The 70,228-nt window shown below is 49.9% G+C and overlaps 1 protein-coding gene and 3 long non-coding RNA genes across 4 annotated transcripts in view; 3 read left to right on the top strand and 1 right to left on the bottom strand.

The window, feature by feature from the left end:
- The window catches only part of LOC121072600, a 4,284-nt gene extending 4,243 nt beyond the window's left edge, over positions 1–41 (top strand). Inside the window, exon 3 of the long non-coding RNA XR_005821339.1 lies at positions 1–41. This exon is cut by the window's left edge and continues 826 nt beyond it. This is a non-coding gene — a long non-coding RNA (uncharacterized LOC121072600).
- A 40,383-nt stretch (positions 42–40,424) lies between these two features.
- On the bottom strand, positions 40,425–42,028 carry LOC121072177. Its single transcript, XR_005821048.1, has 2 exons — positions 41,162–42,028; positions 40,425–40,773 (listed from the first exon to the last, which is right to left on the bottom strand). It is a non-coding gene; the product is annotated as an uncharacterized LOC121072177 (long non-coding RNA).
- Positions 42,029–42,337: 309 nt separating this feature from the next.
- Positions 42,338–56,216, top strand: RND3 (Rho family GTPase 3). The gene is made up of 5 exons (XM_040561512.1): positions 42,338–42,683; positions 42,792–42,879; positions 49,781–49,890; positions 51,406–51,540; positions 54,098–56,216. The coding sequence occupies exons 1-5, from the start codon at positions 42,534–42,536 to the stop codon at positions 54,347–54,349; spliced, it is 735 nt and encodes a 244-aa protein (XP_040417446.1). The 5' UTR covers positions 42,338–42,533; the 3' UTR covers positions 54,350–56,216.
- A 10,908-nt stretch (positions 56,217–67,124) lies between these two features.
- On the top strand, positions 67,125–68,409 carry LOC121072587. The gene is made up of 2 exons (XR_005821322.1): positions 67,125–67,889; positions 68,012–68,409. It is a non-coding gene; the product is annotated as an uncharacterized LOC121072587 (long non-coding RNA).
- Positions 68,410–70,228: the final 1,819 nt, after the last annotated feature.

Raw genomic sequence — 70,228 nt, 5'->3', positions numbered from 1 at the left:
AAATGGCTCAGCATCGGTGAAACAGGCAAGAAGAAAGAAAAGAAGCGATGTCAGTATTGGTCTGAAATGATTTGTTTCAGCTTAGCACTGTTCTAATCTTTTAAAACCTTTTTCCAAATGTATGCTGAAACCCAAGTGTAACTGCATCACAAGCCACCTCCGTCCTTTAAAACATACTGGAATTAGAAATCATTTCCTTGCTGAAACTATTCAGTGAATCCTACATGAATTGTTAATGGCCTCCATGCAGTTAAGAAGCTGACATTTTAAAGGAAATTCGGTGTAAAGCAGGTTTGAAAATTTCCATTGAAATTGTGGATTCTTCCTCATTTCATTTTGCCTTCCCTGCAGCTTTTTGCAGTTTCTAAGGGCTCCAAGGAAAAACAAAATAAGGCAAACCAAAACCAAAACCAAACGTCTGAAGCCAAAACGACTCCCTGGTCTGCAAACTCTGGCATGGTTTTGCTCCTTCCAAGCGGCACGTTTCTGAAAGCAGCATCTGTGAGGGCACCCCAGGTACCAGTTCCCCAGACAGGGAGGCAAACCCAGGCTCTGCAGGTTTTCTTATCCCTCGTCGGATTTCTTAAATGGATTTTTAGCAAGCAGCTCTAAACCCCGAGTGATCCTGCCTCTGCGTTGAATAGAAGTCCTCTCACAGCCTCGACTTTCAATATCTCTTATTTGTTTCTGTCACATACTTTTAAGATCCTTACAGCCCGGAGAAGCCCGTGACCTCATTCAGTCAGAGCAGAGCAGAGACGCACAGGAACCGCTCCCTCTGCCTGCTCAGCACAAAATCCTGCCGACGTGAACTGGGGAGTTTGGGCAAAAAGCCTTCTTTTGCATAATCTTTGTGATGAAGTTCTCAGGTGAGGTTACATAAATGGCACGCCGCAAGGAAACCAGCAGGTGTTTTGTGTGGAAACTCCCGGAGCTGTGGGGCTGCTGCAGGAATCTCCATCACGGTGGGGCTGCGTCATCCCGCAAATTTGTGGCTGCCTTGAATTTAGGGGGGTGAAAAGGAAGATCTACCATAAAGATCCTCCATCTTTCCCACTGGGCATAGACTAAAAACAAAAAGACTGCCCCGTAGTCCATAATTTAGCCTTCCTCTACAATATTTAGGGTCCTATGTAGATCAAATGGGAAAGCTAACAGGGAAAGCTCCATGCTGGTGGGAGCTGAGTCAGGATCATTTGACCATTGCAGTTTCCCATGGCACAGGTTAATACATGTGCATTAAACCTTGCCTTTTATTCCTAGCAAGGTAGTATCTCTTTACTTAGGAGTTTATAGCGCTGCTTTCTGAAGGGCTGGGTTAAATCTTTTCATTGCACTGCGGCAGCAGCCCCTGCAGCCCTGCAAGGAGCAGGGCTTCTCAAAGTGAGCCAGGAGACGGAGGGAGGAAACCTTCCAGCGTGGTGCTGAGCACTCAGCTCTTTGCTGAGATCTGGCGTTCACGCCGAGGTCTGGCTCTCCCACGCTTCATCCAGAGGACAAAGCTGCCTTTGCAGAGTGCCGGTCCACGCAGAAGCCAGAGGTGTCAGATGAGACACTTGTGCTAATTAATATTTTATGGGGTTATAGATTTTTATTTTTTTTTTTTCCTCAGCAGCTGGTCTTAAATACAGACCAATTTGCAAAAGCGTTAATTAGCCGTAATTACAAAGCATGTTGTAGCTTCTCGGAGGATTTCCTTCTGTAGAACTGCAGGCTCAGCCCCACGCCCCCGTCCCGCTGCACCACTGCTTCCCCGATGGGCCATATTTTTTGGGGACTCCGCTCATATCTCCAAATCGAAGTGGCCACATTCTGCATTAGGTAACAGCAGGGGAGGGCACAAATTGGCTGCACCAGCAGAGCAAGCCAGCTCCTTCCTCCACACACACAGACTTAAAACCAGGGGCTTTCCCCACGCGTTCAGCCCTGACACAAGGCAGAACGGGGACGCTCCCCGTGTCCCCATGGTGCAAAGGGGGGGACCGCGGTGCTGAGCCCCCGCAGGAGCCAGCCCACCTCTCGATGCCCCTTCTAGTCCTACAGACCTATGATTTCTGTTCCCAATTATTTTGGAAATGTTAGCCTCGCTGTTGCCCTCTGTGATTGATGGCAGGCTTTATAGGGAACGGCCAGATTGCAGCTCCAACTCGAGGCAATATATTCGCTATAAATCTAAACGTTGGGACTCCAAACTGCTCCACCGGCTCGAATCCCCCTCTGCGCCCCACTGGGCAGTGTTGCTCTAGGAAGAAAGGCAGGGATGTGGGCATCCTTTTGGGAAGCAGAACTAAATCCTATTTCATAGGGATTGCAGGAGACTTTTCAGCATGCTGAAGTACAGTTTGTCTGAAATGAACATTTCAGCCAACGGATGTTTGCAATGCTGTTAGCGAGCAGAAACCAGCTAAAACAGGGGCTGAGCAGCTCAGGGGAGCTGGGTCGCCCCCAGAATTCACACACGTTTGGTACATGGTGAAGAACAAATCCCTGCCGCTGATAAAGCCCTCCCACCCCAACCACCTCCACAAGAATAAAAAAAAAAAAAAACAAACAAAAAACCACACTTTTGCAGCTTTAAATTCTTCAAAGAGAGCACTAACATGTTAATGATGTTAATGAGCATCCGTGGTGGGCTCAGAGGAGGGATCCTTGGAGCAGCACCCCACGGGGCCGGATCCTGCCCGTGTGGCGGGCGGCACGGCTCCCAGCGAGCGGGCTGCCAGCAGCAGCCCTCTTTTGTGCACGCACACACTGCTCCTCCGCTTCCGAAGGGCAATTCACGAGCTGGTAAAGGCCTGGCGAATTAATAATAATGAGCTCATTTCCATGCCATCTGCTGAGTGCTTGCCTCGGCGGTGCTTGGCTCCTGAGCAGGAGTTTTTCCCCCGCTCCTTCTGTCTCGCCCGCTGGACGTGGCTGGGGAGGTCCGATGGGGGAACACCTCCCGGAGGATCTCCATGGTTTTTGGGAGCATCCCTCCCATGCTGCCTCAAGCCAGTCTGGGTCCTCTGCCTCGGTGAAAGGCATTTCTGGGGGAACAAGCCGGAGAAATCAGTGGGAATTGGGAAAGGGACCAGGCTGCCCCTCCGGCGACACATCTCCTTGCTGTCAGGCACTGAATGATTTGGGGCTTTTTTACACCACTGGGCTGTTCTTGCCTCCTGAAGGCCACGTTTTCTTCTTTGGGGTTAATTTCTGTCCCCGTAAGGCTTGCTGTCAGCAAAACAGGGGCTTTCATTAAAGCAGAGCGTGCCGTGAGGAGATCAGAGCGCAGTGGGCCGGGGAGAGCAGCCTGGGTGAGCAGCGCAGCGCTGCATTCAGGAGGCGTGCAGCCCGCAGCCGGGGCTGCCAGCACGGCTTGCAGAAGAAGCAGAGTTTGCAAAGTGCAGGTAAATCCCTGTGCCCTCAGTTTTATAGAAGCTGTCGATTGCATAAATTTAGCTGAGCCAAAGAGGGCTCTGGGGGATGGAGCCGGCCGTGGGGCTGCTTGCAGCATCCTGCCGGTGCTGCACAAGGTTACCAGTCCTTCAGGTCTGTGTGCATATATAGAGGTATGTTACCGTTATTATTTGCAAACATTAATATTTACATATGTTGTTACATAAGCAATAAAATCACACCTCTGCACATTTGTGAGCATTTTGGAGAGCTCAAGAGCACCGTCACCCTTTGTGCAGGCTCTACAAGCCTCTCCCTTTCCTGCACAGCACAGTCACATCAGCTGGGCATTCAGAGAAATGCCCCCAAAATTAGGTTTTAGGGCCCAAGAGTGATCTGTCATTGACAGAGACCACAGGTAATGGGGAGGGACAGTGGCACCGGGCTGAAGGCGTCTATCCCTGCAGGTATCCCTGTCTGTCTGTCCGTCTGGCGCCGCAGAGCTCGCTCCCAGCACGAGGATGCACCAGGCAACAGCCGAGTGATGGGGAGAAACGTGTAAATACATTTTAGTGCTTTCATTGAGTGTAGCTAAGTGAAACAAAATTCAAATGTCTTCCCATATTGTCCCCGAACTGCCAGGGTTTTTCTTTTTCTCATTACCTTCCTCTCGCAGCTGCTGGTTAATGGGAAGCAGCGATATATGATTTTCCCTCCCCTGACTTATTGTGTGTGTGTATTTGTAGGCTCAGGATATTACGCTGGGGATCTATGGATTGTTTTATTTGGTTTATATGGAATTTGGGAGAGCAGGAAACACATTTAACTCTAATCATCTTGGGAACAGGTCACATAACCCGGAGAGCCATGAACCTTTCATACCAAATCTATATAGCCAGGTGTGAGAGAAAATGAAGTCCATATGTGTAACATGAAATGGGCAAGTAGAAATTTCCTAGGAGCCGTAAATAGGATGTACGTCCACTTTCACCTGATCATGCAAAATTATGGGTAAGCCAAAACAGATCCCTTCCTACAAATGATGTCCATGACTTTACATGACAGCTTTGCCGTGTCTTTTCTAAATGAATCTCTATCACATGGGGTGAACCCGGAGCTGTGGTGCCGCGTCAGTACACTGCTGTACCGGCCTTGGTGTCCCTTTGCTGAGCCCTCCTGGGAAGCAAGGGCCAAAAGCCAGTGGTGCTTTCAGTTCTGGATACCCCAAAATAAATCGTACCAGGGCAGCAGGGCCTCCCGGTCTGCGAGTGCCACCAGCTGCAAGCACAAGTTGCACGATGTTTCTGTGTGACAGTTCTCGGTTAAATCTTGCATTTGGCTCTGCCTCCCATTCAAACTCGGTGCAGACGTGGACATCATGGTCACTGCACAGACGTGGGGTAGCTCCTTCTGCACTGGGGCCGGGGAGCACAGCGTGACAGCATCGCTCGTGCCGCCCTCTTCATGTATGTGCTAGCAACAAGGGCTAGGAACAAGGGCTTTCCTTTGGGAAAGCTCCAACAAAATGCCAAAGGGAAAAAAAAACAAAATCAGGTCAAGTCTAAAGTGGTTTCAGGAAGAGGTCATTAGCCAAGCACACGGCCGGCGCTCCCGGGGGCTTGGCTCTCGCGGCCCCTCCTGCTGCAGGCGCGGAAATGGGGACCAGGTGGGGCCCGCGGTGCCCGGGGGCTTGGGGCCAGGAGTGGGGCCACCGAGGTTGCCCGCAGCCCCCCAAATTCCACCTAACAGGGCGAGGAGCGTGGCTGGTGCTGCTTCTGCCCGAGCCAGCACACAGCCGGGGGCACCGGGCAGGTGCCGGCGCTGCGCGGCAGCCGGAGTCGCTGATGGGTTTCCCACAATTTGGTACACCGTGGCTGTAATTTACCCCCTAAACTGAATAATGTGCTTCTCTTTTTTTAGACTATTATCCTTAAATATTCTGTTTTTGCTGGTTCTGAAGCCCAGCCACCTTTCCGACTGTAAAATCTGCTGCTTGGCACTGCGTAAATGCACAGAAAAGGGCAGAAACACCCTCAAAAAGTTTATCTGCTACAAGCAAAGGGCACAATCCTCAACGAGTCACCCTGCTTTTATCCCCTTCTCTCCATAACACACTCCTTTATAAATATTAAACAGGAAAAAGGAGGCTCTACTCGTCGAAGTAGCCCGTATTTAATGAAAATATTGGCAGTGCTCCTGAAAGCGGTGCTGCTTGCATTCAGCTGCATCTACAGCCTGTGGGAGAAGGCAGAGCTGAACTTTGCAGCCAGTTTGCCAAGTTTTGGTCACAGAAGCCTGCAGAGAACGGGCACCTGAGACGATTTATTTGGGCATTTGGGATGTGTGGGCTGACAAAGAAATAACCTTCCAGTGCCTCGGTGCCCGCGGACGGGCGCTTCCCGGTCTCACCGTGCCTTTCCTGATCCCTGCCGCCAGCCATCCCAGCCAGTTGCCAAAGGGAAATAAACAGATGGAACAGTTTTCCATAAAAATGCAAATAGGTTGTAAAAATGTCTCCAAAATCTAAATACTCTGTGAGAATGCGCCAGCTCGGATGAATATTTTGACAAGAAAAAGCGAAAGAAAGAAGAATAAGTTAAATGATGTCAGGACAAATTGTTTGGGTTTCTGTGATAAAATGTTGCTGAAAAAGCTATAGTTTATTTAATGAAGGCATATGTGCCACACTTAACAATACAGGAGTCTATACAAAAGTAAATTCAGAAGTCAAACCGGAATGGGTTTCGGTGTTACGAAAATAACATCATTCGCTGTCGTAAACTGATTTTTCCCTGAGTTCTTTTTTTTGTTTCTTGGTCTGCTCCTTTTTATTTTTTGTTTTATTATTTTTTTTCCCAATAAAAGCAGGAGATGAGACTCTGGTGCTTGGTCCTGGCCAGGGGACCTCAGCCTGGCAGCAGCAGCCCGGGATGCCTGGGAGCTGACGCGGCGCTGCCAGGGCGTGTGTGGTCAGCAGCCCCTAACAGGCCCTGTCTGAATAGGAAAAACAAACCGTTTAGCTTTCTGGCTTGCTTGTGCTGCGATCTTTTCCAAGTAATTGGGCTCAACTGTAATTTTGCTGTTTTCCTCCCCCGGCACACAAAGGCGTTTGTGTCGGCGGCGGGAGGGTTGGATGCGGCACGGGTTGAGGAGCTCCCAGTGCGACGTGCAGCGCCCAGATGGGATAAATGGGCCCTTTGTGAGGCCACCATTGTTCATTTCTTCTGCTGAAAAGATGCTGCCTGTCCTCCGTGTGTTATTTTCTTGCTTTTATTCACGTTTTGTTTAGCATTCATGAGCCCGGTGTCTCCAACAGCTGCCCGTGGGGATGCAGGGAGCTGCGGGAGCCGGGACATCTCCCTGCACACTGACACCCAGCACCACGGTGCTCAGCAGATGAGCAGGACCTGGGACATGGGGGCACCCCGGGGACACTCAGCTGCTGTCACCTAGGGGAATGTCCCCACGGCCACACCGAGGCTGGAGGAGGCTGGGGCTCTCCAGAGGCTCCCTCCGAATGGCTCCGGCGGGGTTGGCTCTGCCGCAGGCCGCCCTCCCACAAGCTGCCTGCACGTTTTGGGCGATGCTGCAGGACATGGCAAGGCGTCTCTCATGTCAGCGATGATCTTTCTGTCCCTAATTTGGCATCTCTCGGTGTGGGCAATGCTCTTTCTGTCCCTAATTCATCACCTCTGGTGCCTAAACCCTCGGTGCTCCCTGGCCCAGGGCAGGTCCCCGGGGGCTCTGGCTGGAGGTGCTGCAGGCACCGTGCTGAAGCTGAGATCTGGAGCCCCCCCCCGACGCCCACCCTGCCTCTTGCAGAGCTGGCTTGGACCCCGCTCCTGCCTTACACCCTTCATGGGTGTATCTGCCAAGAAACTACCCCAAATCTGTACCAGATAACACCGCCAAGGCACAGAGACCCCATGGGCCGGCGTGCTTGGCATGTGCCTGCCAAAATGGGGGCTCGCTGTGGTTAAATCACATCGCACAGCATCTAATGGAGGGAAACACAAACCCACTCGCTGTGGACAAGCGCTTCCAGCCCCGCATTTTGGGGCGTGCTTAATCAAATTATAAGTGACGGGGACCTGTGACGAACGGCAGCGCGGCGTTTAGGAGGTGTATTGCTGACAGTGCTGGGATTTTTACGCCAGCGTTGGTTTCGAGCTGATTATTATGAATGGCTGCCTAGAGCCAGGGTAATTTGTAAAGCTGTGAGAACGTGAAAAACCCACCAACGACAGCTTGCTTTGCTCATTAGAAAAATCCCCAGGGCTCATGTAGCAGTCAGAGAGAAGACAAACAGACCTGCTGCCAATGCTGGGGATAGCCCTGTGTGCGACCAAGCCCCACGCAAGCAGCCCCGGGTTGGTGCCTGGCCCTGTCCCACCACGGTGAAGGGGACCAGAGGTGGCTGTGGGGGGGTGACAGTGGTGGAGATGGGGATGGGAAGAGCTGGGATGGGGGAGGAAGCCTTCCCAAGCACTGCCACTCCATCCTCCACTCGGCACCATGTTTTTTCCTATCTAAAAATATATATACACATATAAAAAATCCCTGATAATCACTGTGGTTGCAAGACAGCCTGCTGAAAAACTTGTTCCCAGGGAAAAAGTGTGTGCCCAAGCCATCGGAGTGATGGTCAAGGAGCTTTGGGAGAGCTGCTCGAAATGGAAACGGAGCAGCCGTGCCCCCAGACACTGTGGCTTGTTGGTAGGTGTCAGGTTTGGGGTCAGCTGCATCCATTGGTGAGGCAACAGGCCTCCATCCCCAAATCCGGCACCAGCCACTCCACCAGCACCAGGGATGGTGTTTGAAAAACCAGGTGACACGAGGTTTAAGGAACACATCGGGAAGGGATCCTGGAGACAAAACATAATGGCAAAATATTGGAAAAAAACAAAACTGCGCTCTGCGTACTGAGTTATAACAAAAATGATGCCAAGAGATCCAAATCTGACTGCAGTCTCTTGGCACGGATCTTTATTCAGAGCATGAACAATGAATTTGCATCCTAGGAAACAAATGCACTCCACATGCCCCGAAACAAATAAATGTGAAACATCCCTTTATTCCACAGCCAGGAATCTTAATCTTGCTGATAAACAAATCGGAGGGGAAAAAAAAAATCTCGGAAAGTCATGGTTAACTTCAGCGCTGTATTTTCCCAATTTAAAGGAAAAAAAGACCGGAAATTGAATAGAAAATGAAGTAAGCCCTGTGCTCACAGCTAATGTAAGCTGTGTTTCCAGTGAGGTGTTGTGGGCTGAGGGTCCCTCGCGGTGCCACCTGCCAGGGACAGCCCCGTCCTGTGGCCGAGAGGTCAGGACAGGGGACAGGAGAGCCAAGCTCCAGCTGAAAATGGTGCCCAAAGAATTTCCACAAACCAGCCCATTGGCAATGTTTTATTGCATTTCACCTGCTCTGGGCTGGCAAACACCACTTTGGGCTTCACTGAGATTTTTGCTAATGTCATCCTGGGCAGAATACCGCGATTTTGCTGGCTAGGAGGGCCATGTTTATACTGCTGCTACGTGTAATTGCAGGGCCAGAGGTTCATCGTCCTCTAATTGCCCCTCGATTGGAGATACCAGCTGAAATTTCTAATTTGTTGACCTGGCAAAAAAAATAATAAAAAAAGCGATTGGGCACTGCCGTGCCTGGCCGTCCCCAGGCTGCTCTCTCGCAGAGCTAATTAGGACTGCCTCTCACTTACAGGGCTCCCGTGGCCCTCGTTAGCTGCCGCAGTCATTTCCAAAGCACTTTGGTTCCTTCTCCCAGCAAGAAGGGGCTGATGTGGGCTGGGAGCAGAGCCTGCCACCCACCTCAGGGGGATCACCTCATTTTCTTTCCCCCCACCATGAGAAGAGAGGACCGAGGCCCTTTCCAGCACACCACCACCAAATTCTCCCCGAGGCAGCCCACATAAGGGCAGCAGACTGCCGACGAGCTCCCTGGCCGAATCTCAGCACGGACACAAACACCCATCCCGTGGCTCAGTCTCCAGTTTGGTGCCCCCCCGGGCAGGCTGGGAGCATCACCTGCGGGGCTCAGACTTGGCCAGGAATGACGGGGAGGGGACGGGGATGCGCCAAGGTCACCCAGGCGCGCGCACCCAAACCTCTCCATCACGCCGCGGGGCAGGCAGTAATGCAGATGAAATAGCAATGCGGGCTGTTTGGACAGGTGCAATAAATTAATCTCGCATATGGTGAGACTCGGGACCGGGCCGTTTCGGGAGAGGCCATAAATCAGCGCTCGAAGCGCAGCGTCGTGGCTGCGGGGCCGTCCGAGCTCCGGGGCTGCCTGCGGGGGCTCGCCGAGCGCGAGGGCTGCGGCGCTGCCAGGGGCAGCTCACTTCTAGCCCCGAGCCAGGAATTTCACCCCAGGAAGATTTTGGCATGCAGGAGACGGAGAGGAAACCTCAGCCGTGCGGCTGGCCCCAAGCACGGAGCGGGGAGCCCACGGCCACCCCTGGGCAGAGAGGTAGGTGGAGAGGTGGCGGGGAGGGGATGCCCGGGTCCTGCCTCGGCCGGACCAACCAAACAGGCAGGCTGCTCCCCGCAGACTGCTACCCACCAGAGGAGAAGTCTTACCTGAAGAGACAGACAATTTAAAGATTTTTTTTCCGTGTTTAAGAGCAATGCACATCTTACAGGCCTGGAGGAAGAAGCATGATGCCTGAGTAGTTCCTGTGCAGAGAACCCAGCATGAAATTTCTCCTCCTCGAGCGCTATTTTTACATTCTTGTTTCTTATTACATAAAAGGTGGCTGATTTTATGGTCCGTGATTCATTTAGACACAGAATAACGGAAAGCCAGAAGCTGCTTGCCCCGTCCCAAGGGCCATGCAGAAAAAAGACGGATGTTTGCATGAGTGTGGGACCCATCCCAGCACCAAGTGGTGCTCAGAAGGCCTGGAAATGGGATGAGCAGAGTGCCATGGGTAGTCAGTGCCACCAGACGTCAGGTAATGGCACAGGGGAATTACAGGAGGCTCAGAATGACCAAGGAGAGCACGTGCATGGCAGAGCTAAGTTAAATTCAACCTCCAGGTTAACGTCTGAGTTGCTTCGAGAGGCAAAAACATCCAGCAAAATATCACGATGCTTCTTAAAGCTGGCAATCCAGGAACCTAGGAGCTTTGGTACCAGCTTCCCTTTTTACCAAAGGGAGGGAAATTAGACCCAGCTAAGCCCCCTCCCTTCAACAGATGCTGATGAGCCACATGCAAGTGGCCGTCAGCTCTTTGCAAATGCTTCCTGGGATGGAGGCATTGACTTGGCAAGGATGGAAAGAAAGAAAGGGTTTGTCCCCTGGCTGCCCCCCCAGCCAGCCTGCACCCAGCATCCACAGCCCACCCAGCAATTAGCCTAATGAGCAGCCTTCATTCCTGGGGCAGGTGGAGGGCACGGGTGAGCAGTGTGAGAGCAGTTTTGGGCATCCTGCACCCCTGTTATGTGTTAAAAAAAATGGTGCAGTCTGGTTTTCAAACTTTTCGGGAACGCAATGTCAGATTTGGGAATGGCCCTGCAAGAAGGACAGAAAAGCAATGGCAGAAATCACAGCACAAAGGGAAAGACAAAAAGCAGGAAGGCAAACACCAGCCCCACGCTGGGAGAGCTGCGGGTGCGGGCTGTCTGCACCGGGAAGGGTTCGCTGGCACCCCACGCAATTGTGGGTTGTGCCACTTGCTGCTGTGGGTGACGAAAACCTGAAAGCAAACACGGGCTGATGCCTTTGGCTGCCTTGAGGTGCTTTCTCACGTTGCTGCAGGGCAGCTGTCACTGCCTCCCTGTTTGCTGCGTGCATGACACTGGACGTGCAGTGGGGTGTTCAGTGGTCACACGGGGACCTGAGCGTGCGAGGCCAGCGGCTGTCCCCGAGCTGAGGTGGGTTGCCTCACATCTAAAGGAGAAGTACGGAACCGCTTTGGCTGTCCTGTTGCATCTCGGGGGTGAGCGACGCAGTTCTTTTTCGGGAAACAAAATCTGCAAAAATCCCATTGTGCTTGCATATTTTCATACAGCTGAGCAAGGAGGTTCTGGCCACTTGCTGATGCGAACACTCGGGCTGGGTGGTTGCATAAACATTATTTTTAGATGTGATAATAAAGAACACAGCAGCTCTCTGAAGCCAACACGTCCTCCCCGCTAGCTTTCTTTAGCCAAAAAAGCCATTGTATTCCATCCTCGGAGGTGTTTCCCACCTCTGCACGAGTCAGGTGTGCTTTACAGAAATGCGAGGATGCGATGCCTTTGCCTGCTGTGGGCCAGCACTTGTGTAGGCACATATTGCCATAAAATTGGGTGCTTCCGAAGACTTGATTTTATTTTTACAGAACGAGAGGTGTTCATGGTAGATTTATTACAAAGGCTACTTTTCACAATAAAGAAAGCTAACATTTGTCACCTGCATAAGCTAAAATATATTAAAAACTGTATTTTATTGAAAAAAAAAAAGGCTGAAGAAGTCAGACTGCAGCCTCTGAACAGCTGCAGAAAGTGTATAATGCCCAGCATGGCTGGGTGGGAGGCTGGCTAATTGCATGCTCACACACTGTGTAATTTATAAAGGGATTAGTGAAGAACACTGCTCCGTGTCGTGACTGTCTACAGCGTTTCATACTTTGCATTTCCATGTTGTGTGTTTTCCTGCCTGTGTTAAATACCTATTTTTGTTTTTCCCTCTCCTGCATTCATTTTAAAAATTTCTCTTTGCGCTGGACAGGCAAATGATGTGTGATGTTGTTAAGTAAGCTTGACGAGGTGTCAGGAGCCTAAAAGTATCCTCACGGCACTGAGGCCCTCTGGTAATGAGACATCGATTTTTTCCCCCCACTGGAGACATTTCTCCCACTCTAACAGTTAGTTAAAGAGAAATGGAGATTGCTTTCCGGGAGCATAATCCATTCTCAGCAGCTTAATTTAGTATTTAAAAATCTATATGGGATGAGTACATTCACTTTTATGCGTTGGTATGGGCTTGGTTGAACGTACCCAAATTACCTGTGACAGAGCTTGTGCTCTTTTGTAGACAGCAGTGGAGCAAACTATGCCGAGCACCAGAGTTTATCTGAAATATGGGCACTGGGAAGCCCCAGAAGCACTCCTGACATCTCTCTGCCCTGTCCTGGGGCTGGGCTTTCACTGCGCTCCCTGACCACAGAGAGACACGGGAGAGTGATGTGAATTGATCAAATGCCTCTGAAATTTCTGACATTTGGGGTAGTTTTGAAGTTACAAAATCCACCCGGAGTTCTTGCTCACCACAAACAGGGGCAGCGCTAACTGGGGGGATTTTCCCGTGGCAGGTATCCTGCCCCCGGCCAGCTGCCGCAGTAAAACTTGGGCAACCCAGAGCAGATTTGGGCAGCAGAGCCCTTCCTTTGCTTCGTAAAATGGCACAAGTCTGAGGGGACAGCTCTGGCCTTCCAGGTGGGTGATGTTTTAAATAAAACACCCTCGGTGTCGGTGTGCTGGTGAGGCAGGTGGCAAGGCAGCGGCACGCGGCATGCGCCGGCCTCTTGCGGCTAACGAGAGTGGGAGATATTAGGGCGAATTAGGGAAAGAACCACAAGCACAACCGCGCTGTGCTGCGCTGACAAACGACTTCGTTTGCTTGTAATTAAGCTGCAAAGAGGCTGCAGGCTCTGAACCCAACTGTGCAGCTGCCGGGCAGAAATATGCTGGCTCTCGCGCTCTGCTGTAATTATCGAAGGAAGGGAAGTCGCCGCTCGCCCTGCCTGGAAAAGCTCGCCTGAAGGAAGCGCGAAGCAACCCCTCGCTGCTGGGCAAGTGATGTTCAGCACAGCACCCGGCTCTGTCCAGCACCGTGGGGCTTTGCTGTCAGGAACCTTGCGGCCACCTTCATCTGGGGACAAAGTTCATCTCCGTGCAGGTAGCAGGGGGACGTGGGGCGAGCCACGCATGGGAAAGCGCATCTGCTGTGCTGATAAGGGAAAGGATTAGGCTGTTATTGTGGAGGAATAATTTCAGCAATTAGCTTAATGCCTGGATGCAGAAAGAAGGCAGGAATGATAACCGGCTTTCTCAGCAGAGGAGGAGAGCCTTTCGGAGGGGCAGAGCCCGGAGCCCGGAGCAGTGTGTGTGGGGACGAGCTAGCTGTGGCGGGGCAGGGATGAAAACCTTCAGGGATATGGCTGCAGAACGAGGCGGTCTTTTTTTTTCTTCCAGCTGAGCGCCAAGTGCCATAGGAGTCCTTGCAAACAGGAATCCTCGGGCTCCTCCCGTCCGGAGCTCTGGCAGGGTGTTTGCAATGGAGAATTGCAGAGAAAGCCCACATGTACCGAAACAGCCACCCACAGCCCGCCATGGCTCGCTCCATACAATAACTGGATGCAGTAAGTCATTTCTGAGCCGCCCGAGCACGCATTTAATGGGATAACTTGGAGATAAGGGGAAATGATTCAATGACCTATTATTCTCTCATCGCAGCTGAGACAAAGAATATGGAATAACCATTTGACCAAATGATATAAAAAGGACCAGGGGAAGTGCGCGGCGTGGCCTAAAATTCATCATTTCCTCCGGCGTGAATCACCATCTATATCCATGGGGATTTATTTGGGAGAGGTTCTGCCTGGCTGACAGAGGCAGAGAGATAAATCCCGGTTACCTACTCCCCATGTTTGGATACCTCCAGCTATTTTCTGCACTGAGACCACTAAGAATCTTCCCTACGTAAATAACAGCAATTCCCCCGCTGCACTGCCGCTGCTGGGGAATATCATTATTAAAGCATCTGCTGTTATTTGCCTGCTAATGCCACGAGCCTGGTCCGCTGCGATTCACCAGGCACTAAGCATAACAGATAACGCTGAGTAAATAAAATAATTGGGATTTAGCTCCCGTGAGGAAGGAACCCTCAGTAAAGCCCAGTGCTTTATGGTCAGGCAAACCTTCCTGTATACACATATACATATATCTATAGGTTTAGAGGATGGGCATTAGGACGATGCCCCAGCCTGGCACAGTTTTGGGGATGCCTTTTTCCTGGTATGGGGTCTCCATGCCCTGTCCCATCCCTCAACAGGACCACAGCCCCACCAAAATTTGGCTTTTGCCAAAATTAATGGTGCCAGCACAAGCACCTGTGGGCTCTCCTCGTCCCTGCATGTCCTCTCGATAGAAATGTAGGTCTCATCAGCAGAAACGACCAAGTTCTTACATTTCAGTGCTGCCCTTTGTAAATATAGAGCTCTGTGCTCTCTTTTCATGCTGGATGAAAAGAATCGTGCAGAACCGGCGTGGGAATGACGTGTGGACGAGGCCCACAGGAGTTCTGCGGAACTAAATGGGGCTTCTCCCTGGAGCGAGCTCTCTGAATCCCAGCCCGTCCTTCAAAATGTGTGTCCCACATACAGATCTTTTCTTTTCCTATCCAGGCCACCTCTGGTGTCTCAGCACCCTACTAAAAATGACAGACCTTTAAATTAATTCTTTATTAGTTAATCTCTTCCCCTGCCCACCGCACCTGCTGCGGCTGGCACTGCTGCAGAGCACAGCGAGCCATGCTTATGGGCCAGAGCCAAGAGTGATACGCTCTGGTACAAGTCACCTTGGCCTCCACTCTCCAAAAGATTTGCAAAGACCCAGATTTGGGGCAAATCAAGTATCTTACTTCATGACAGAGGCAAAATAACTATCATTTCTGTATAAAAAAACATTTCTGTAGGCTCTGGGCTTTTTAGCTCATCTGTGTACCTGGGATCACGGGTACTGATCTTGCCTGCAAAAGCACCGATGAACGTACTGAAATTACTTTGAAATAAATAGGGGGGTGTAAACGTGTTAAAAGTCACCTCCACAAACCCCCCAGCTGCTCTCCCACCAGTTTGATCCTAAAGGACCCATTTATCTGTACCGGTGATCCACACCTGGGAAAATTAACACGTTATTTGTGCTGATTTGTATGGGGTTCAAACACCTCCCTTGGCCATACATTATCAGTTCTTGCATGACTTTGTTTAGCAGAAACAGGGAATGCCACTCTCTGAAAGTCCAACAGTGACGGTAAAGGGAATGATCTCAGCGAGGAGCCTTTTATCTCCTAGCTTGCGATTTACATACCAAACATCTTCTGTGCGTTGAGTAAGGGAACATACGGAGCTGCAGGGACACATCTGCACGGGGGTGGGCGAGCAGGGACCTTGCCATCGCAGCGTGCGGACACCGAGGGCAGCGGCAGGCGAACGTGGAGCTGACGGTGGCTCTGCAAGGACGGTGACGTCCCCTGGCAGAGCCAGCGTGGGGAGAGGTGGCCGCTGAGCACGGTGTAAACAAGCACAGGAAAAAACATGACGCTGGCCACCACAGTGAGAGGCAGGCAGAGGCACTGCAGCCACCTATAAATAGAGCAGAGGCAAAGCTGAACAGAATTACACGTGGCCGTGTGAAAACCCTACAGGCCGGGCCTGAAGGAGCAAAGGAAGAGCTATGCTGTATTTATGCTGCGTGTAATAAGAGCAAAACGCATGAAAACAATGGCAGAGGGCTTGGAAAACGCTCATAAAAGTGAACCCCGGGCCACCCTGGACAGCCAAAGGCCAGAGATGGTTTCCTCCTGATGTTAACCCAAACCAGCAGTTCGTCACAGCTCTTCCCTTAAGGAGCAGCCTGCAGGGAGCGTGCGGCATTCATCCTGCCCAGGGCATGGAAAGGGCAGGGAGCACCAGCACCTCCAGGATGGTCCACAGGGGCAGGGTCACACCTGGAGGGGGTCCCTTGGCTGGCACCGACAGCCCCCTTCCCCCTGTTAGGAGCTGTTGGATCAAAAAGCACAGGATGAGAAAGCACACACACTCAAATATACTGTCTTTTTTTTTCTTTCTTCATTTTTAACTCTGAGTTGTGCAAACAGCACGGACGAAATGGATGGCTCCTCCGCGCTGCTTTATTTTTGGTAAAAATAGCTGCTTAATGACTTTCTGAGAGAAGGGGAACATCTGGCTCATCTCCGCGCCGCCTCTCCGCCAGCAAGTTTTTGGATGGGGCAAGTGCACGTCTGCACTGTAGCCGCACGGGAGGCTGGTGCTGGAAGGGAAGGTCCCTGCTCCTGGTGGGACGCCTGCACGGGTGGCACCGCATTCAGCCATGGGTCCCCAGCACACTCTTTGCTGCTGTGCACCCGCCTGGATGAGGCCAGGTCCAGTCTCCGTGGTTTATCCTCCTTGCCGCTTGCTGTTGCACAGCTAATCGCTGCGAAATGCTCCAGCAATCCAAGCGTCGGGGGCTCATGCGCCTCCACCTCAAAATCTTTTCGGTTCCCAGCTGCTGCCATTGGTCTCCGGGCCAATTGGAATGGAGTTAAAGGGAAAAAAAAAAACACCAACCCACGTCTGTGTCTGGGCCATTTACTGTTTGTTTTACTTCTTTTGAAGGCGGCGGCACTGGGGTCAGCTCCGTGCAGCCCCGAGCTTGCTGCTGGCTCTGCCTCCCGCAGCATTTAGGGGGCTGGAAGCACCCTCGTTTGCGGTCGCAACATTGCCTGGTGGCGGCAGGGCTGTGAAGTCAGGATGCTGGAGAGAGAGCAGGCCCACCGCTGTGGAAGGGGCCCCCTGTCATACTGCTTAATAACTGGCTTTCTTTCCTTTGAGACATATTCCACCCTCCTGCCGCAAGTTCGCTCACCACTTCCCTACCAGTCCACCACCATAGCCACCCCCACACATATTTTCTCCCGGCCAGGTCATTGCCACCATCAAAGGAGCAGCACGGCAGTGCCTGTGGCAGGAGGGGTGCAGGAGGGGTGCTCATTCAGAACAAAAATTTCTGGGAAAATATCATTTGGGGTAAAATGAAGTGCAAGATTTGGAGGAGGAGCCTACGTCCTCCTGCTACAAAGCAGTTTCCAGCTGCACACCTCGAGCTGCAATGATTTTTTTTCTCCTTTTAATTCCTTCATGAGTTTTGTAAGAGCAGGAATCAGCATCCAGTGATACACGTGGGAGGCGTTTTGACCGGGAGAACTTTTCTTCACTGCCTCGCAATTGTCAGCAATTGCCATATCAACAGCAGAAGTGCGCTACCTCGGAGCATTCTGAATCACCCAAGGGCATCTCATTGCCCTGCTTTTGGGCTCGGGGCTGTCTCCCACCACCAGCTATTCCTGCAGCTCCTGGCGGGCACCTCCTCTGGGCTCCAAACAGCCCCATGTTTTCTCATGCCCATCTGGGAAGGGGCTGGCAGCACCCCCAGCCACCTCCCCATGGGTGGTCCTGTCCTTGGACTTAGCGCCCGCCTCGCCAGAAGGCTGTTCTCCGCATCACGCTTTGGCACTGGTTTTTCTCACTCATCTTTTCCTGACTGGTTTTCAAAAAGATCTCTTGAAATAATACCGGTGAGCCTTCGCAGGGTCCTGAGAAGTTTTCTGCATTATTCATTTGCGTGCCTTTGAGCTACCTAGCTCAGGGAGGCTTCATTTATAAAGCAGCTGGCAAAACAAAGCCAAGGGAGCTACTTCCCTCGTGTGAGCAGCTCGTAATAAACCCAGTGGAACACAGCTTGCTCTGTAACAATTATCAGCATCGTCTCCTGAAGACAACGCTCGCTGTGTCCTCGGCTCCCCTCCTTTTCAAGCGCCCAAGATTTAAAGTGTGAAGACTTCATTATTTTTCCTTCCTCCTTCAGCTAATGAGGTCTTCACACTTTAAAGAGGGCTGGGAGGAGGGACAGGTCCCGGGCGGGCGGTGCGGGAGGAAGGGCAGCTTGCCCTGACTCATAAATCTGCTTGGCTCGCTGTGCGAGGTCTCTGGGTAATAAGAGCACAGGAAATGGTTGCTTTTACTGTTCTCTTGAAAAATGTAAACTTCTTGTCTGCTGTTGGGCAATAGGGAAAGTAGACGGTGTTTCTTGGGGAGGAGGTTGTAGAAAAAGGAGCAAAAGGCAAAGATGGTGCCGTGGCTCTGCTTCCCAGCCTTGCACAGAGAATAAGGCAGCCTGGGACATTCGCTGCCCTTTTATCATCCAGGTTTCCAGCTCTCATATCCACCCAAAGCAGATTTGCAAGACAGGCACCGTATGGGCTGTGCAAGCCTTGCACCCATGCCCTGCTTTGCCAGGGCTGATGCTTCATGGAAGGAGCAGATGTTCCCTGCGTCCCTGCAGGAGAGGCTGGGCTGACGGCGGAGGGGCACGAGGGACACATGTCAGTCCCAACATCCTCACAGACCCTCACCACTGCCACATCTCAGCAGACAACTTCAGCTCTCTACCCTCTCTTAACTTTCTCTTCTTCAGGCCGAGCAAACCCAGGTCCCGTGTCTGCCATGTGCTCCAGCTCCTACGAGTGTTAAAGGTATACAAGTTCTGTCACAACGACTGGGTTCACATGTTTTACATCAGGTGAACTAGGGATCAGGAGCAAAAAAACAAAAATTAGGCACTGGAAGGCACATCAGAAGTTAGGACATCCAGTGGAGTGTATCCATGGATGTTCTTGAATCATTCTTGAATAAGAAAATTATCTCTGGAAGTCCAAGTTGGTTTCTGTGGGTAAAATGGGCAGAAAAATAAGAAGCATTTGTGCATGAAAATTAAAACCAAATAAATACAGCATTTTCTTCTAAAAACCAAGTGGCATACAGGTGCAACAAGGTCTTATCACCGATGCTGAGCTGTGGACAAGGCCATGCAGATAATGGCACCTCTCTTCCCCAGAGCACAAACCGTAAAAAATGTGCTTGGTAAGAGCCGTGGGGACTTTGCCGTTTAGCTCCAAGGCTGCAGCTCAGTTGGCCTCTGTAAACTTTGACAAAAAATCAACATTTTACACTGTTCTTTTCATTCTTAATGGGTTTAACTACAACAATTACAGATTAAACACTTTTCGGCTTGCTGCTTTCTCCGGCCCATGGCTCCTGGGGGCAGCCTGGCCTCCGGCAGTGCCTTGTGCAGAGCAGAGGCCTATGCCCTGAGCCGGCCATACTGCAGGCAGGCCGGAGCCCTGCACGAAGAGGGAGCTGCCGTGTGGCTGGGCTGCTTGAGGCTCTGGTTGTCCTGTTGCCAGTCCTGTTAGTGGCCTTCAACACACGGGTAGCCGTGGCTGGGTAAAAGCTTGTAGTGAGCAGAAAACAAAGCCACTCTCCCCGCCGACTCCACGCAGGAGCGGGCGCTGCCTCAGAGCGCGCCCCAGGGACTCCTCTCCCGGCTCCGAAACACAATCCCTCACAAGGGCAACATCTGCAATTCATAACCCTGTCAAGCAAGCCTCCAGCTGTGGGATGTTTGTCCGACCTGCCAGTTGCATGATTATAATGACTTCCTATATAAAAAAAAAAAAAAAAATGTTAGTTAAGGTCAAAGCCAAGCTAACTGCCTTTATTTTCTGCAAGAGACAAAGCGATGCAGCGAGGAGCAGGGAACATCCCAACACGGCAGCCAGGACACCGGCCCTATTTTTACTGAGCGCTGAGCCACCAGATTGCAACACCAAGAGGAAGAGAGCCGCCTGCGCAATGTTTTCCTTGCAAACTTTGGAAATGCTTTAAATAAGAGTTGGTGTTAAGTTAAAAAAAAAAAATACTGGGAAAAAAAAGTGGTAACACATGGGGGAAGCAAAGAGAGGATACTACAATGAATGCAATCCAAAATCAGATAGGAGAGCTAGCCAAATTAAGGTGTAGAAAAAGCTGCCTTAAACACCAGGAATTTATGGAAAAGCTGTCGCTTCCAGGCCAGTGGAGGGGCCTGGATGCTGCAAGTGACAAGTGCAGGCAGAGGGCATTGGGGTCTGGCTCCCGAGGACACAGCCACTGGGCAGCTCTGGGTCTCCCACTCACCATCTCCTTGAGCACCAGTCATACCTAACGGGGGGATGAACTCTTTCCATTTTATCTTTCGATTCCAGAAATTCAAGCCCGAAGTTGCTCAGGAATGTTTGTGCAGCCAACAGAAACTCACAGAAGAGCTACTTCAATTCACCCCCCCGGGCATGCAAGACTGCATCCGCAAACCGCTCATGTAAATTAACATTTCATTGGGTTATAAATTGCAAAAAGTTTTCCTAAATATCCCACATCTGCTTTCTGCCATGGCAGCCGTTTACATACCACATTTTCAGTCACCAGGCATCTGCTGTATTCATTGATTGAAAAATGGTCCCCGCTCCTCTTGTAGCTGCTTTCTAACATGTGTTTAGGGCAGCACAAGCAGCACGTCCCATCGCATCGGCGTTAAATGTATTGTCTGCTGCAATTTAACACTGTAAAACTAATGGTTGCTATCAGCAAGGTCATTTAGCGATGTGGGAAGATATAAATCATCTCCGGGCCGCCTCCACGCGCAGCCCAGAATGGCACCTCATGTTTGACTTCCCCCCGTGCCCCGCATCTGCCTCCTCGCGCTCTCCTCTCACAGCACGTGCACCACTGTGGAGGGGTGTAAAAACGTACACTGATGTTATGTGAAGGCACTTAGCACACGCAAACCGGGTGTTGGTTTTTCAACGCTGTTGGTGATGTGAACAGTTAGAGGCTGAGCTGACAGCAAATGCAACCACAGAGAGTTCAAGAGCACAGAACAAGGGGGCAGTGAGGGAAATGTGACTTCCCTGAGTAAGACTTGAGGTGTCCCCCAGCTCCTTCCTAGAAAATATACTGGTGAGCTTTGCTGACTGTGGAAATGGATTTGGGTTCAGCCTCTTTGGGAATTTTAGTGTGAATTCAGCATCACACCGACCGACAATGATGGATTTAATTGAATCCATTGCACGGCCCCCACTGACCCAACCATGGCAGATAGGATAAAAAGCTTGGGGCTCCAGGGCAATGCTCTGTTTTCTATGAAAGGCAAAACCCAAGTAATTCAAAGAATGACCCAAACCTGCTGATTTACATCATCTTAATAGCGCGGTGGGGATCAGATATTAACCCTCCTGCTTCTCAGCATCCATACATATTAAGCACAGGACAGCCTCTCAATGGTCCTGTCCTGACGTCACACAGGAATCCTTCTTGGAAAAACCCCAAATACTACACATCCACCCCTATAAAAATACTGCGAAATGAATGAATTAAATCACTCATATTGTTCAGCACTCAATCTAGAGTAACACAGTCTGGAAAGAGAAAAGAATACGTAATTTAGGCTGTGTAGTGGATAATTAAAGAGCAGCTGAAGTTAACGCAGGCTATATCTATTTTCCCTGCCTCTCATCAGTACCATCAAGCCATATATTATCAAACACATCATGCCAGCTTTGGGAAAGCTAAGCATCTCCACCTACTACCCAAGTGATTGCCAGCTCTCTGTAGGCATCCATAGGATCTGATGTCAGCAGTGTCCTTAGGGCCTTTAAAAGGTGAATTCTATAAAATATCCTCAGTGATTAACTTTCAATTGCGCCTTGAAAGCTGAAATCCAACAGCTGTTGTGTGGTTTCCACTGCTACGGGAAGCGCACTGATGCACTCTTTGCTGCTAAGAGGCTGCAGCCATCAAGCAGGCCCAAGAAGAGGCAAAGCAGCAGCCTTCCCCAAAAAATCCAGCGGAGAGCTAAGCCCTGCTTCCCCTGAACCGTTATCAGAAACAGGTGATGTCAATTAGACAGATGTCAATTAGATATGTTGGTCGGGGTGGGAGAGACAGGGATAAAGCATCACCCTCAGGGTGAGGTGGTGCATGAATCCACTGTGATAAGCAGAAGATACTCTCTATTATTTCCCTGAGGCTCTATCTTTTTACTCCCTGATCAGTCTGTATTTTTATTATTATTATTATTATTATTATTATTATTATTATTATTATTATTATTATTATTATTATTATTATTGTTTCATTTCATTTCATTTCATTTCATTTTGTTTTTATTTGATTTTATTCCCACCTTCTCACTCCCTTCTCCCACCCTTCAGCCCCTTCTGTTCTGGGAGGAGCGTGCAGGGCAGCCCATTCTTCCATCCTGTGAAGCAGTCCTCATCCTCATCTGTGGCCTTACAGCTCTAGATTTCACGGGCTGGCTTTAAGCCTTGTAATTATAAACATGCTGCTGAGGCAAAAAGCAATAGAGACCCCAATAGAGACTCCAAAGGCCTCTTTAGGTACACCATGTAGGGTGGTGGTGTCAGGCTGGAGAGCCCTGCCTGCAGGAATGCTCGGTGTTGGGGACCTGTAGATGAAGCTCTTGACCATGGTGTTCATCTATCACCTTCTCAGTGACATCCTGGAAATTGAGGATGGATTCTGTGCATTTCACACCCCTCCTGCAGGTATAAACCCAAGGCTTTACTTACATCCAGTCCTTTGAAGAAGGTGATCTTTGCTTTCACTGGGAGGAGAAGGGGACTTAGCTGCCTGAGCTGTACCATGAGCCTTGGTTAGCATCTTCTCAGCAGTGAACATGGGTGGGAGTGCTGGTACCTGACTGCTCCCACGAGGCTGGGAAGGCTTCAAAGAGCTGGTGTGTCCATCTTATGTCTGGCGTGTGCCCAGCTTTCCATGGTTTCGTGGTTCTCAGCTTTCCATGCTAGAAATTACTGAGAGTTATCCCGTCTGGAGGTATCCCTACCCCTCAGGAGCTGCACACGAGTTGCCAGGAGGTTTGCAGAGGGCATCCTCCTGGTGAGGTCAAGTCTGCCCCGCTTTGGGGGAAAAATGGAAAAAACAGCACTTCCCTTGGGTTCTGCAACATTCCTGTCCTCACAGCCTGAGGGCATCTTTTACAAGAAATAAAACACATGGGACCATGCAATAAAAAAAAAAAAAAAAAAAAAGAAAAAAAAAGAAGAAGAAGAAGAATTAGAATAAAGCCCAAAGCCCAAGACAACCAAGACAAAGCACGGATTTCTCATGCCAACTGCAGGGAGACATTCAGCTGGGAATAATGTGTGTTTCTGACAGCATTATTCACTCACCCCTGAGTAAATACCCCTTAATCCCTATCCTAGCAGAAATTTATGGGAAAGATTAGCCGGGCAGCTTGCTCTGAAGTGTCACAAAGCCCGCGGCTGCCCGGCAGAGGTGGGAGCGGGACCACCAAGCACCACCCACACGTGGCTCTGGACCAGCCTGGCGCTGCGCCGCTCCCGGCTGCCTTCTTCAGCGACAAAAGCCTGGTGTCTGCCTGAGATCGTGCAGACTTTTTTTTTTTTCCCCCAAACGCCTTTAATGAGCTGTTTCACAACTAGCGAAGGGCAGAAATAAGGCTGAGCAGAGCTGGTGGGAGGCAAGAAGCCCCAGTCTGCAGAAAGCCAGGAATTTCCCCTGAGGCACTGATTCAGACGAGGAAATAGCTTCAGGTTTCTCCAAGCTGAAATTCTCAGAGAACTCTGGCTTTGGCAAAAGTATTACAGGGATTTAATACCCTGTCTATTATTTTATGTATTATTGTATGCTATTAGAGGCCAGTCATCATGCGATCATTTTCTCAGAGACCTTGCGTGGAAATTTTTAGTCGCTCAACTTTGCAAAAAAAAAAAAAAAAAAAAAAAAAAGAGGGACATGTTTCAGTTAACAATTTGCAAAGAAAGCCTCCTGATTGACCTAAATCCAGCAATTTGCAGCACTTCCCAAGGCCAGGCATTACCAGGAACAGGAGATGGCTCCTGGGGAAGGTGAGGGCTCACCTCCTATCTTGGGAGCCTGGTGCCACATTGACCAGCGAGGGCTCGGGATGCAGCCACTGCTCCCTGGGCTGGCGCAGGGCAGAAGTGGCGATGTGCAGAAATGTAAACCTTCCCCAAGGTCCAGCTCCTTCCACTCAAGGGCTTGACTGAAGTCCCATTTAAAGCCATGAAAGCTTTTCCATCGACCTCTGCTGACTGACCACTCAGGAAATGAGGCAGGACCATCTGTTTGAAAGGTATCAGAGTGCTTCTGATCAATAGCAGGCAATAAGCACGGTGCACAGCACGTCCCCTCCCGGATGCGCTGGGGCCTTCCTTCACCTGTAGCACCAGGCACCCAGCCCTGAGCCAGCCAGGGCACCCTTTTAGCATTGCTATGGGAGAAAAAAAAAAAAAAAAAAAAGCAGGAGCACACATCTGTGGCTCTGATGCGCTCAGGCAGAGCGCAACTGGGCACGCAATGAGGCCACGTCCCATGTGGGAGAGCTTTTCCCTTGTACCCAGTTTCCACCAGCCTCGGCACAGAGGATGTTTCTGCTCTGTCCCACCAGCTGCACTCCATTTTCCAGGGTTCTTCCCCAAAAAAGCAGGAAATTTATTACAAAGATGTATCAATGGACACCACTGCTGGTGGCTAAGAACAGATTCAGGAGTACAAAATGCAAACACAACTGTTAGTGTGCCGCGTTATCTGACCCGCTGTGAGCTCCAGGTGGTGGGATGGGACCCTGACACCTCCTGCTGTCACACACTGCCCCACTGCTATTTCCCCATCCCTGAGCAGGCAGGGATGCCCACCCGGACCTCGGACTTACAGCGAAATGTTTAATTACTCAGGTCTGTCTTTTCCTTGATACCCGAGGCTGTGATGAGAAGCTTGTATTAATTGGCAATAAATTAAATCAGCTCTCTGGCTGGAGACTGTTTTGCCACAAAAAGTCGGCTTTTGCTCTGCTCTTGTTCCCATTTAATGAAAGGCAAATATTTAACACCGTGGCCAAGGGCAGCGCTTCTATATTTGTGCAGAAAAATGTCACAACCGAACCAGTTATGCTCAGCTTTGCCAATACTTAGAGATAATATAACCAGACGCATGACCTGATTACATTACCTCCTTCTTTTCTGCTTTTCCTTCTCTCTTTCTTCTTCTACATGATGTCAGTAAAATACGGGCAAAACCAGCCCAAAGTGAGCTGCCCGAGGGGTGTGATGAAGCACCTGGCAGGACCAGGGGTCCCTGAGCCTGCTTGCTCCCCAGGCACAGAAGTGTTTCCTCCCCAGATCCCATCTCTGCGATGCCGTCACCAGGCTCCCAGCTACGCATGTGTCTCTTCTCTCGTCCTTCAGTTATTATTTGGATAAAGGATTTCTGATCGGTAAACCGATGCTTTCATAATCCCCTGCCTTTTCCCCGGTAACAGGGAGCCTGTGTGACCACAGGCAATTATTTTCTCCTCTCTGGCACCGTCCTTCATTCGCACACAGGGTCCCCTCTCCGTCCCTGCTAGCACCCTGGCCCTTTGGGAGGGGAATGGGGGCAGGCAGAGGTTTTCCTTCTTTGGTTCCCTTTTTCAGTGCATCCTCCCTGGCTCCATGGGATGTAGGGTTTGGACATGAGCAGACCCTGGTGAGCAGCCTGACCACCAGCTCCAGGTAGCAGAGCTTGGGGATGCCCTGCCGGGTGGTGAGAGCTGACACAGCTTTCCCCCACCGGTGAGCAAGGCTCTCCCTCTTCTCAAACCTCCACCCCACTCCATGTGTGGCTTCTTATGCTGCAGGGAAGATCTCCAGGCTGCATTTTGCTTGATTCTTCCCCATTTCCCAAACCTTACATTAAAATGTTTCTCATTATTTATTTTGATCTCCAAGCAAACGCGGAGGAGGCAGTACTGGGTTATCTGAAGTCACGGGGAGGTTCTAGGGGAAAGAGCCAGGAAGGTTAATATTCTTATTTGCTCAGTGGGCTCCGGCCAGGAAAGTATTTGCAGTTTCCTGAAGTAATAAGAAAAGCATTAACAACCTCTCTGGCACGAAGGGGCTCCGTTATTAAAACCTGCAGAAAAGCCACCCCACGCCTCGCTTCCCCCGGCCGTGTCCCGTCCCGCGGAGACCTCGGCTGGGCTGAGGGGCAGGGGGCGAGGACCACGCACGGAGAGAGGGCTCCAGCCAAAGGACCACGGGCTCGTGTGGGTCACCAAGTGCTGCCAGACGTTTTGTGTCACTGCCGCCTTCGCCATCAGCATGGGGCGACGTGCGACCCGCGGAGACGAGCGCCTGTGCTCCGGTGTCTGGTGCCTTGGTTCATCACGAATGCCTCGCTATTAGCCGATTAGTCTGCACGGGCAGGCACGCGGCTTGTCACGTTCATCTCACGGCAATCTGTCAGCCCGAATAGGTCACATAATGTAAAGCTCCTAATATTTTGACTTGGCTCCTCACCACGCCCCCCCAAATGTGTGCGACAGCATGGAGGGGATTTCTTTTTTTTTTTTTCTCACTTGCAAGACAGCGTCACTGCAGTCTAACATTGCAAAAACATTTTCTCACCAAGAGCTGGAGCATCGGGCTGGGACTGCAAGAGCTTCCCAGGGATATTTCTTCCAAGGCTTCTGACACAGCCCTGGAGGGAGGTTTTTTCCCAACATTTTTCCTTCCACGGCGTCCTTAACCAGAGCGGTTGTGGCTCTGGGCACAGGCAGGACATCTCCGCCCGCCCGCCGTGTATTTGATGCCTTCATTATACCTTTCACTTCCTATGTCAATAATGGAATAATATTTCAATAATAATTCAATCTAATAGCCTCTAATCTAATAGCCTGCATCTCCAAACCTCGTTTAGGGCCGTTTGCCCCGATTACATCAGCCGGAGCGGAGGAGAGCAAACACACAATTGGAGGCTGGACGCCGTCCCGGCTACGTCTGCGGCGCCCATCGCGGTGCGTGGGGCTGGAGGCAGGAGGAACCAGCCATGGCCATAGCCCTGCAGCCCTGAAGGGACTGGGGGAATTCCTCCTTGCCTGCACGGCACTGTCAGTGGCCTGCAGCTGGTGGGTCCTGCCAGCCACTTGCTTTGTCCCTGCCTCGTGTGTCTCCTGTTGGGTGTCGGGGATCAGGGTCTTGTTGGAGAAGTGTCCAGGTTCCCTCCTCTGAAGGCCGCAACCAGTTATTTTCATGGTGCAAGGTGGGGGCTGTAAACTGGAAACTCTTTGAGCTGCAGATTTGATTCTCCTTTAAGAAATTTATTCTCCTTTCCATTTGCAGTTCTCAGAGGAATACCCTTTCAGTGGACTTGAAAAGACCACTTCGAGTCCCGGGGCAAGAAGTGGTTGTAATGGAAGCAAAAATCGGGTATTCGGAAAACATAAAAACTTCTCACACCGTTCTGCAGCAATGCCTCAGACACCTCTGCAAAATAGGAGGTCCAGGGGCAAGCATGCTGACAATGTCTGGGAATCACCCAAATAGTGCAGTTACCCCAGCATGGCCGGGGTCTGCCCCCAGCACCGCCCCGGGAGGCACAAGCTGTGCCGGGATGCTCGTGGGGCTTTTGTGCCGGTAGCGTACGCATGGCACATACAGCTGGTGGGGCTGTGCTTGTGGGCACACAGCAGTGCACGTCTGCACTATTTGCATTATCTGCATGATTTGCATTATTTGCCAGAGGCGACACCAGTTTTTCTTTCAGTGCAGGTGCCTTCCTGGACACCCCACGTACGGAGCGTGCAATGAAAGCGCAAGCCGCGAACCCAAGCTGCGTTCAAGGTGCCGGTTTTAAATGCAGCCTACAGGCAATACTCAAGGGGAATTTTAAGAAAGCTGTACTATTTCAGCTTGCTTAGGCATAAAGGAAACAGGTTAATTTCCCTTTGGCGCTGTGCAGGCCGTGCCTTCAAAGCCACTCATTACCCAGGGGCTTCCTTTAGCCCCTGGCCTTGTGCCCAGGTCCGCAGTTGCAACCTGCGAGCCGCAAGCAGCGCAGAGAAGCACAGTGCATCGAGGGAAGCGCAGCCTGCAGGTGGGCAAATCCAGCCGGATGCTTGCGCTGGAAGCCTGGCCCAGTGGTGCCTCGTGCATCCCAGAAAATCCCAATTTTGTCTCCATCTGTGACAGCTTCTGGTGGCTGCACCTGGGTGTGAGCCAACACACCCAGCTACCGATGTGGTTCCAGCGCGGTGCATTGCTCGGCACGTGAGCACGGTGTGCTGCTTGCCCTTGAGGGAGGTCCTGCGGTTTGATGGCTTTTTTTTTTTTTTTTTTTCCACCGGGCAAAACTAGCAGCTGGAGAATGGGCTATAAAGAAAGTGCCAATGGATATGATGGGCACGAATGATGTGAAAATCCACGCTGGATCCTGGGCAAAGCGCTCTGGTTTTACCGCAGTCACGTTCCTGCAGCAGGGATGTCCCTGGTGGTGCTGCAGCAGCCGGATTGGGCACCTCCACCATAAAACCCTGTGCAGGTTCTGGCTTTGTGAGCCTTGGGCATACCTGTCTCCCACTGCAGGACGGGCCCCTGCAGCAGCACATGGCAGTGCAGGAAATTTTTTGCCCACCACCACGGCTGCTCCACAGCATCCCTTCCTCACGCAGGCCTGTCGGCGTCCCTGTGCTCGGGCTATCTCCTCATTCCAAATTAAAGGGCGCTCTGTGCACTCTGTTAATCAAGCGTGACAGTGCATGTATCTTAATTTAAAATCATTGATATGGTTATTATTCCAGGCTGGACTGTGTGTGGAAGACGAATAGCACTTTGGGGAATAGCAAGTACGTTTCTGCTGCGGAGAATCATTGCGTCCAGGTGGTTTTGTTCAACTTATTTTAGTCTTAAGATATATGCAGAAATCCACTCCTTGGGCATGTGCGTGTCTGCCTGTGCAGGATCAGACAGTGGTTGTCCGAACCTGACCTTGCACTCGGAAAGGCTGCAGACCCTGGTAGGTCCCTGCGCTCCCTTCCCCACCTGCAGCTGCAGGAGGACACCCCGGGCACTGCACAGCCAGCGCAAAATCTCGCCCTGCCTTGGAACCAAGGGACACGTTCGTCAACATTTGTTTTGCTCCTTTAGCGGGAGCATCACGGAGAGCATGGGAGGGATTTTCCCGGCAGCAAAACCTTGTTCTCCCTCCTGCCCTTGGGAATCCGCTCTCCGCAGGAGCCAAAGGCTTGCCTGATGCTTTGCCCACCATTGTCACGGGCTGAATCAAAGGGCTTGCAGCTCTGGGATTATTGTGGCTTGAAAGCCACAGACTTAAAAATTGAAAGATGCAATTCAGCTGTTGGTATATAAATATGCAGAAATTATAGCTCATTCCTAAACTCAATTGAGCACCATATGATCTGCATTCACTGGAGTCAATTTGGAAACATTAAAAGCTATTTTGATGGCTGTTTTTACAGTTACTGATTTGTTAATGTGTGTTTTGCAAATGCAGTTTTGATTGGCTCATCTTAATTTGCCAAATGGAAGGCACTTCTAATAGAGCTAAAAGGAGCAGAGGATTTCATTTGACTTTGCATTTTAATACGTTGGCTGGTGTTTATTTTTCCACTCCAGCCCGCGCGGGGAGGGAAGGGGGTTGTGGTGAAACACACGCCCAGCCATTAAACACTTTGATGTATTTGAGGGAAGACGTGGTATTACTGGTGCGGTTGTCTGCCGCTGGAAAACATGAAAAAGAGCAGGTCATCGCTAGCTGGTCTATCACTGATAAGGTTTTTAATTCCTTCCCAATCCCCAAAAAGAGGCGATTTTTGATACCCACAGCACCTGGCGATGCTGCCGCAGGAGGAGGATGAGGCTGTGTCCCTTATGGGAGGCTCAGCAAGACGAAGATTCGCACTTCCCCGTGGCGACCCCGTCCCCATCCAGCTGACCGTGGGAACAAAGAAATCCCCGAGAGCATCGGGGCGGTCTGTGCACTCCCCCTCCTTCTCACGTCCTTTATCGCAGGCACCGATCGGATCAGCCACGAGGGTGGGTGGCAGGATCGCAGGTTTTTCTGGTCGGACCTGAACGAGCCGCAGGTTTATCGTGCAGTCCTCTGCTCCTTCAGGCACCACATCAAATAGCCTCCTTCTCCGCCCGAGAGAGGAGCCCGCCGCTGCCTCCTGAGCTTTCACAACCGGCCACCAAGACAGTGTCATGGGCTTCCAAACCTTGTGCAGAAATGGTTTTATGTCAGATCTTGCAGGGTTCCTCCAGTTCCCGTCATGTTCCTGCACTTGTCTGTGGCTTGAAAAATTACCTGCCTCTGCCTAATTGGCCCTTAAACGTCTTTGTGGAGGGCAGTCAGATGGTCTCCTGCCTTGCTGTGCTGAGATTTTGGTGAATTAAATGCACCCTACCGTCTGTCCTGCTCCTGCAGCTTGGCTTTTCTTGAGTGTTCCCGATCAGAGCTGTGTCCAGCCTCCCAGGTGAGCTCCGGTGGGCTCCCTGTGTGTCTCCTGGGGGCTAAGTCCCCCGTGGCCAGGCAGAACTCCTCTCCCAGCCTTTCCCAACCGATGCACTCTGTGTCTTTGCTGTGGGATCCCAGGCACTATTGGATTTCATCTCCCCTCTCTAATTCCAGCCCCAAAGGCCCTCTCGTTATTGATGCTTCCCCTTAATTTTGTGCCATCAGCAGCTTTCATCACCCTGCTCCCATTTTAATGACCATTAGTGAAAATACCAAACTCTTTGCTTTCGGAGTGGACCTTTCAGGAAATGGCTCCTGTGGCTGTCACCTGCCCTCACCCAGGTTCTCGCCTCCCTCCCAAATCTTCCCCCTGTCCCACCTCCTCCCTGGGACACCGCTGAAACCCTCTTACTGCAGTCCAGGTAGATGCAATCTCCTTCATTCCCTTTGTCTCTGAAATCCATTATCTGAGCTAAGTCAGGCACAATTAACCTTTGTTTCACCTTTGCTCCAGTTTTATATCATTTTCCATTTACCTCCGTAACTGTAATGGCTCCTTCCTTCATACATTTTTTTAAATAAAGTCAGATTAGTCGGCCTTTAATTATCCAATCACCATTTTTCTCAAGTGTCAGTATCACATATGCTGGTCTCCAATAAAACGCAGGAGCAGTCCTTGGGGCAGGGACTAAGCCCCGCAGTTCCTCTCTCCCCAGGGGGATCCCAAATCACTAAGATAAACCACAAAGGACCACGCTCCGGTGTTTCCTTTGCCCTTCAGAATAACATTTCTTGTGCTTTCTTAAAGCTTTATTGCCATTAATAGGTTATGAATTAGAGGTAATAACTTCAGGAGCTTCATTAATTTCCTTACTGGGTGAGAATGAAAAAGGTGACCTGGATAAACCCATAACGTTCGGGATATGCTCGTCAATCTTCTGAGATTGAACTTCTTTGTTCCCCTTTACAACGCCGTATTTCTTCCCCGCGGCTTAGGGAAAAGTGCTTCATAAACCTCTTCAATGGAGACGTAAAATACTCAGAAATAAGTATTTTCACCTCTGGAGATCTGAGTTCACATTTTACCTTTAGCCATAAGTAAAAACAAGCTGTGTTCAGCACAGCCTCTTGCCCATGGCTCCGCTTGGTGAGGGAAGGGGGAGCGGGCATGGCTGTAGCACCAGCTGACAAAAAAAGCCTTGTGTATGCCCCAGGAGCATCCCCACGCATTGCTGGCAGGAGTGGAGCCCTCCCGTTGCTCTCCTCGTTCCTCGTTCCTCGTTCCCGTGTGTCACCAAACAGTCTGCATATTTCTGGCTTTGGGCACATCCCCGGCTCTCTGTGTCTGTGTCTCAAAACCAGAACCAACTGCTGAGTTTCGTGGTGAGCTCCAATTACCGCTTCAATACTTAGAGGGGATTTTTTTTTTATTTTTTTTTCCACCTGGTGCAGCCGTGCTGGTGCCCAGCAGATCTCTCGAGGAGCAGGACTCAGCCGGCAGCGGTGCCACTACGCGTACCCCGCTCCTGAAGCCGCGAGCTGATGTCTTGGGTAGGAGCCAAATGAGAGCAGGGTTGGTAACTGCAAAACCTAAAGTAAGGTTAGAGTAAAATGCCAAATCCCGCTTAGCACCAGGGGAGCAGAACGATGCCTACCAGTTTAATTCAGTAGCATCCTCTTGTTTTGGGGCGCGATTAGCAAGAATTGGGCTGCTTCCAACCTCGCTGACCTATGGTGCTGACAGCATCGGCTGGACCTGCCGTGGGCAGCAGCGACCAAGGCCCCCAGCCTCCCCCCGCAGGGATGCTCGTCCCATTTGTTCCAGCACAGGCAGCATGACGAGACCCAGAACAACACTCTGAGATTTGTGCCAGCCCTCGGGCTCTCAGCTGCTTGGGTGGCGGGGCTGCTGCCTGCTCGCCAGTCCTCTGTGCTTCAGCATCCACCTGGAAGCCCTTGTGAGGAGCCTGCATCCAAGCAGCACCATTTTGTTCTGATATTTTGGCAAAACACTTTGATTTCAGCTAGCATATTGCTATGCCAAAAGAGCTTTGTCAGCGTTTTCCCCGTCAGATTTCATGACTCAGCCCTGCCTTCGGTCGCCAGCTCCCAGTTCCTGCTGGTGTTTTCCCCCCAGGCTGTTTCCTGGCCGGGCGCTCCCCTCACACCTCTGCTCTCCCCGCAGCTACCAGGGCTGTGGGGACGCACAAGTGGCTCTGGCACGTCCCCATCCCCAGTGTCCCCTTCTCAGGAGCTCAGCTCTGCGGCAGAAGCCCCAGCTGGTGCCAGGCGAAGTGCTGGCTGGCTGCGTTGACACCGCGCACTAAGCACAGAAATCTGTTTGCTCTATCAGCACGTCATACAGCTGGCGTGGTGAGGATACCTAACGCATGAATAATTTGGCGGTGGATGCAAAATACACACCAGGCTGCAACGGAAGGGACGGGGCAGAACTAGAACACGTCTTCCTTCTCTGCCTCTCGTTCCAGCAGCCGGTTATTTAAAGGAGGAGCGCGGGGCGCACCGCCCCGATAGGCATTTCGCTCACATTAGCAGGCATTTTGCTGCCAAAACGAGTGGAGGCTGCTGCCAGCCTTGTGAAAACCATCCCGCAGAGGAAGGCAGCCCAGGTCCTGTGCCCTGCAGCGCACCCACAAGCAGATGCAGGAACCCCTTCGGGCAGGGGGCAGGCAGAGAACACACGCAGGTGTCCGGGTGCGCGCCCAGCCCTTCTCCTCCCCGGCCACACACACCAGACACGAACTCCTAAGGCTAACATGACACATATTTTTTAGTGGCCTTATGCCGGAGTGATCGGGAAAAAACACTGACTGCCGTGTTAGTCACCGCTGAACGTAGATACGAAGGCGCGGGTGCTTTACGCGGAGCTGAAGGGCTGCGTTGTCCTCATACCTCCGCCGCTCACCTTGGTGCAAAGCAGCGGGGCTTCACTGCAGGGTCAGACTCTGACAGCCATTTCTTCCACGTTATTTTCCCAAAGCTGATATTTTTTGTCTCTTTCCCCCTTCCAGCAGAGAAGCTCTCCTCGGGAGAGCCCAGCCCATGGGGGATGGCTGGAGTGCGTCCCAGAGACATCCCCAGCCCCCGGGGCAGCGATTCCCCGCTGGCAATCCCCAGCCAATATTTAGCTAACGAAGGCACTTGGAGCCTGGCCGTGCTCCCGCGGTTTCTTCGGGCTATTTTTGTTGTGTGCAGAGCGGAGGAGAGGCGATGTTTGTACAACCAGGAGCACAAAGGTTATCATTTTTGCACAACGTTTGTTTTTCCGATGTAATACTGCTTGTCCCCACGCTACTGCCGGGGGAGTTTCACAACCTGGCTCCGAGCCTGTGGATTTCCGTTCCGTGCTAACGGCCCGCTCCAGGAAAAAGGGCAGAGGATGAGTTTCCTGGAAAAGCATGGGAAAATTTCACACCGAGCCTGCTGGGAAGAAAGAAGCTGCGGCTCTGAGCGCAGGCATGGGCCACCTGCAAGGGGACACCCAAAAGGGGTCACCCAAAAGGGGACCCCCAGAAAGGGACAACCAAAAGGGGGACACCCAGAAGGGAACGGTCCCCAAAATGCTTCCCCCCACCCCTTTCCCTGGAGGTGGTGCCCATGCGCATCGAGGAGGGATGGAGCTGGCACGCGGCTCCCACACGCAGCTGTCGGAGCACGGGCTTGCCGTACAGCACCATATGCTGCACCGAGCGGGGGGAGCTGCAGAGTGCTACGAGAGGCGCTTAAAATACTCCCGAATTCAATTACGAGACTGTGGATGCTTTAAATACATGTGAATGCATATTGTCTAATGCAAGGGAAACTCTTCTTGAAGGTGCTGGAAGGGAAAACCCCCGGGGTCTGCAGCGTGCCGGTGCCTCGGGGTTTGCACAGCCCTGCTATGGGCATCACACAGTGGGTGACGTCCTCCGGTGCTGGGGTGCTGAGCCAAGGCACAGCCCTACTGGGGCTTACTGAAGACACACAAACACTTGTGGGGTTGTTTGAGTTTGGCCCTTTTAAATACATCTGCTTTTCTTAAATAAGCTGGCGTGCCCTTGCACAAGTCACCCCTCCTCTGTGCCCACCGCATTAAGCGCCCGCGGTACTGGGTCTGCAAAACCAAAGCCGCGTGTGACATAACAGTGGGATTAAGGGGCAGGAGGAGAAAACTTTGGGGTGAAAAGTGAAGCGTGGCTCTTGCAGGACGCGGGGCATCATCTTCCAGCATGGCCCCGAGCGCATCCTTGGGTGACAGGGATGCTGTCCCTGGGTGGACGGAGCCTGTTATTTAGCGCTGGGGCACTGGTGAGGCTTTCAGGTGACAGCCAGCTCCAGCCCTGAGGCTTGCAGGGCAAATACGGGACAAAGTGCCACACACACGTCTGGTCCCACACCTGGGGAAGGGACCGAAGGGCTGCGGCACTGGGCACCTGCAGGGGAGACGGGGCCCAGCGAGGCTGCTGGCTGCTTTAATGAAATGCAGCAAGTCCTGCATCATTACCCCGCCGGAGCTCATCAAATTAGCGTTGCAAATGAAAACCACATTGGCCTCATTTTCATAATGCGATTTCGAGAGGGAAAACAGCGTGCGCTGGTGAAGACGGTGTTTGCTTTTTCCAGAAAAAAGCAAAACCTCTTCTTGTCCCTCTGGAGTTCTGGCTCCGTTGGGTTCTGATCCAAATATTTGCTTTGGCCCTGCCTTGTTTTTAGCGGCACGTATAGTGAGGGCACTTGAAGCAAGGTGCACTGCTGCAGGAAATCGGTGAGGAACAGGGGACGGCCACGCCGTCACCACGTGCTACACACCCCAAAACACTCCTGAAACTGACCCGGGGCCATTTTCCCATTTGAGAAGGACTCTTGGAGGGAGGAGGCACCGCTACCTCCCCCTGGAACGCAGAACTTGCTTCTGCAGCTCAAAATAAGCTGGCATCTGCGCTATTTGGAGCGCCGCCACTTTCCTCCTTATCGCGCCCGTGTGCCGGAGGGTGACTCAGTGGAAGCCGGCAGCGCGCCCCGGGACAATGCTGATGTCATCGATGGCATCACGCCCGTTTTAGGGCTCAGGGGGGGATTCCCAGTGTCCGTGGGGAGGATGGGAGCGGTGGGAAGCAGCCAGGCCCCCGTCCCCAGCTGCTGTCCCTGCCTGAGCTGCGCTCGGAGAGGATGGTCTCCGAAATAAATGGGAGCGCTGCTACTGCTGCTGGCATCCCGCTGCCATGGGCAGCATCCCTTACAAAGGCTTGGGGTTTCCTGGGGACTTGAAACTGGGGAATGTGGTCCCCAAGGGGTGCGCCTCTGATTTTGGAGAGCGCTGGGGCTGGGACATTGCTGAAGGCAGGGACCGAGCCCCTCCTGCCACGGCACCCGGGAGCATGGGGGCAGAGAGGGCGCTTGGCCGGAGCCCTGGCGGTGGAGCAACCTGTACCATTGCAAACACCTCAAGTGGGGTTTCACAAGAAACGGAGCCGGTTTCTCCACCCTGATGAGCACCGTGGTGGGAAAAATCCCCTTGGTGTTTGTGCAGTGACCGTGGTACGGGGTGCCAGGGGCTTCCCCGTCAGAGCCGAAAGTCTGGTCCAGGCTGGAGGAACCTGGTGGTGCCTGCTGCTGAGCACACGCTGAGGAAATGGGGAGTTTTCCAGGCTTGATTCCCAGCCATCAGGAGGAACCCCATCACCCTTGCACTGCTGGATAGCCCCCACTCCCTCGCTAGGTGCTGGGCAGGGGGCAGAAGAGGTTTCCATGCCAGGTGTCCCCCCCAGGCCTACCCGAAATGGGGGTCACCCCAATCCACGTGGCAAATGCAGCGGGAGGAAAGCTACGCAGGCATGGAGGGAAGCAGGCCCAGCTCCTGCAATTCTCTCTCCTTCTGAGAGGTTATTATATCCTTACAGCTAATTGTGGGCTCCTGCCAGGAGTGCAACTTGCACCGACAAGCCTTGGAGGGAGGAAGACCTGGGCTGGGAAGCAGATCCGTAGGAGGAAGCAGCATTCTTTTCCCACGTCCAGGAGCAGCAAGACAAGTATATTCAGCGCTGGAATTTTGCTCCTTACCTTTTATGGCGAAAAAATGAGGCTTTCCTTTGGCTTTGCAAATACATGTTCCAGCGTAAATCCGACCTGTGCTTTAATATACACAGGAGCGCGTGCACCCGCTCAGCAAGATGTGCTGAGCACGGGCTTGTGCAGAGGGAAAGCACAGCTCGAGGCTCCTAGAGGAGCCTGCTGATGTCATGGTTTTATCTGAGGACAGGATTTGGTTCCTATTGCTCAGTCTTGCCTTCAAAATGAATTAACAAAGCTAAGTAATTAATTTTTAATGCATCCAATATAGGCAGCGAGAGTTTTGGAGTGATCTGGGCTCGCTCCTGCGGCTGCTGCTGGTTTCCTGCACGGTTGGTACAGGGGAATCTTGCAATGCCTTCCACTGAAATTTGCTTTATTGAGTGAACAGCAGTGCAGGAAGAAGGTTCATAGATGTGAACTGCTCATTCGGAAGCATCCTACTACAAAACCAAGCATGAAATACGTTAGAAGACCAGTTACTCCTTTCTGACTCATTTAATTACAGCCACTCACTTTCCCTGCCTATGGAAATCTGGGGATGGGAAGCGCACGAAGCCATCCCAGCTCGACTAGCCTGGTGTTTGCCTTTCTCCCAGGGGAGGCAGCCTGTGCCTGACCCATGGCTGTCCCCACGTCAGGGCTGCAGTGCGGGACGGGTGCTGGGGAGTGCCAGAGGAGCTGTGGCTGTGCACGCCTGAGGCTTGGTGCGGCTTGGGAGCACCTGGAGGCGAGGAGAAGCATTTTTGGCTTCCTCGGGACAATTAAACTGACTTGGCAGTACCAGAACAAAAACACATTTACTCCTGTCGAGTCCTTTCTGCTCCTCAGCAGTAATTCGAAGCCGCTTTCCCTCGTCCGGCCCTGGCAAAGCTGCTCCCACGGTGTGCTTGCTTTTTCCTCCCCAAAACGCCATGAAAAGGCGGGATTTCAGAATTCCCTGAGAGATGAAATCCATCCTTTCACTTACATCAAAAAGATCATATTTAAAAAAAAAAAAAAGACAGAAAGAAAAGCTTGGAATCGAACGCCTCGGGAAGAAAAGGTTAAATCAGAACAGGGCGACCTTATCAGGGAGCTCCAGGTCGGAAACTTCCTAACACAAAATTTTGGTGAAATTGAAGCAGTTTTGCAAAACATTTTGCTTTTGGCATATCAATATTTCTGATGGAAAACCATTCTGTCAGAAAACTTCTATCCAGCTCCGGGCTAGAATTTCATACCAAACAGTTTTACCGTCTCCCCAGCAACTGGGACTGCTGATCCACTATAACGAATTTCCATAATTAACCTCCAGGAACTGAAAACGAAAACTTTCAGTCTGCAGGGTATTCTCAAACAACAGCTAGAAACCGTTTCACTCTGAGCCAAAGCTCAGCAAATTCAATAGGATTTTCCCCACACATTTCAAAGGATCTTCGGATCGGTACAGTTCAGATCAGAGTTCGGATCCAAATAAATTTAATGCGACTTTGGATTTGGATTTTTTTTTTTTTTTAGTTTGGAAAAAAACAATCTCAAAACAAGTATTCCTTCCTGTTAAAATGGAATCCTATATCGTCACCCCGAATAAGCACTTGCACTCTCTGATGCTGGTGGATACGAAGAGCTTTATAAGATGCTTGTGCTGATTTCATAGGAGTGAGGAATGCAGAACGGCGCTACGGATTTAGACAAAATAAGCCAAAGCTGTGGCTTCTGACTCCTGGTTTTTGGCTTCTCGCATGTTTTCCTCCCCGTGGAAAGCTGTTTGGTACACCACTCTATCCCGGGAAACGTCCTTGAGATGCCTGCGATTTCATGGCTGGCAGAGCACCCCGGCCGGGGCTGCCCTTACCGCCAGCACTAACAAATCATACATAATGTAAGAGCAAAGCAGCCGCCGCTGCATTTGCATGAGATGGCTGCGAGCTGCTCTGCCCTACTATCAAAACGTTCCAGAAACGGGATTAAGACATAGATGTGAATAACTCCCATAACTTTTGATGAAATCTGCAAATGTTAAGGTGTATCTCCGAGACGTTACAAAAAGCGCAGGCACATCTCTGGTGGGATGGGAAGGCAGCAAACCTGGGAGAGGGGTGGTGGCCTCCCACGTGTTCCCTGCAAATGGGAGGGGGCAACACCCCTGGCATCCTGCCGTGCTCTGTGAACAAATGCCCTAAAATAGCCCCCGAGGTGCACCAGGCTGACCCAGCTTGCACGAGATGTGAGATTCCCACGTGCATCTTCCTAATTACAGCACGGTCAGCACTGTAAAATGCCTTGCTCTCTGTCTTAACATCTTCCCTTAAGTTATTAAGGGATTTAAAAATCATTTTAGAGTGCTTATAACTTTGAGAAAGCATTGCCCTCAGCTCCTGAAAGCTGGAATAGCTGAGCTTTATTGCCTTAGCACTCAGCGAGCTGCCAGCCAAGTGAGGGAGAGGTACTGATGTCCCCAGTTAATTTTCTGAATTTATCTAATTCTTTATCTATATTTATCTATATTTTCACAGTTGCCGTTGTTCCCACATAGCTGTTACACCAACCTCACGACACAGGACTGAGGTGCTCATCCTCTCCGTATCACCTTCAATGTTAAGCCCTCACTGGAAGAGAAGGAAATGTGGTCCTGGTTTAGGCAGCCACAACCCCAGTCCCTCCATGGTGACTGAGCCGTGCACGTCCCAACCCTTCGATTTCCACGGGTTTTGGGAACCCCAGCCAGCAAACACTCCCGCACGTGATGGCAGTCAAGCTGCTCGGACCACATTTTTTCACAGATAATCACTAAGTGAGAATTTTTTATTTCCTACGCACGCAACGTGGCTCGGGGCTTCCTGATTTTAAGTCCTGACCACTACTCACAGAAACAGTAAGTACCAAAACATCTGAGGTGCCGCATAATGTTGGGTATTCTGAGTGAATCAAGCCCTGTGTGTTCAGCCAAAATTAGCGGGTACTTGGGACCTCACTGCTTCTCTTTTGTCAAACAGCCATGCTCTGATCATGTCATCTCACAAGGTACCCATGAAAAATAATTTATTTTCAGCTGTTAAGAACTCAGATATGACAGTGATAAGTACCAGAGAAGAGGAAAGAGATAATAAATTGGTATGTGTTGAGGAGAAGGGTTTGAGTAGTGTCCCTAAATGAAGCACGGATTGCAGATGGAGCCGTGAGGGGTATGGGTGTTTCTGAACGGCTGCTCATTAAGGTGACAACATCGCTCTGTGGGCTGAAGAAGTTCTCTGGAAAACATAATTCGTGATCGTGAAATTAATGGCTACCACTGCACGCTCACATGGGAGCCCACGCTTCCGACACACAGGAACTGCGCATTTCCTAATACATGAGTGTTTGACCTTAAACCTTAATAATGTTCTTTTAATGCACGCCCCTTTTAGTTACACACACAGAAAGGAGGGAATGGGACTTGTAAGGTTCATGTTTTATGCATGTTGTTTAATACTTTCCACAGATGCTTTGGTGGCTGGCATTGCAGATAGGTATTCTGCTGGCAATTTTGGATTTAAATCGTCAAGCAATCATTCCGGTACTAAAAGCATTCTCCTTAACTGTTTTATTATAGTCACAGAAAGCGTTCAAGCTGATTACTTGTGAGAGGAGAAAAATGTATCTTGATATCCCCATAAAATCTTACACTCGATCAGCAGTCATTACTGCAGATAACACTGGATTATTTATATGGTATTAATATACATATAATACTTTCCTGGATGGAAAGCAGAGAAACTGAGAAAGTCTAGGAAGGAATCAGACCTAAAGAAAAATGGGGAATTTGAACTAAGCAAAGCAAGAAACTCTGCCTTATAAATCAAAATCAGACTGCGTGTGAAAAATACCAATGGAAATGTTAACCCCGCTGTGTTATCCCCCTAGTTATCAAGATATGTGAAAAGGCATTAAACTTAATAGTACGACATGAATAATAGTTTTACAGGGATTAACATATCTGGAACAGTTTCCCCAAGGAATGACAACAAACAAGCTGTTCCAGAGCAGGCAGGCATGTCTCGTAGCCCCCTCGTTTATTGATTGTCACAAGTGCACAAAGCTGCGAGGTCCCACGCTTCCCTTCGCAGGAATCCCATGCCCGTGCAGGCGGATCCCTGTGCAGCCATACATCGCCCTTTTCCTCCGCCCCAGAGCCTCTGCACCAGCAAGTGCTCTGTAACACCAAGCGACCTCTTCTAATATTAGCTCAGGCTGTCGGCTTGAAGCTCCTCGGCTCGGTGTGCGCAGCCCCGGCGGGGATTCCTTCGCTTCCTTGCTGGCAGAGCACGGCGCAGTGCAGGACAGCCTGAAAGCCGGGGTTTTTAGCTGGGTGGCCCTGGCAGCAACTGTAACAGCAAACAAAGCATGTAAACAGCCGCCCCTTCTCGTATTAGCGCGAGGCATGCTGATGGAAGTCAGGATGAGTAAGTGGTGTGTGTTAAAGTTTCCACATTCCTAGCATAGCTAGGTGCAGGCGAATTTTCCATGTGAGCCGTGCACGGGAGCAGCCCCCCAGGCCCGGTGTGCTGTGCTGGGGACGTGCCCTCGTGTCCAGAGGGACGAGACAAGCCACTGCCGAGGAATGGGGCATCAGCACCGGCTTCGGTGCATCTTGTCTCCATCTGCACGGAGGTGACTGATGAGCTGACAGGGAGCAGATGTTTCCATCCAGCTCCCACTCGAGATCAACAAAGAGCTCGTTCAGCCCCCTCTTCTCCCCTCATACATACGCACCAGATACACCTCAGCTGGTCTATTGGGCTCACAGAGAGTACGGGACTACGGAGCCAGGGCTGAACCTCCGCGGCTTTGTCCCACCTGCCTCTGCCCGCGAAGCTGCTGGGTCTCGGTGCAGAGATGGAGGTGCAATAAGAGTGGAGGGGAATGAAGAAACAGGGCTCCCTGCACTCTGGAGAAAACATGGAAACACAGCTGAATTTCCCCATACTTTTAAGATTTCCTGTTCAAATACCCGTGTTTGAATAAAAGAGGTGAACCCAGCTTGATACCAGCAGCAAGTTCTTTACTGCTTACTCAGCATTTTCCCATTCCACCATCCATCCAAGGAGCCAAGGCAGTGTTGGTGGGGAAAGCAGGGACGGATGGGGACTACAAGAAACGAGCTCTTCATTGAAAAAAAGCAGAGATGGAAATCTACATGCCCCAGCTTTTCAGCAAGGCCTTCTGAATCATTTTGCACACATTGCAAATTTTAGTTTTGCTCAATATTCCCAAGCAGAAACCAAATCTCGAATTCTTTGGAAACTTTATTAAAGATGAGCAATTTGACCAGCTGAGAAACGTGACACATCAGAACAAAATGAAGAATGTTAGCGCTGCATCTTGGAAACGCCACGCTTGGGAGCCTGCCTTGCCCGCGTCACCGGAGCACCTTCCTACGGTTAAACACACCAGATAGCAGAGCTTTTCCACATCAGGGTGTCGCAAGACTTTATTAACCAACGGTGTTTGGGCCCAGAAATGACACGGGGCGAGTTTATGGCCTGGGTGACTCACTGGGGAGACAGGGCCACGAGCTCACCTTCAGGATGGCCGCGTGCACCCTGGGCCCCCCCTCAGCCCCCTCCTCAGTCCTTCCTCAGTCCCTCAGCCCCCTCCTCAGTCCTTCCTCAGGCCCTCAGCCTCTTCCTCAGCCCCTTCCTCATCCCTTCCTCAGCCTCCTCCTCATCCCTTCCTCAGCCTCCTCCTCATCCCTTCCTCAGCCTCCTCCTCGTCCCTTCCTCAGCCCCCTCCTCAAGCCCTCCCCCTCCCCTCAGAGCCCCTCCTTCTCCCCTAGGGGGCGCCCCGCCCCGCCCCGGCAGCGCGCGCGGCCGGGGGGCGGAGCCGCGCCGGCGGTGGGCGGGGCTTGGCGGCGGCGAGCCTATAAATAGGGGTGGGCGGCGGTGGGACAAAGCAGTCTGCGCGGGACCGGCGGGCGGGCGGCGGGGCGCCCGCGGCTCTGCCAACTCCACCTGGGCTTCCTCGGGCTACTTTTATTTTTTTTTTTTTTTCATTATTTTTGGGGGTGGGCGGGGGGTGAGGAGAGGCAGCCGGGTGTGGTTTTCCTTTTTCGTCGTGGCCGGCCGAGGGGACTAAGCGGAGATCAATGAAGGAAAGAAGAGCGAGCCAGAAGTTATCGAGCAAGGCGGTGATGGATCCCAACCAGAACGTCAAGTGCAAGATCGTGGTGGTGGGAGACAGCCAGTGCGGCAAGACCGCGCTGCTCCACGTCTTCGCCAAGGACTGCTTCCCCGAGGTACGGGGGATGGGGTTTGGGGGGTCGGGGTGCCGGGGGTTTTGGGGGTCTGGGGGTCCCGGGGGTCGGGCTTCGGGCTGACCGCGTTGCGCTGTCTGCCCCTCGCAGAGCTACGTGCCCACCGTCTTCGAGAACTACACGGCCAGCTTCGAGATCGACACGCAGCGCATCGAGCTCAGCCTCTGGGACACCTCCGGTGAGCGCCGCGGGGACGGGCAGGGGCGGGGGGGGAGGGCAGGGGGTGGGCTGCGGGACCCCCGGGACCCCCGCTGCTGGGGGCTGCCCCGGGGCGGGTGGCGGCTGTGTCTGGCCGGGGCTGGGGTCCGCCGGGGTGCTGGGGGATGTGTCTGAGTTTGGGAGGGGGTGAAGGAGGACAAAGCTCCGCCGGTAGGGGCTTGGAGGGCTTGCAGAGAGGGCAGGTGGGTCAGCGGTGTGTGTCTTCCCTAGCTTGAGTGGGGAGAGCTCCCCGAAGAGATGCAGAGCTGCCCTCTGCACCTCCACTGCCACAAAACCCTGCGTTACCTAGCAGGAGAGGGAAGAGGTGTTGATGGATGTTAGTGGTAAATTGAGTCAGGGGATGTCTGAGTCCCTTTCAGGCTCCTTAGGATCTCCTATTTACAAAATACGGTAATTTTTCCATGTTTTAGGGAGGTTTTAGAATCAAGAAAGACTAGGAAGTTGGGCATCTTTCCCCCCTGAAGATGCAGGGGGAACCATCCTTTTTTAGGAACCATCCCTTTTTACACGCCAGGATCAGCAGATGCGTGCCGCGGCTCTTCCAGGCGTGCCTTCAGTGGCCATTTCAAAATCACTGGCTCAGATGCCTCAGAGGCTGAGGTTCTTGTGTCTGTCTCAAATTGTACATTAGGCCAGAAACCCCTCTGGATCCTGCTGTAGGTCATCCCCATGGCCACAGGCTCAGTCTGGTTAGGGTGCAGCCCCGAGCTTGCTGGTGCTGGAGAGGAGCGGGGGCAGCCAGCAAGTCTCCTCTGGATAAGTGAGCGTGCAAGGAGAAACGGTGGGGGTGAATGACATGGTAAACCATTAACACAGATGCGGATCAACATTAACTCCGCAGAAGGGATTGAAAAGAAAGAGATGGAAATACTTGACAGAGTGTGCAAGCCCTATCTTCATTAGGCAGGCTTTGTATGTGCTGCATTTGGACCCATCAGATCTGTCTAAATATGAAATCGCTTCTCTTACCAGAAACTAAAATTTTAATCCCTTTTCAAAAAGGAATTTGGGCTTTGAGTTGGTTTTCCTCATGCTGTTCAGGAAATGATTCCAAAGTCTTGCAACACAGTTACTGGGAAAAGGCAGTCTCTGTGCCCACATTCGGTATCAGCATAGTTCTAAACTGACTTTTTTTTTTTCATCTCATGCCAAATAAGACTTGGAGGCTTCTTGAGTGTGTCTGGTTTGAGCTTTCATCCTGATTACTAAGCTGGCTGTAAGAAACTCTGTGGAGTAAGGCCTTATTAAAAATTAATAGCTAGCAAAGGTATTCTGGAAAATTTTATCTTTAGCTATTAAAATGCAACGCGCGGGTTGTTTGACATGTGAAGGCCTGGAATCTGTATGTCAAAGGCTGACGACACCCTTGTAATGAAATATCCTGTAGCACTTCAAAAGATGGCAGCACCGGAACAAACACCTGCCAGCCTTTACTTGTGCACGCCAGGCTTCCAGGCCCATCCTGGAACTAACAGGCAGTCTGGCAGAGTCGGGAGCTTCAGGACAAGTGGCTAATTTGTCTGCAATCTGAACCTAGAGAGGAAGCGTTGGAAAGATGGGATGCTCGGTCTAATAGACCGAACAGCACATCCTCTGGTTGTGGGATTCTGCAGCTGAAGGCTCTCTGCAAACAGCTCTTCCTGCTGACTGCTAGAAGAAAAACTGCCCAGAGCCCATTTACCCAATGCAAAATCACATCACCAGATAAGAGACGTCGGGAGATAAGATAACGTTTTAGCATTATCTTAAATTCCTGGTAATTTAGTTCTTTACAAGTCTTTGTCCTAGTCCTCTGCTGAATTACAATAAATGTCTTAATGACTTTAAAGCAGGACAAGATCTAGTTAACTTCAAAATATGATTTGTAGCTGCCAAATGCTAATGGAGGGTAATGCCCATCGCAGCATGGGCTGGGGGAGGTAATGGCCCAAGTCATGGGGCTTTTCTGCATTTCTTGAGGGGGGAGGGTGAAAAACGGATGCTCTTTAGCAGGGCTTGATTGCAATATACTGTATGTATTTCAAGATGACTTTATCGGTATTTAATATCTGTTTTTTACTCTCCAGCTGCGTCCTAGCTGGGAGCATGCCTCAGGCTACCTCTCAAATTAGTCCATACCTTAACTTAAATGCTGGTTTTCCCACTGAATGCGTTGAAAGGAAGGTACAGCTGCTCTGAGTGGTGTTTTTTTTTGCTCATTGAGAAAATGAAAAGAAAACCAAAACTGTAGGCATTGGTTAAAGCCTTATGTTAGAGTGAAAACAGGCCCAGCTGTCATGGTTTGGCTTTACCTATGAAATAGTCCTTTATAAAATAACATGCTTATTACTAGAGGAATCTTTACGTGCAAAATGTAGAGCATCGCATAGTTGAACGTTCAAAACCAGCTGTGTATGTATTGGGAAGTTTGTTGTATCTTGGGCATGTCCACAGAAATTTGGGACAAAACATGCTCACAAGTAAGAGTGGAATGGGAAGGTTCATTATTCAAATATTTTCTGGTACTGTCTAGTTCTGCAAGTCATTATAGGGATTTAAATTAGCCACAGCATTAAGGAAAACACTTGCCAACTCGAATTTCAATCGGTTTTTGGACTACCAAACCCTTTTTTTTTTTTCAAAGCAGGAATGTCTGGTTGCAATATAACTACATCATAAATTATTCTGTTCTGTGGTAATACAGTATGGCAGTCTTGCACTCTTTGGCAGCTGTATGCACATTTTGCTAGGTACAGTATTTGAGAGAAGTTTCTTCAGGCTAAAGCTTCATAGTGTAATCTTGTGGACACCATGAAGAATGCTTGTGTATGAGACAGCTTTGTTCAACACACGTGGTTCATTTACTGAGGTTTTGCCTTCTTCCATTAAAAGTGACTACTTCGATAGGCATTTTTCTTGTACAGAAATTACATGCTGTTCGTTAGGTATACATATCTGCCTCTCCAACAACTCCTGAGTTTCTTTTGTATTGGTTGAACAGGGGAAACTGTACTGGACACTCTGGTAGTTCTCAGCAGGGCCAGAAATACTTGTGCGCTGCTGGGGAGTAGCATATAATTAAATCCAGAAGGGCCTTAGAGCTTTAAATCGAATTAGCTTTACTGTGATTTGAATGTGCACAATGTATTCAGCATCTACATAAAAATTTAATATTAAATTATAAAGGTTTTTTTGCTGAGGTATCTTTCAGAAGGTACGTGAAACATACAGGAGTCAAGTTCCTATTTCCCCGAGTTCTCTGGCAGTAAGCGGTATAAAGGAAATGTCAAATTTCTGCCTTTGCCTTCCAGTTCACTTACAAGTTGGCTGTGTTGAGCCATGTGATTTTCTTTCGTGACTGTGTAGCAGTAACTAGTCTTGATAGTTTTGGTTTTTTTTCCCTATATAGGGGAAAAAATAGAATTGGTAATTGGACCAAAAGTCCCGCTTTCTGTTTGAGGTACAGAGATGTAAACGCGCAGTGCTATGAGTGATATTTGTGTGCTTTCCCCGAAATGGCCGAGGTGTGCTGGGAAGGAAGGAGGCCATAGCAGGGAGCCAGCTGCTTGGAGCTGCCACTGCAGTGTTTGCTGTGCTTTTTATCTAGCTGATAATCAGCAAGCCTGAGGAACTGGGAGTGAGAAGGCTGCTGTTTGTCTGTCGTTCTTCCAGCTGACCGGAGTCCAAAGGGCAGCGGAGGGGAGCGCCTGGTGGCGATGTGCGAGTAGCCCGGTGCTGCCCAGCTCCATGCTGCTGGCAGGACGTGGGGCTCAGCCTCCTCATCCACAGTGACAGGCATTCAGCTCTCCGGGGTCTAGCAGCTTAGGCAGCGCTAAGTTGTCCAAAAGAAAAAAAAATAGCATGCTTTAACTTTCAATGATGTGAATAATTTTGGCGTTTATTAATGTAGCAATGCCTAAGCCTAAGCTTTGGCATCTTCTGTATACTGAAGCCAAGCACGCTGCTTGGGAGGGGTTTAATTCGCTTTAACAGCTGAACTTGTGCTGTATTTTGCATGAAGCATAGGAGTTGAAAAGTAGAGCATTCTTATTGTGTAAATTTGGCTTAGATTATTTAAGCTGCCAAACAGATAAAATCGGGGATTGCAACTGGAATATACTTTCACCACAAAACAAGATGAACTACAGCATTATCAGCGATCCCTTGATAAAACTGATAAATCATTCACGTTGTCCCTGACAAAAATGTTTTACTTTGTAAGAGCAGAATCGCAAACACAAGCAGGCTTATTTTTTTCACGAATACCATAGCTGTAGCCTTGCATTCTCCTTCTGTTTTCCAGGGTTGGCATGGTTTCAAATCTGCAGACTAACTTGAAAAAGACTGAACAGCCTTGCTGGGCTGTGTTCAAGTTGTCTGTTCAGACTTGAGCCTCATTCCTGAGATTCCTCGGTTCTGAGGGTTTCTGGGTGAAATGATGAAATGGCAGATTGAATAGCCTCGCCACGGTAAGGACCGGGGCTGCTCTTTATTTGTGAAATAATAAACGTTCGGTTATTGCAGTCGAATGAGACCAGGAAACTTCTTTTGTCGGTGCTGCTGCGCGAGGACTTTAAACGATTCCGGTTTGTTCTGCCGCACACCGCCCTGAGGAGAAAAATGTGTCAAATACTCCTCGCTTGCATCTGGACGGAAGGACTGCCTATAAAAGTACATGTATTCTAGTTCAGCATCTTTAATACGAGAGGTTCAGAAGGAAAACCTGAAAAGAAAAACCCTCAAAACAAACACAGCTACAGCTGACACAGTAAGAGGAATCTCTGGTCTGAAGGTGGTGACTGTGTGTATACATAAATACACGCTGATGGACATATATGGTGCGTTGTGTCCTTGGAGGCTGCTGAGTGAGAAGTTAGGTATGTGTCTACGGAATTAGTTTCTGGGTGAGGCTTTCTGAGCCTCCTTTCCAGCCGGCAGCCCTGTGGCCGAGCGCTGAGGATCCCAAAGGTGGCAGCTCGCCCTGCCCTGACTTGCCCGTGCTCGGCAGGGAGGCATGCAGGCCGGTGGCTGTGAGGCGCTGCTGCCGCGGCCTGTTTGAAGGTGCCGGGCCACAGGGGTGGCTAGCGAGGGTGCCGGCTGGTTGCCCAGGGCTAGCAGCTCGCCAGGGCTAGCAGCTTGGCCCGGGGGCACTCAGGCGGTGCTGAGCTGGGTAGCGGTGCTGCAGGCAGCTGGGAAGGCCATACCAATAGTCCTGCAAGCTGGGTCTAGCTCAGAGCGAGTGCTTTTCTGGTCAGCTCAGCTTGGATTTCCTCCTGATGTGTCATTTACTGCCGAAGACAGCTAGCTGGTTTTTTTAAAGAGTGGTTTTTGACAGCTGCCTCTTCGTTAGATTGACATCATTTATGAAGATGAGCGTTTGAATAAAATAAGTCTTGTTCAACAAATTACCTTCTGCTACCTAGTTTGGTAATGCTTCATTCCCCATGTGTTACTCTTCATTTCAAAAACAACATTCCTGGGATTCTTGACTCCTTCCTTCTAGTATAAGCTGTCCAACTGAAGTCATCTGTGATACGTTCACACCATTCCCCGCTCTGCTCTGTGCAACAGCATGAGCTGTCTGTCAGTTAAAAACTCAAGGAATTTCTATAATCCAGTTAATAGTCTCTGTTCAGCCTCTGAGACCTTACAATTAGTTCTAGGTAGTTTGAAAATTGGAGATATAATTGGCTGATAACCCCAAAAGTCATGCCTGCTAACTCTTGAAAGCTGCATTCTTGTTGTGTATGTTCGATGCTGGACTTTAGGTTTGTGAAAGACAAATACCTGAATAAGAATATATGCCTTAGTGCATTTTAAGTTACACGCATGCATTTTAAAGCCCAAGCCCTGATCCTGTTGGACAACTTAACTGTTTAAGTACCCTTCTGAATCAGAAATGCATTCTGCTCAGTAAATGAAGCTTCAGCAGAGTTAAAGGCCAAACCAAGTGGTGGCCGAGTGAATGGAACTTTCTAGAAAAAGGGGAGATTTCCCCCAAATGTTCTTCCAGGTTCAAAAGATGCTAAAAAAGAGATTTCTGACTGCAGATGAAGTTGTAACTCTGAACATCATGAAAAGTCTTAAAGAAACTTGTCATATCCCTTAATAGCTCTCGAAGTAAAACAGTTGTAACATGCAACATTGGACCTATTTATGTTCCTTCAGATTACCAGATTAGCTTTTGATCTCATTGATCAAAATTTGTTTTATGGGCTATACATAAATGTTTACTACAGGCGTGTATTGGCTTACAAATCAGTGCCTCTTTGTGACAGATAACTTGCTCGTGTCTGTCTACAGGGTTGGAATTCTTTCCTGGTCAAGCACTGGAACAACTGCTTTAAACCTAAGCAAGAGGTTTTTTTTTCTGAAAATTACCAATATCCATGACAACTGAAGATGCTTTTTGCACTTGGAACTTTGTTCTAAATTAAAAATTCAAAGCTGATTTCAAAATTACTGATTTTTTTTACATGAAAATGCAACTATGGAAAATCTCCTTTGAAGACATGCTTTAACGCTTTTTTCACCCCCCTCAAAGTCAAATTCCTGCAGATTATTGCTGGAACTTAAACTTGGGCTGATGCTATTTCCTTTTTCTGGTTACTGGGGGCATCACAAGCTTTCAGTGGGAGATGAATCACTGGGGCGCCATCCCTCTTAACTGCTTGGGAAAGCTGTTGCTTTTGTAGGTGAGAAGCAAAAGGACGGGGGAATTGAGAATCTTGTCTTTTGGGAGTACAGAGTGGTTTTGAGGAAAAGCTGGTAGCTAGGTGATATTTAAGAGCTTTGCTGAAAACCTTTCAAAACTTTCTGGATATGTTTGATTGTAGAAAGCGAAAAATATGTACTGATAATAATGTTTTCTTTTCCTGCAGGCTCTCCTTATTATGACAATGTCCGTCCGCTTTCTTATCCTGACTCTGATGCCGTCTTGATCTGCTTTGACATTAGTCGGCCAGAAACTCTTGACAGTGTGCTAAAAAAGGCAAGTGTTTAAGAAACGTTTGAGGAGAGAACTGTTTATATGTAGCTTGTCTTTAAATCTCTGAAGAGTGGTGCTGTTTCCTATGTTAGAAACTTAAGTTTTGTTGTTTTTTTTTCTTTTAATGGAAAGAAGACCAGACTCTGCGCTGCTCTGCTAGGATTTGAAATCATTGATTTGGAAGTGATTTAATGTTAACTGAAAAAAAAAAAACACACCATGTAATGGAACCTCAGGGTTGAAGTAAATTCTCATTCCTCAGCCCTTAGACACCAATTAATTGTTGAGGGTGGCATTGGGTGCAGCAAGAAACTGTCTCTGTCACATTCATATAAAAAACAGGACTGAGAAACTTTGCTGTGTTGCAGAGACAGTTAAAAGTGTCTATAGAGCATTTGGACTTATGCCATGGCTTTACATAATTCCTCAGTCTTAAGCTAGAAGGAGCCAGTAACAAATGCCTCTGGGAGACACCAGAAAACCTAGCAATAGCATAGAAATGTAATTCTGCACCAAACTTCAGAATTTTTCAGAAACTCAATGACCCAAGAATCAGAGCTTGACTTCCCCTGAGTTAAATCTCTTTGTTTAAGAGTTGAGCTCTGTGTTCACAAGGTGGTCCTGGCCCTCCCCGCCGTCACTGGGCATGACTCAAACTTTGTTGTGTTGTCTTTAAGGCGTAACGATGTGAAGTTCCTTTTGCTCTGTAGCTGGGGCCAGTGATTCTTGTTTCACTGGGGCATAAAGCAGCATGTGGTGCTCTGAATAATGTACAGAAAGTACTTCAGACTATTCTCTGCTTACTATGCCAACAAGCATCTAGAGCTGTCTTTGTTTTCTGTCACTGTTACTGTTGGTTACTGTACTGTTGCTTAATCAGGAAGAGATTTTTGTTAATATGCTTTTAAACCCAAATTATATCCTTAAATTTTAGGGATTGTATGATCTGGTCAGATTGGGCTGCAGAATTGTTGGCTTTCTTGTATTCACAAAGTTAACCATGTATGGGTTATGGGCAAGAAAACAAAATAATACAATACGTGTTCTGTTTGAAGGACTTCCTCACTGGACCCTTGACAGATTTGTATATATTTGGATATAGCAAATACATAGCAACGCGTACTTTGTGGTCATAGAGGCCGGGCCTCTAGCTCAGTCTTGAGGAACCACTGGATGTGGTAACACCAGCTTGCTTTGGTTCCTCTCTGTACGTGGCTGTGGCTAGGTGCTTGCTGCCTGTGAGGAGTGACAGGTCTGCAAACCTTTATTCATGCAGGCAAACAGTCTCGATTACTAAGTCAGTGGACTTAGTGAGTGTAGGAGATTGTAAGTTTTCATCCTTGACCAGATAATGCTGGAACTAATGCCTTCAGAAATTAGCTTGAAGGTAAATACAACTATTATGTAAGAGTATTTCCACATGAAATGTCATGACATTAAACTCCATCTTGTATCCATTGCTGCTTTGAATTTAAGCATTCAACTATGCAAATGTAACAACAACCTAATATTTTACAGTGGAAAGGTGAAATCCAGGAGTTTTGTCCAAACACCAAAATGCTTCTGGTTGGTTGCAAGTCGGATCTGCGCACGGATGTAAGCACACTAGTAGAACTTTCCAATCACAGGCAGACACCCGTGTCCTATGACCAGGTATGTGCCATCTCATTCTTCCTCCTTTGGGGTGGAGGATAAGACAGTTCTCTATCACTGTAGCCATCTTTATGAACAAATTCTCCCTCCTTGTTGACAAGTGCAGAAGGCAGATACATGGACTAAAGGAAAAGACTACCTATGCAGTAGATGCAGCAGAAAATCATGCAGTCCCACAAAGCATGTTTTAAGCATCATAGATTGTAGCCTTACTGATTGTGAGGAGTCTTTTAAGTGAATTGGAAAATAAGCTTACTGCTTTTGTGTGCCTGCAGAGGCCAGAGCAGTAACTGCGAGATGTGGCTTGTCCTGTTCATTTACTGATGATAAAATCGTTGTCTTCGCACTTGAGTTGAATGTCATACATATGACTCAAGCATCATGACAATTATTTCATGTAATCTGACCCCTTTAAAGTCCCACTGCTTGAAATCACCTTGTAGCTCCCTGTGAAGGTGGCAGCAAATCCAGAAAGCATCTTAATCCTCGGCAGTGGTTCTCTTGTTGGGAAGTGAGAAGGTTGGAGCCAGTCATCGTGAGATAGAGACACTGAGGTGAAAAAGGGGAAAGGAACCAGGCCATGGGAGAACAGGAGGCAGAGAACGGGGGGGAAACTAAGATCTAAGATAAACTTCCCATTACTACTTGTGTATATAGTGCATTGCAGCTGAATCACAGTGGTGGTTTCAGATATACACTCCCCAGGGTGCAAGAGTGCAAGTGTTACCTGCATAGGTAGTTCTACCTGGCCCGTGTATCCTGCACTATGAAACAGTTTTTGATGTCTTACCCAAAACCTCAGGTTTTCCAAACCAACAGCTCCTAATATGTGATTACTAATAATGCAGCCTCCTACAGCATGTTTAAATTTGAAAATGAGGAGCTGCCATGAACTGAGTATCTTAATTAAAATACAGCACGGGTTGTTTTATTGTGATGGCTTGTGCTGGTTATGGTATTTTTTTCCTATGCTTGGCTCAGTGAACATCTCTCCATTTCAGACAGTTTTAAGTGAAACTAAATGCCAGCTCTTGTGCCTTTCTAGAAAGGAAATAGTCTGCCACTTATGGCATACCCAAGGTCATATGTTTTAAATTTTGTTGTGGTTCTTCAATAAAATGATCAAGTTTGACCCTTTTTTGGAGTTAGTGATTGAAAAGCTACTGACAGAGGGGTTTGCCACCTAGATTTGAAGATTCCCTTCTCTCCTGATGTCACAACTCCTTAGGAAGGGCAAAGTCATAAACTTTTACTTACTAGCCAAAGAGAAAATTGTACATGATTCAGTGAAGCCCCGACTTGAACAAACTCGCGCGATCTTGTGTGCACTTCAGGAGAGCATAGCCTGAGCTGTGGTTGTGTGTCTTGTGGGTGCCAAAGCACAGCAGTGGCCTGAAGCGACCCAGGGCTCTCCTGTGCTATTTTCAGGGAAGGATCCAGTCCTCTGGGGTGAAGATACACAACTTCTTTTTAGATTCCCTGCCTTGCTAAGTCAGGTTGGGATCAGAGCTCAGTGGGGTTTTCCTCATTTCTCTTAGCTGCATAAGGAAGTGTTTGGAGGATAAATTCAGCCGATGCTGACACCCTGTCCCCAGTATCCTAGATAATTTCCAGTCGGCTACACCTGAGCAAACAATTTTGAGGAACTGAGATAGGTTGAGCTGAGTAGGAGTTGAGGTGTTTAACAGTTGGGAGGGTTTGGTCCAAACCAAGTCTTTTATCAGCCAATCCCACTTAAACTGATAAGAAAGCAGCTGCATCAGTGCAAGGCAAATAGTGCATAATGATGTGGGTCCAGATGGATTGGTGCCATCAGCCTGGCTGTTACAGCTGGGAGCAAAGAGGAGGGGTTGTACTGGCTCGTGTCCTGCTTGCCTCTACCTCAGGCCCATGGATACATGAGGATCATCAAGGATGTGCTTGGATGTAGTAACTGACTAGGAAGATTGTCCCTCCGAAGTAAAATTCCATTAAAACAGTTCTGCTTTTTCACACGATATTGTATTGTCTTCCTGTAGGACCCTGGGGTATTGTCATCTACTGGCTTTGCTTGTTGTTTTTCTTGTGCTGCTAGAACAAATACCTCGGCTTTGACTTCTAACACACTTAACATTGCAAAAGAAGGGCTTGTCTAGCCACTGAAGTCCTTTTATTTTTGTCCCTTCCCTAACTGCGAGCCCAGAAACGTCCAGCTCTTCTCCCCATAAGCTTTGTCCCCTAGCAGAAGTGTAATAAGGGTTTTTCCCCTGTGTGCTGTGCTCCAGGACAGGGACGTGTCGACTAGCCTGAATAAGTCCTGCCAGTACTTTCCTGTGTCACTGGGCTTATCGTCTCTATTTCAAATGGTATTTATCTGTATGTGAGAGAATGCGTGAATGCAGCTTGGAACCAAAGCTCTGTTTATTTTGCGAAATTAGCTGCTGGCTGTCATACTTGAGCTTTAGCTTTGGTTTTCACAGAACATTGTGTATGGAAAACAGTGCTGAAAAGTAATTGTATGGTTTGCTTTGGCTCGCTGGAAACTTGGTATTGATTGCATGTTCTTTTTTTCCCTTAGGGTGCAAATATGGCCAAACAGATTGGAGCAGCTACGTATATTGAATGCTCAGCCTTACAGTCAGAAAACAGTGTCAGAGACATTTTTCATGTTGCCACCTTGGCGTGTGTGAATAAAACAAATAAAAATGTTAAACGAAACAAATCGCAGAGGGCAACAAAGCGAATTTCACACATGCCTGGCAGGCCAGAACTTTCTACAGTCGCTACAGACTTGCGAAAGGACAAAGCAAAGAGTTGCACGGTGATGTGAAGGACCTCGGTTTCGTTGGGCAGGAGGAAGAGAGTGTTCGGGAGAGGTGGAGGCTCGATGAAGTATACAGCCACGTGGTATTTAATGGGTGCTTATGCCAGTGCTTTAAAGGAGACTCTTCACCTATTGTGTGAGACTGTACTTAGGAACTGAGCGTGTAGACCAAGCAGGGAGAAGAAATAGCTCTAAATGAGGTGGCATCAGGAAATGATACATGGAAGAAAATGCCAAAAAAAAAAAAAGAACATGTGAATGTGCTGAGAGGGTGAATGGAGAAAAAAACACTGAGAAGAAGAGAGATGTCATTGACAGTGCTTGTTTCTTTTATTGATGCTCTGCTCCTGGATGCTACCACTTTGATTTCTTTAAAATAATACTTTAATGTTTTTTTAAAGATGACATTATTAATATGCCCTCTTTAAGGAACTGTCCCTGTGACCTTGTAGTTGGTTTTCCAAAGGATATGATCTAATTTTTCAGTAGCTCGTCGTTGAGATGGAGAGTATACCAAGGCCTATACGTCACCTAGAGGAAAACACTGTACGTGAGAAGTTTGGAGTTTTGCCTTCCTGAGATGGCAACGCAAGCTAAATTTTATCACTTTGGTCATGAAGATGACTGTTTGAGGTTTCCCAGTATTTTAGGTGCCCGGCTGCAGCAGAATTAAATGGATCGCATCGGGGCGTGGGGGCAAACTGCCTGCCTGTTACAGGACTCTGACTTTCCATTCCTCTTTGTGATTGTAATTTAAAGTGGAAATGATCTCAAGTTCTGGTGTACTGTATGGGTATTTCACTGTAGGTTCAGCTATAAAATCAACTGAAAGGTGCTAAGAGCTATGATGACAAACGATCCTTAGTTTAAAAAAAAATAATAGTTCGTTCAGCCTTACTGCCCATCTGCGGAAGCCATGGGACTCCTCTGCTCCTAGTTAGGAGTTCAAGAGCCCGGTGGTTCCCAAGATCTAGCCCTCTGTAAATGCTATGGAGAAGTGCTACTCCGTGATATGGTTCTCTGCAACTATGTTTGTAAAAACCCAAGAATCTGCAAATGAGCCAGCAGAGCCAGATTATCTTCTGTTAGACACTCGCATACAGTTACTTGGGGCAGCCGTGTCTCACGGCAGACTTCATTTGCTTGTGGTGAGTGCTGTGAGGAAATGGAGTCTGAAGAACTGTGATGCCTTAAGGGGTCCCCAGTGGAAACTGGATACTATGTTTAGTCTTTAGGACTAATATATACATATCCAGACAGCAATCATTAACCATTACATCAGTGAACTGGTTAAGTTCTTTTTTTGCTTGCTGATTACTATCGTTACGTTAAATATATCGGCCTTTAAAATTGTTCGCAACTGTTTACTGACCGACTTAACTTCATAGCTTCTCTCGAAAGGAAGATACTGTAAGCTCTAACCAGTGTGGCTATAGCTTGTTGAGAACAAGCATTTTGTTTCCAAGGATGATGCTTCATTTTTGAAGTGTTAAAGCTGTGTTCACTTCTGCAAAGGGTAAAGGATTACCATAATTAAAACTCAACTGTGTGTGTTCCTGGCACTTTTTTTCATCTGATAAAAGAAGAAAAAAATCCATTCCAATTATTTCCCACACAAAATGACATTCTTACCACCATAATAAGCTTTTGACTGATGCAACAGTGCGCTTAGGGCAGTATTACAAAATAGCTGGTAAGTGCTTTCTGTATTTAAATATTGTGGAAAAAAATAAGTTATAACTGTTATAAAACAGGACATTCATTACTTTTTTAATTGGTGAAGTCACTTTGTATGTTTGGTTAATGTTTCTGCAGTATTTATTAAATTACCATTCTTTTCTTTGAATTAAAAACAAGTAATTGACTTGTAGCAGAAACAGCCTTGGTGTGTTGGTTCGTTAATACTTGTGCATGTGTTGTGGACGTAATCGTACTGAGCTGCAGGCCAGCCATAGCTTGGGATTGGAATGTGATTTGAGTAGAAATCAATCTTACTGGTGCTTGGAACAGCCTTTTGGGTTTTTCTGGAGTTTGAGTAGGTAGTATGGATTATTGGAGTTGCATTTCCCCAAAAATCAGGCAGGCAGGGGAAACTAGAGCAAGCAAACAAGTGAAGTGTGGTTTGTTTTGGCCTCCAAAGCATTACATCTTCTTTTTAAAAGATTTCATACATTGAAGTTGTTCAAGGAACTGTTCCTGAGTGCTGGCTGTGAGTTAGCAGCAGGCGCAGCCTAGTTTCTTGTTAGGATGTGGCTGCTGTGACTCTCAGAAGTGGGGTTCTAGCAAGCAGCTCTGTTAGGTATTGAGGCTTCCTTTTGGATATGAAGGATGCAATTCTGAGTGCAGCCAGGGCAGTCCTTACTGCCTTTTGAGTTTTCTCCCCGAAACTCATAAAATTAAGGCTAGGGAGCTCTTAAGTTTCTCACTTTGGGGTCTAGCAAAGCACGCATGTTCTCTCCATGTTTCTGAAGTCCCGCTGAAGTCCCAGCATCTCACTAGCGCCTGTAGTTGTCCTGTGCTGACCCGATCACCCTTTCCTCTCTCTGATGACAGTTTCAGCATTTTTTGTTCCCTGTTTGTTTATGCTGTAGCTGAGCAGATGATTTACTGTGCGAGAAGGCATCCCTCGCTGGTAGGACGCTGCTGGGTTGTCACTCCCTGGGGAGGTGGCCTTTCGGCAGCTCATGAATGCCTGGACACGGCTGGGCAGCCCTCGTGGCAGCACGCGGCAGGGCTGGAGCTCGCCTTGGCAGGCTGCATCCCTTGCCTAAAAAGCCACATCTCCCTCGAGGTCTGCGTTTGTCTCGCTCAGCCTCTCGTCTTTCCGCCTGGGTATGTTTGTGTCAGTGATGTGTTCTTCATGATGGGATTTAAGGATGCTTTGTAGGTTACTGTGGTCATGCATTAAGTCCTCTCTTCGTTAAACCAAAGTAATTGACTCCTTCACCAATGACTTTGAATTTTTTGCTATAAAGGATGTTTTGCAATGCATATTTAGCCAACTGTGTGCCTCAGCACTCTGCTCAGCTTTTTGGCACCTTTATCAGAATAACCCGAGAGCAGCATTAGGCCATGCCACCTTCCCTAGCAGTGTTCTCCTCTCCTCCTCTCCCTTCTCCCCCTTTCTCCTCTTTGTGTCCATATGCCCCCGGTTTCTCCATGACCACTCTGCCCCGTGTTGCAGCTGGAGCCACCTTCGGGCATGCTCTGGAGCAAGAGCTGGTCCCCCAGGTCCTCACTGCTCATCCTCCTGCCACCAGGCTGTGACACAGCTGGGTTCTGCTTGCATTGCTGGAGCAGAACATGCTGCATGTTCTTAAAAACTTGCCCCTCTCCCAGCTTTTGTAGATCCCGCTATTTATTTTCAGTCCTGATCTAACATTTTTGGGGTCTTGGTAAGGTGTTTTAGGACTAAGAGAAGACAGTGCTGAAGCCTCGCTAGAAACATGCCTTCTGGTGAGGATGCCAGTGCCACGTTGTGCTTCTGAGAGCCATCAAAGTTTGTAAATGATTTTTCATTCCATTTAATGTCTGCAGCCTTGGTTTCGTGTCACTCCTGCTGTGTACCTAAATGCTGTGTGGTCACAGGCCAAATGGTGGGGATTAGGAGGGTGCTACAAAAGGCACTGCTAAACCAGACCTACAGAAAAGAGATCCATTTCCAGTTAAATCGCTTGGATCATCAGTTGACCACCAGTTGCCTGTTACCCTTTTCAAATTCCCCTTACTCAGTCATTTATTTTGCTCTAGATGGGTGGAAGATGGAGGTGTCCTGATTTATCTACGTTTTCCTTTTAGCATTACAAAAATAAACAAGCCTGTTGGCAGCTCTCTTGCAGCCGCTAGCCTAGCCTGTGTTCCAGCACATCTGGGAAGTGAGCGTTCATAAATCCCAGAGCTGCTCAGCCAGTGCTTGGGCATAAACCGAGTGTCTTTGGAACAGAAAGTGTTTCTTCATCACATGATTAGAAACAATCTTTTTTTTTTTTTCCCAGCTGCGGAGCAGGAGTTCTCACCAAAGAGTCCAACTCTCTTTTTCTGTGATTGCTGTGAGTTTTACCATTTCCTTTAGGTCGGATTTACCACTCTGTTTTTTTGTGAAACGTCCGTGACTGGCTTTGGCTGGTGGCATTTGAAACCTGTGAGCCAGAGGAGATGGCTTTACCTCTCTAAAACCAGGAGGCTGTGGCTGAAGCCGGCACTGAGGTGACATCCTTGGCTTAAACAGCGCAGCTTGGTTTGCCCTCTGAGGAGCTGGTGCCTGGGGGATTGTCACCCCCTCAGCACTATCGCTGCGCGAGCGAGGTGCTGGATCGGAAGCGCTTTCGTGTGTACGCTGCGGTTTGGTCAGATGTTTCTCTCGAGTACCATCTGATCCCTGCAAAATAAATCTGGCAGGTTGCCATGACTCAGTCCACTTCCCCCCCAAAAAAAAACCAAAAACATTTAACTTCAACGTGTTTGTTTCTTTTTTTTTTTTTATTGCACAACGGGGTTGTGCAACCACTTACTGTAACTGAGGTGCTCGCAACAACCCAGCCCCTGCAGACAACCCCGAGCATCCCCAGGAGAACAATGCTGAGCTCGGTGGAGGGAGCTGTGATGCAGAAGTGAAGGGGCACAGGGCTCTGGCAAAACTGAAACTCCTCGCCTTGCTGAGACGTGGTGGTGGAGCGCTCAGGGCAAACAAGGCTTCAGAGCACAGCCCTTCCCAGTGGGAAGGAGGGGGACAACAGCAGCAAAACCGCCACAGATTCCTCAGTGAGATGTTTAAAATGCCTCAGTGATGCTGATGGAGATGCGCAGGTGCCTCTGCCTGCCCTGACACTGACACCTGCAGTGCTGTGTCCCAGGCATGTGGGTGCAGTTTGGGGGCCCCCAGACCCCCTAGCTGGGAAGGAGGAGAGCCCGAGGCACAGCCTGAGCTCCTTCCTCGCCTCCTGGAATGCTTCTTGCAGCTGCTCTGTGGTGGGAAAGGAGAAAAGCCTGGCTAATTAGGAGTTTGATGTTGTCAGTGTGGCATTTTGTTGTCTAATCCTCACGTACTAGTGCTGGCCCTCCTAAGGGAGGGATTAGTTGCATAAAAGCAAATAATTTCAAATTCCCAGCTCATTGGGCATCTCCCTACCAAACTCCTTTCTTACAAAACAAGCCACTAACCTTTCCCCTGTCTTTCCATCATTCAAATCTCTCCTGACTGCCAGCCTTTCCGCAAAAGCCACTGAGGCGCTGGCGCTGAAGAAGAGCCGTGCCGCAGCCCCCGAGTGCCGAAGGTGCTGGCGATGTGGTGGAAGCTGAAGCAGCTCCTCTACCTCCCCATGGCTGGACCAGCTCCTGCAGTTCCCCTGAGACCCTCACAACCTGTGAGGGGCCCCGATCCTGTCCCCATGGGCTTCCATGAGAGCCAGCGAAGGCGGGAGTTGCTCAGCGTCGAGGAGAAATGTTCTGCCAAGTGGCTCTTTTCACTCCTCCCTAGATTAGTTGGGAGGATTAGGGATGAGAAGCAATCCGAGAAGAAAAGATTTCATCCAATTCTAAAAGGGATCTGTGAAAAGGGAAGCACTCCCACAGCCGTCAAACAGGAAATAGTTTCTGGGCCCACGGATTGATGCGCTGCAACAACATTGAACCAGCTCCTCACCGTTACACGCAGCACGAGTTCTGCAAAGCTCTCCCAAAGCCCATAAATCGCTTTCTCCTGTGAATTGCTGATGGAGTTGGTGTGAATTTGCTGCTGAAACCATTGACTTGTGACCGCTGGGTGCTGCCAGCCTTGCCTGCCCAAAACCCCGCTGCTGGGCTGCGACCTGGAAACCCTTCTCTGCTGGGCCCAAGCGGTGCGGGTCGCGTTGTCTGAACGCCCGTAGGCCCTGCCAGGCAGCTCTCTTGCTTGCTTCGAGGGGACGATTCAGTGTGTTGAAGTGGGGGCCAAAAGCAGACCCCCCCCCCAGCCGCAGGAGAGGACTTGGAGGTGTAGGGCCCTCTGCTGCTTTGCAGCTACTCAAAGCAGAGCCACTAACTGTATCCTGGTTATAATTGCTCCAAATTAGATTTAGGGCTTTCCCTGAACCAGGCAGTGAGTCAGTTATTCCAGAGCATGCCCAGCGCTTAGGGAAGTGTCCTTCATCGGCTGCTCATGCGGCAGTGGGCAGAAGCATGGCGCTGGGGCCTGCGGCCGGCCCCTTTGTGGGGTTTTTGCTGCCCCTATTTTTGTACAGGGTGTCAGCTATCAGAAACTCTCCTTTGGAAATGCCCCTTCTCTAAAGATTTATCCACCCCCATGAGCTCAAGCTCATCGCCTCCTGCAAACACCCAGGGGTGCACGAACACATGGGGACGTGTCTCCATCTAGATTTGGGGTAACACTGCTTAACTATGTCCTCCTCTGCACACAGCTGAAAGCGTGGGGGTCCTGGCCAGGACTGATGTTCTTTGTCCCTCCCTCATGTGCTTACATCCATAATTCGAGTGGCTTTGGCACGCGTGGGAACAAAGAGCTGGGCTGCTCCTTTCCCGCTTAACGCGAGGCCTGGCCGGAGGGGTCTTCGGTGTGTGCTGAGTGTGGGAGCACTGTGTGTGTGTGTGTGTGTGTGTGTGTGTGTTTGTGCGGGAGCTGGGGGCTGCGGGGAGCCAGGAGGCTCATCTGGTGTCAGCAGCATTCATGTGCAAAGCAGGGACCCAGGGCAGCGCATTATCTCCGGCCTGGAATCGCTCTTTCAGGCGATCCCAGACTTTTAAGGGATGCTGCACACTTGAAGGCTGGTTATTAGTTCCAAATGCTGCGGGAGCATCTGCTCTCAACTAGCTCGAAATCATGTTTAATAACAAGAAAATCTACTTCAGCCAAATCCCTGTTGGGAGGGCTTTCGCCTGAACAAAAGGCCCCACTACCACTGATTTCCATAACAGATGTAGCATGCGATGCATGACAGCCCAGCGCAGTGTAGCTCCTTTATTCCCCACATATCCATCTGCAAGAAAGGGGGCTTTCATTTTATTAATTACTCTGGTGTGCTACACACAGCTTTGTGTTGCTCGGGGAGGAAGGTTTTGTGTTTCATGCTACAATGGTCCTGGTAATGGTTTGGGTTGGTTTCTTTATTTTTCCGTGGTCTCGACGCTAAAGGTCGGCATCGCTGCCCACGGCCGTTTCCCTGCGTGCGGCTCCCCAGGGAGTGCTGGCGCTGCTCCTCCTGCAAGCTGGGGCAGGTGGGGATGCATCTGCAGTCACTGGGGGCTTTGCTGCCCAGTATCCAGCGGGAAGGAGGCGAGGAGCATCCCCGCAGATGGACACCGCTCACCTCGATGCATCTCCTGCATTGTTCATGTCATCCTATCCCCATGTCACACGGTATCTCCATCATCCTCCATGCCACCGATCTGTCCCCAGTCACTGCGTCGTTCCCCAGCATCCCCCTGCCAAGCCTTCAGCATCCAAACCTCTCCTCGAGTCGGGGAGCAGGCCCCAGGGATGGGGGTGAGCCAAAAGGCTCGCATTATCTGCCTTCTCCCACCTGTTTTTTTCGCCCAAGCACGCTCTGGTTTCTCAGGCTGTTCACCATGGCTACAGCCCCGAGCAGTTGCTTTCGGGAATCCTTGCTGTGGGTTGGATCGTGAAGTTTTGTGCTCCGTTGCTGGATCGCTTCCAGTCTTTTCAAGGAGTTTTCAAGGCGTTCGCACCTCCCGCACGTGGGGGTATTACAAGCCGCCTCACTATATCTTACCTAAATATATTTAATCACAGAAATGGAAGGAAAGAAAAATGAATAAATTTGTTGCTGCTTTTCAGCAGCAACACCTCCTTGGTTTTAGGGGCGGTACATATTTTATCTCTATGTATAGGAGATGATATCTGTCACAGTTGCACTTCATTCACATTTTTTATATTTTTTTTTCAGCTTTGCAGGGAGCTGAAATTATTTATGGCCAGAGATCACAAGCACCTGCTGAGCTATAGTGAGACGAACGGGGCTGGTGCCGGAAAATAGGTGGGCTAACAGTGAAGAAAAAAGCCTTCCCTTGCTGCTCTGGCCCAGCTGGGAAAGCTTGCATGATGCGTTTTATGTTTTTAGTCATCTTCTCCAATTCATTTTGCCCAGAGTAGCTCCAAGGGAGAGCAGAGTGGTCCTTAGGCACCCAGCAGATGGTTGCAGGGCAAACGCAAAAGGCCCAGGCCATGTTGCTGAAGTTTCTGGAGGGGCTCTTTGGCCTCAGAAGTTCCTGGTTTTCTGGGAAAAAAAAAAAAAAAAAAAAGAACCTCCCCACCCTAAAGAAAAGAGCAGCTTTACAAATTGAAATCAGGATTTTTTTTTTTCTAATCCTCTTTACTAGGAGCAGAAGCAGTGGATTTACATGACAATGGTCAGGGGCTCAAAGCAGAGCAATGCTGCAGAAAGTGCAGCTGCATCCAGCGGGGAGCTTGGCTGCCCCAGGGACAAGAGGGGAAGCCGGACGCATTTCCAAGTGGTGAATACATCGAAAGCAGAGACCAGAGGGGAAGAAAGACAAGCTGGTGATTGGGAAAGAACAATGCTATAGGCTTGGGTTGGAAAGGTCTCCAGAAAGACTCCACTTGGCACCTAGACAAGCAGGAGGGCAGCGCTGAGCATCCATCCCACGTGGATGTGCATCCCAGCGCACACACACACGTGTACACACACACACACGCACACAAATGTGCAAGCAACTCATTTTTAGGGAACCCCACTGTACAGTAAATTGTCCCTTTTAACTGGAGCTGGGGAGCACTACTGCAGAATGTAACATACGTGGGCTCCTCCTCCTCTCCATGAGCTAGCTGAGAGCAGATTGCCAATTGTTGGGGTTTCTAGTCAAAAACATTAAGCTATATTAAGCTATTTAATATATTAAGCTATTTATTTTACGTTAAGCTATAAACCCTTCCTGGGCTGTGCTCTGCCCGTGCTGCAGCCCCTGAATGTCAGCTCTCAGCACCCAGGAGCCTCTGCATGCCCTGCGCTGCCAAAGGACTTTTGTCAAAACATTGCAAAAAGTGCCTGGAGAACTGTTTTTGCTCAGCCAAACCAATATTTAAGCATTTTTAAAGGGAGAGGCTCTTTGGGGGGATTGCACCCCCTCGGTGGGGCTCAGTTGCTGCTCCTTTGTCACCGTGTTTCCATCAGTGCTATTGTCTCCGGTAATTTCCTTGTCAGAGAGCTCACAGGGGGCTGGTAATTTATGTGGCACCAAAGGCATCGTGCTGCCACCGTCACCCTGCTGCTCGAGCATCCCTGTCCTGCACTGCATGCCCCAGCCCCTCGCGTGCACGGGGTGTGAGGGGGAATGTCAGCTTTCCCATCCACCCAGTGCATGGGCTCTCAGCTGCCCTTGGGGAAGGGGCTCCTCTGCTCTCACCAGCTGTTGTGTCCCCTAGAATTGGCCCGTGCCCTTCCCCAACCCAAGGGTTTTCACCCGGGGTCAGGCACGAGGCTAAGGGGGGAGTTATTTCCCCCTAGCACCAGATGGGAAACAACGGAGCAGCACGTTTTCCTGCAGGCAGAGCGTTGAATTCCTGAATCCCGTGTTCTAAAGAAGGCTCTGTTTAAAATTCCCCGCAGCTGAGGATGGCGTTTCCCCGCGAGCCATCCTCCAACAGATTAAATACCAGCCGCTGGGACGTGCGGCGCAAACCTGAAGAGATGCAGTGACTGCAGCTTACGGATAGGAAACTGCTGCTGTGCTTACGGTCCTTGGGAAAACAACGCTGAGCAATTCTTTTTTTCCTGGAGGACAGAAGATAAGGGGGATTTGCAGAGCTGCACGTGAGTTTGGAGGCAGCTCCGCAGGGCTGGTGGCTCTGTTGGGACGCGGCTGCAGCCCGGCCCTGCCTGCGGCTGAACTTCTTGCTGCTTCCTCATCACGCTGTTTGCTCCGGCTCATATGAAATCGCAGGGGAGTCTTGAAAGTGTTCTGAGTTTGTTTTTGAATTGTATATCTTCGCTGGGTGCTGCTACATCAGTTGTTAGCTGCGTGCATTAAATGAGAGCCGAGGTGCGCAATCACTTCTGCAGGCGGAGCTCGCAGATCCGCATCTCGGCAGCTATTGCAGGGCTGGTGTTGGGCCCCCCAGGGAGCGCTGTGCCCCGTGCCCCCTGGCTTTGGCAGCTCCAAAATGCACCATTTCGGGGAGGTTTCCGGACAACCCCATGGGGAAGGGTGAGGTTGTGGCAGCCCCGAGGGCACGGCGCTGGGATTGCTTCTTATCACAGGCTGCCCTGTTGCAGGGCTTGCCAAACAAGAAGTGTTTCCAAAAAAAAAAAAAAGAAAAAGCAGTGAAAATGAAGGGAGGGTGCTGGGAACAGCCCACTCATCATCGTGAGAGAGAGCAAGTGGAAAAGCAGAGACAAATGGAGCCCGGGGAAACCCCGCTGCTGTCAGTGCGGCCAGAAGCAGCAGGAGCCGGTGCCTCGTGGCCAGCCCGACCCCTGAGCAGCAAATCCCCGACCCGATGCAGCCCATCAAAAGACACGAAATAAAATTGTCCATGGATGTTTGGAGCATGTATTGCTTTGAACCGGTGACCCCAAGGTGTGGGTTTCTGCACAGCCTCCCCCTCTTCACTCCCCTCGGTGTTCCCGAGGACAGGATGCTTGGGTTTTACGGAGTGTTACAAACTGCTGCACGTTCCTGCTGTCGGAGTGGGATTTTCCTTCAGCTGCAACCCTGTTTGCAGCCCTGTGGGGCAGTGATGTCCCCCTGGATGTCCTGGGGACAAAGCCATCAGCAGAGAAGAGAAGCTCAAAGCAATTGGGGCAGTGGTTTAGCTTCCCCACGCAGCGATGCCTGTCCCACACTTACTGCTGTTTTGTCTTCCCTTTCTTATATTTGGCTGATGGAAGTCTGCAAAATGTGGCACTTTCTCACGACCCCAGGGAAGAAATGCTTCCCTACACCCTTTCTCCCTGAGGCTGGGGACACCTCTGTCACCTGCACTTGGTTCCACTGCCAGAGCAAAGCGGGGCTGCGGCAGAGGTCCAGCAGAACCCCAGGCCTAATTTCAGGGTCAACGTGCAAGGTGACTTTAACACGTGCCTATGCACCGCATCCACACCGTTGGCATTTTCTTTCCCCAAGTACTTTTGTCTCACGATTGCAAGAAGGAAAGTGGGATCACTTCTAATCCTTACGCTCAGGTTCAGCCCTTGTGTCCCTGGGTTATTTCCAGCTCCTCCTCTTCTTTCCTCCTCTTTCACCCCAGGCTCGCCTATCTAACACGTTCCTACAGCTCTCGTGTGTCTACACTGCAGCTCGAGTCCACATTTTACAGCTCGTATGTGTCTATATTATTGCTTCAGTGCAAAATTGCGTTGCACTGAGTCACCGCCATCTCCCAAAGGCAGGGCGATGGAGTTTGTGTGTTCACAAGGCAGGGTTGGTCCTGCTGCAGCACGGCCAGCCCCGCATGGGCACCAGGCATCGCTCTGAATCCTCGGAAACCCATTGCCAACACCTCCTTTTAACACAGCCACGTTACATCCCTATCTCCGACCGCCTTCAAAATACCTGCTTAGCTCTGGTAGATCAGCTCCTTGCCGTAGCATGACATTGCATGACTTTCATTCTATGATTCTCTGATTTACCAGGACTCTGCGTCCCTGCATGGGGAAGGTGATGATCCCACCAAGATTTACATTCGGGACAGCAACGTCACCTCTGAAGACGCCTCAGTGAATGCCATTAGCCACCGCTGCTTCATCAGCCACGCCGCACGCGGGCAAAGGTTAACTGGGCATGGACCCGCCTGGTGCCGCCCTCTGCACGAGGCAATTTGTGGCCTAATAGAGCTGCTCTGCTCGCACTTAGCACCCGCCTTAACGCCCGGCCTCATTAATACTATGCTAATGACACAGAAATCTTCCAGCAAGGGCAGAGTCAAAGGCAAGCAATTTGCCTCCGACCAAAGACCTGAGCGGCATTTACCCACGAAGCAAGATACTTGCAAAGCTTCCTCAGAGAAAACGGCCTGGGATAACTGTCTATGACATTTTAATTTAATTTTAAAAGCAAACAGACACGCGCATCGTGGTCCTGAGGGACCGCGGGCAGTAAGTAACTGGGTGCGGCAAATAGGTGCAGCGCAGCAGGACCTACACCCATCCCACGGGGCACTTTTGGGGACGCCTTCCAGGAAGCTGCCGGGGATGGATTCAGGTTTCCCCTGCAGAAATTTCTCACCGCTGAACGCTGCCGAGGGCCGCGGGGGGCCGCGCGTGGCGCGGTGGGGACACATTATCTCCGCAGGAAGGCTGGCATTATTCTTGTCAGATTGTTTCAACCTGCTCATTACCTCCAGTGAGTTTTGGGGAATATTGGTAATGCTGCTGAGCTGAGCCGTGGTAGCTCCTGGTTCACGAGTGTCTGTTGTTCCAAGAATAGCACATGCAGCAATCAAGGCAATTGTAAGCTAACACTGCTTTTGTTAACCAGGCTTGCGTTGAATCATAAGATGTTTTTATTTTATTTTGGCCTTCGAGCCATGTTTGCAAATGCAAGTATTTATTTTCTATTTTCCGCTGATCTTCCGCATCGCTTATTTCTCTGTGATGTCCCACTGCACGGGCACGGTGCGCTCTCCCCCTTGGAGGAGCATCTCATTGGGCTCCTACCCACGCGCGTTGTTAAATCCGGAGGCTTGAAAGTGCTCGCTCAGAAAACAGATTGAATCATTTAGTCACAAGACTTCCCAAAGAGAGGGATTATTTCCATTATTTCAGCGGAGCCTCTGGTTTGGACGTGACCTCTGGCTGAAGAAAACAGATCTCCGGGGATGCCTTGTTTTCGGACGGAGGCCTGGTAGTCTGAGGAATGCAGAAATGTTGTGCAGATAGCAGAGCACGAATGACTGCGGTGTAGATGCTGATGCTGCCCAGGCCATGAGAGCCTCGGTGAAGAGCTTTGTTTTCCCTCACTTCAGCGCACATGATTGCTACACGTCTTCTCAAGGACAAATGCAAGCAGAGGACGGCAGTCGTCTTCCTGTTAAAAAGCAGCTGCTCCTGGAAACATGCAAGAAAAAGGATTTTAAGGGTAAAATTTAAAATTGGAACAGGTTATACAAGAGCTACTGATAACGCCACGCCGTATCATCCCACTCAAGGCATCCCCGCAGTGTCTCCCTTTATCGGTTTTGCATGAATAGATAAATGTTTCTGAGCAAATGCAGAATTAAATGACTGCTGTAGCCGGTTGCGAGTTCAAGAAACTGTCTGACCGTACTTGTACAGAAGAGTTTCGAAAGGAACATTTTCTTGGATTGTTTCCTTGAAACTCTCTGAATTGAAGGCTTTGTGCTGTTGAGCAAGTCTCGGTGAGATCACGTTCATTTTCTGGGCTGCAGAGCTCCGCTGAGGGCAGCAAAGCAGACGAGAGCCGCTCACCACCAAGTGCCCGGTCACAAACTCCTGCGAGCGATGACACAGGCGTCTCTATTTGCAGTTGGTCGGGTGCTGGCAGGCACCCTGATTCCCGGTAAATTAAAACCAAACAGAAGTGGGTTCCCTCTCGACGGCTTTATCTCCACTGAGAGGTGAGCGGGTCAAAATCTGTGCGCGGAGGGTTCCTCCAGAACATATGGTTTCTTGAATAGCAAGGGCGTCTCTCGGGAAAATATCACTTCTAGCCTAATCCTTATATATTTTTTTCCTGCAGGAGATGTCAACGCAGCTATTTGTGCTTGGCTTTTATCTACAGCATCGTGCTGTGCTGGTTGGTCAAAGCAGGAGTCTGCGGATGTGTGCAAACCATCACTCGTGGTCATTGAGGAGAGCCACTGAGCTGTGAGGCCAGGAGGATGCTGCACGCATGCACTGCCCAAATTTTTTAATGTTTGGGCTTTCCTGTCCGCTTGGGCTGTGAGGGTGTGTGCATGGTTCGCGGTGCTCTGCGAATCTCTGGATAAAAAGCACCAGCAGTATTTCTTGTTAAAGGCTGTCAGTATTAAACTTCACAAAACTGGCATTTCGCAAGAGCCCACTGGTGCATTTTTGTTACATTTCCATGCCATTTCTCTTCAGTAACTATTAAAGTGGAAATATCTGTGCTGGAAACAAAGGAAATCGTGATTTAAAGTGGCATTTTTTGGGGAGGCTTTCACAGGCACACCAAGACACCTTTATTGCAGTTGCACCTTGCACGCTTCTTGATGTGTATTTTTCCATCACCAAATCCGACTTACCCGGGCTGCAGTGCCCAGGTGCTGCTGGCACCATGGATAAAAACCCACAAGAAACCGTCAGCTGGCATCACAGTGCCTCGTTAGTTCTTCACCAATGGTATATTTATTAAAATTTTTGCTTGGACCAATGACACCCCTTTTACTCCCACTCACCTTTCTCTCCAGAAGCAAACAACATTTTTCCCTTCCTCGTTAGAAAGTTCAGACCCATTCCCATATCCTTTTTCCCCCCTTTTCCACTATAATGTATTAAGGGCTGATTAGCTGTGCCTTTTATTGTCCCTGCTTCCCTTCTGCAGCCAGCAGTGACACTGGGGCAGTGTGGTCCTTGCGGCCATGGCCATGGGAGGTGTCCCCGTGCCATCTTCTGGGGGTGGCCTTGTGCTTGCCCCATTGGGGACCAGGTGCCCCCCCCCACTGGCACACAGCACCTTCCCACACGGCCAGCTGAGCATCGTAAGGCAGTGTAAAAGCACCAAAATGACACCCAGGGAGGATAACTGTAATGCACTGGGGTCCTTCGGGGGCAAAGCTGTGCAAGGAGGGCACTAGAAATCGAAAGGAGAGATGAAAGCCCCTTTTGGCACGTGCAGAAACGCTTATCAGCCCTCCCCAGCTGAGCGCGGCGCAGATTAAAAATGGTCGGGGAGAAAAAGGGGCAACCACGCTCCCGGGCCTCCCCCCCCTCCGGCTAATTACAGAGCGCATATTAAACACCAGGCCGGCGACGGTGGAGCAGCTGCGAAGGTCTTTATCTGTATTAAGAGACTGTCCACCTACATAATAGGAATAATTATTAAGAAAGGAAACCTGAAAAGGAAATTGCACATAATGGCACATTGCACCTCGGTCGCACACGTGTTTCGGCAGCTTTGGCCCCCCGGGGAGGTGCTGTGCTTCTCGATCCTGCATGCTACAGAGGGGCTGCAACTTCTCTGTCCGGTGTTGTCTTCTTATTTATTTTTTAATGTGGGATATCCCTTACAAAAATCTGAACTTGAGGCTCAAGTGCTTTTTTCGCTCATTTTTCCGATACAGCTCTGAAGGGTGATGCTGCCCAGCTGCTTTCTGTCCCTGGACCCTGCAATTCAGCACTGCAAATCCCTCCAAAGAGACACCAAAAACTGAAGGCTCCAATTAATAACAAATTACTTTATTACCCTCGCAATCCTAGAAGACTTTACCAGCCCAGCGCAATCAGCAGAAGTAGAAACGCAGCGAAAACAAAGCCTGCAAGGGGAGAGAGGCCGACCTCCGTGCCTTCCTGCCCTGTTCCAGCTGTCTTGAGCCCTGCCTTTTCTCTGGCAGTGTTTTAGGACCAACCTGCCCTGTCTGCAATTCGGGTGGCTGTGCTCAGGTGGGTGATGGTGCAAGAAGCGGGAGGTGGTCACGTGCTGCCCGGCTGCTGCTCCCAGGGGAATGATGGAAACATTTCGGCTAACTTCAGCCCGTCCTTCCCCATGGGTTTACATTCCCAAGTCAAGCAGCTCAACAAAGCCCTGTGCCAAATATCCCCAGTTCCCACTGAAAACCCACCCCGTGCACGATGAAAAGGGAGCATCCCGGGGAGCTGGATTGCAGCTGCTATGCACGTTTCCCAGAGCAGGTGTTTCTCCAGGAAGGCTGCAGCAAAAATGGCTAATTTCCTGAAATTCAAGGGGAAAAAAAATAGGTTTTGTTCCCGTCCCAAG

Source organism: Cygnus olor, chromosome 6 (assembly GCF_009769625.2).
Source record: "Cygnus olor isolate bCygOlo1 chromosome 6, bCygOlo1.pri.v2, whole genome shotgun sequence".
In the NCBI taxonomy this organism is placed as follows: domain Eukaryota; kingdom Metazoa; phylum Chordata; class Aves; order Anseriformes; family Anatidae; genus Cygnus; species Cygnus olor.
This window is presented reverse-complemented; position numbering and strand designations above follow the sequence as displayed.

Excerpts from the sequence above, each read along its gene's own strand:
- RND3 (XM_040561512.1), top strand. The coding sequence starts at position 42,534 with ATGAAGGAAAGAAGAGCGAGCCAGAAGTTATCGAGCAAGGCGGTGATG. Across the intron at positions 42,880-49,780 it reads CAGCCTCTGGGACACCTCCG|GCTCTCCTTATTATGACAAT; the intron begins GTGAGCGCCGCG and ends CTTTTCCTGCAG. Across the intron at positions 51,541-54,097 it reads CACCCGTGTCCTATGACCAG|GGTGCAAATATGGCCAAACA; the intron begins GTATGTGCCATC and ends TTTTTCCCTTAG.